The 63840-nt window shown below is 54.7% G+C and overlaps 7 protein-coding genes across 19 annotated transcripts in view; 4 read left to right on the top strand and 3 right to left on the bottom strand.

Annotated features, from left to right (window-relative positions):
• Positions 1 to 4047: 4047 nt before the first annotated feature.
• Positions 4048 to 7758, top strand: SLC7A4 (solute carrier family 7 member 4). Its single transcript, XM_081037325.1, has 5 exons — positions 4048 to 4151; positions 4707 to 5697; positions 6154 to 6794; positions 7039 to 7147; positions 7269 to 7758. The coding sequence occupies exons 2-5, from the start codon at positions 4716 to 4718 to the stop codon at positions 7457 to 7459; spliced, it is 1923 nt and encodes a 640-aa protein (XP_080893451.1). The 5' UTR covers positions 4048 to 4151; positions 4707 to 4715; the 3' UTR covers positions 7460 to 7758.
• An 840-nt stretch (positions 7759 to 8598) lies between these two features.
• Positions 8599 to 18294, bottom strand: P2RX6 (purinergic receptor P2X 6). 3 transcript variants are annotated; one of them, XM_081037328.1, is made up of 13 exons: positions 18082 to 18293; positions 17229 to 17379; positions 15855 to 15926; positions 13309 to 13384; positions 13046 to 13139; positions 12889 to 12969; positions 12663 to 12804; positions 12463 to 12572; positions 10949 to 11042; positions 10793 to 10858; positions 10563 to 10640; positions 10402 to 10476; positions 8599 to 10138 (listed from the first exon to the last, which is right to left on the bottom strand). In XM_081037328.1, the coding sequence occupies exons 1-13, from the start codon at positions 18213 to 18215 to the stop codon at positions 10106 to 10108; spliced, it is 1206 nt and encodes a 401-aa protein (XP_080893454.1). In that variant the 5' UTR covers positions 18216 to 18293; the 3' UTR covers positions 8599 to 10105. The 3 variants fall into 3 exon arrangements, with proteins under 3 accessions (XP_080893454.1, XP_080893452.1, XP_080893453.1); XM_081037326.1 differs by having other exon boundaries at positions 8602 to 10164; positions 18082 to 18294; XM_081037327.1 differs by lacking the exon at positions 8599 to 10138 and having other exon boundaries at positions 10257 to 10476; positions 10793 to 11042.
• A 797-nt stretch (positions 18295 to 19091) lies between these two features.
• On the top strand, positions 19092 to 32473 carry LRRC74B (leucine rich repeat containing 74B). 2 transcript variants are annotated; one of them, XM_081037574.1, is made up of 9 exons: positions 19092 to 19292; positions 19615 to 19757; positions 20199 to 20331; positions 21192 to 21398; positions 24511 to 24620; positions 25534 to 25649; positions 27123 to 27201; positions 28876 to 28971; positions 30484 to 32473. In XM_081037574.1, the coding sequence occupies exons 1-9, from the start codon at positions 19142 to 19144 to the stop codon at positions 30637 to 30639; spliced, it is 1191 nt and encodes a 396-aa protein (XP_080893700.1). In that variant the 5' UTR covers positions 19092 to 19141; the 3' UTR covers positions 30640 to 32473. The 2 variants fall into 2 exon arrangements, with proteins under 2 accessions (XP_080893700.1, XP_080893701.1); XM_081037575.1 differs by lacking the exon at positions 30484 to 32473 and having other exon boundaries at positions 19136 to 19292; positions 27480 to 28965.
• A 4489-nt stretch (positions 32474 to 36962) lies between these two features.
• LOC308492196 (tubulin alpha-3 chain-like) lies at positions 36963 to 41881 on the top strand. The gene is made up of 3 exons (XM_081036862.1): positions 36963 to 37234; positions 38073 to 39223; positions 41464 to 41881. The coding sequence occupies exons 1-3, from the start codon at positions 37114 to 37116 to the stop codon at positions 41758 to 41760; spliced, it is 1569 nt and encodes a 522-aa protein (XP_080892988.1). The 5' UTR covers positions 36963 to 37113; the 3' UTR covers positions 41761 to 41881.
• An 859-nt stretch (positions 41882 to 42740) lies between these two features.
• THAP7 (THAP domain containing 7) lies at positions 42741 to 46690 on the top strand. The gene is made up of 5 exons (XM_081036861.1): positions 42741 to 42765; positions 42938 to 43017; positions 43445 to 43600; positions 44139 to 44279; positions 44455 to 46690. Exons 2-5 carry the CDS (start codon positions 42938 to 42940, stop codon positions 45017 to 45019), a joined length of 942 nt encoding a protein of 313 aa, XP_080892987.1. The 5' UTR covers positions 42741 to 42765; the 3' UTR covers positions 45020 to 46690.
• LZTR1 (leucine zipper like post translational regulator 1) lies at positions 45900 to 63311 on the bottom strand. 3 transcript variants are annotated; one of them, XM_081036850.1, is made up of 21 exons: positions 62903 to 63311; positions 61900 to 61962; positions 58958 to 59014; positions 57423 to 57502; positions 56970 to 57078; positions 56406 to 56489; positions 55432 to 55489; positions 53841 to 53980; positions 52514 to 52715; positions 51929 to 52084; positions 51410 to 51520; positions 50962 to 51054; positions 50684 to 50779; positions 50439 to 50601; positions 50042 to 50211; positions 49779 to 49935; positions 48883 to 49009; positions 48641 to 48790; positions 47879 to 47984; positions 47713 to 47793; positions 45900 to 47460 (listed from the first exon to the last, which is right to left on the bottom strand). In XM_081036850.1, exons 1-21 carry the CDS (start codon positions 63178 to 63180, stop codon positions 47344 to 47346), a joined length of 2598 nt encoding a protein of 865 aa, XP_080892976.1. In that variant the 5' UTR covers positions 63181 to 63311; the 3' UTR covers positions 45900 to 47343. The 3 variants fall into 3 exon arrangements, with proteins under 3 accessions (XP_080892976.1, XP_080892977.1, XP_080892978.1); XM_081036851.1 differs by lacking the exon at positions 62903 to 63311 and adding an exon at positions 62404 to 62734; XM_081036852.1 differs by lacking the exon at positions 62903 to 63311 and adding an exon at positions 62404 to 62662 and having other exon boundaries at positions 57423 to 57622.
• A 213-nt stretch (positions 63312 to 63524) lies between these two features.
• The window catches only part of AIFM3 (AIF family member 3), a 14286-nt gene continuing 13970 nt past the window's right edge, over positions 63525 to 63840 (bottom strand). For all 8 annotated transcript variants that reach the window (XM_081036855.1, XM_081036853.1, XM_081036859.1 and 5 more), the window contains one exon: positions 63525 to 63840. This exon is cut by the window's right edge and continues 56 nt beyond it. The gene's annotated coding sequence lies outside the window, so the exon portion shown is untranslated.

The raw sequence follows: 63840 nt of genomic DNA, 5'->3' as shown, positions 1-63840 counted from the left end.
TCCATTATTACAAATGCGCCTCTCTGGTCGGGGAGGTCATATGTGTGTTCTGGGGGGAGAAGCAGTATATGGGAACTCCACCTTTTTTCTGCTCAGCTTTGCTGTGAACCTAAAATTGCTCTAAAAAAATAAAACCTATTTAAAAAAAATTAATCAGCCATAAATTGACCATAAATTTAAATTGGCCATAAAATTTTAAAAGTTAATTGGCCATATTTTTCAACTCTCAATTCTATTCCATTGAGCTTTATGTCTACCCTTATTTCAGCAACATACCGTCTTGTTTACTGTAGCTTTGTAGTTACTTTAGAAATAAGAAAGTATGAATACTCCAACTTTGTTCTTTTTCAAAATTGTTTTGGCTCTTTTGGGTCCCTTGAATTTCCATATGAATTTTAAGATTCTCTTATTCTTTTTTTTAATTAAATTTTTTTTAATTGGGGAATATATTGGGGAACAGTGTGTTTTTCCAGGACCCATCAGCTCCAAGTCAAGTCACTCTTTTTTCAATCTAGTTGTGGAGGGCACGGCACACTTGCCCATGTGGGAATCGAACCGATGACTTTGGTGTTATGCGTACTGTGCTCTAACCAACTGAGCCGACAGGCTGCCCCAAGATTATCTTATTCATTTCTACAAAACACGCAGTTGGATTTATAATAGGCATTGCACTGAATCTGTAGACCAATTTGGGGAATACTGTCACTTCAGCAATATTTTCTTTCACTCTGAACATTGGATGTTTTTCCACTTTTTTAGGTCTTGAATGAAATTTAGTAGTTCTCAGTGTACAAGTCTTGCATTTCTTTTGTTAAATTTATTCTATCTTTTTTCTCAACTTTATTGAGATATAATTGATATATTATTCTAGGTATCTTCATAAATAATTTATTCTTTTTGATTCTATGTAAACAGAATTGTTTTCTTAATTTCATTCTCAATAGTTCATTGCTAGTGCATAGACAGACAACTGATTTTTGTATGTGTTTTTTTCAGCTCTACTGTGGTATAACTGACATAACTGGAAGATATTTAAAGTGTACATGGTGGTGATTTGCTCTACATATACATTTTGAGAGGATTCTTCCCATCTAGTTAATTCACATCTCATATATTTATCTTTTTATTTCAAAATTTTTCATGAGAATATTTAAGTTCTATTCTTTAGCAAATTTCAACTATACAATGCAGTGTTATAGTCACCACATTATACGTTAGGTCCTCTGATTTTTGTCTGTTGATCTTATATCCCACATCTTTGCTGAACTTTTTGATTCTAATAATTTTTGATGTGGATTCCTTAGCATTTTCTATACATAAGATTATACCATCTATGGATAGAGAAAGTTTACTTCTTCCTCTCCAATCTGGATTTCTTTTATTTCATTTTCTTGCCTAATTGCCCCGGCTGGAACCTCCGTAAAATGTTACATATAATTGGTGAGAGTGGACATCCTTATTTTCCTAATACTAGTAAGGGAAAGCTTTCAGTCTTTCACCATTGAGTACATTAGCTGAGAGTTTTTCATTAGATGCTGTCTATCAGGTCAAGGACACTCCTTTCTATTTCTCGTTTGTCAAGTGCTTTGTCTTCATCTATTAAGATGATCATGTGGTTTTGTTCCTGTGGGGGAGGAAAAAGAAATTTTCCTCTGCCCTCAAGGTCTAATAATTTGGCTTGTCTAATAATCGAATAGACATGAGACAGATTAGCAAGAGAAAATGACTAAATTTAATTATATACATATGTATGAGACCCATGCATACACAACACGTTCGAAGACAGAAAGGGAAAACGAGGTATACGTATCTGACTTTCTGAGCTAAGGATCACTTTGGGGTTTCAGGGGGGAGGAAGGTCACTGCAGGATGATAAAAAGAACAGATGTTTAATGATTAGAAATTTGCCCTGCCCTATAGATAGGTTAAAAAAAAGTTATTTCTGATAATCACTTATTAAGGGATGGCCCTTAATTCAAATTCTTCTAGATAGTTAAGCTGGGTGAGGTGGGAGGTGGGTGGCGGAGGCAGAAGTTTCTCTTGAGCCCTCAGGGTTTTGGTTGCCTTTAGCTCAAAACAATCCACATACCACCTAGACACATCTTGGGATGACTCATTCTCAACCCCGACACTCCTTTGTTTTGTTAGTATGGAGTATTACATTGTTTGATTTTCTTATCTAAATCAACCTTGCATTCATTCCTAGGATAAATCCCACTGGGTCCTTTTTACATGGTGCTGGATCCGATTTGCTAGTATTTTGTTCAGAATGTCTGCATCCATATTCATAAGGGATCTTGGTCTATAATGTTCTTTTGTTGTGATGTCTTTGTTGGGTTTAGTGTCAGGGTAATCCTGGCCTTGTAGAATGAGTTGGGAAGTATTTCTTCTCTCTTTTGTCTTCCCCCTGTCCCCCTCCTTTGGTACTTTAGCTTCACCGCATCTTCTTGGGGTTGCTCTGTGTAACTACCTTGCTCAGTGGGGTCCCAGCCATATCCCTGGAAGTTTACAATTTACTGTGTCATCCATACTTGGCCTCGAATATCCACTGTAGGTGCCTGTGAAAGGGGGTGTGGTGAGAGCTCTCTCTGGGTAGATATAAAAAGTCAGTGCTCTGAAACACCTCATACCTGCTCTCAGGTGGTCATTGGCAAGGTCTTAGCTCCTGTTACAAAATTGCCCAAGCCTCTTGGTTTGAAATGTATTTTTCTAGGTTTCTGTGGAGGCATTTCAGAACAAGGAACATCTATCTGTTCAGTTATGTGTAGGCTACATGGGAGTGGGGTAAGAGAGTTGTCATCCCTGTAGGAAGTGGAATTCCATCTGAGAATCTTCTCAAGACACCATCAGGCAAATATCAGGAGGAATGAAGGAGGCTGGTGAAGGCAGAGTGTTCCACGTGGCACCATCTTGTCTGGGAGTCGACCATCCTATCACGCTATCACCATCTCACTGAACCAGACAGGCTGCAGGTGCCACTAAAATCCTATTCCACAAGCCACCTATAAACCTGAAAACATGTATGAAGTTCTGGGGGAAGAGGATATCTGTTTTGGTTTTGCTTTGCTTAAATGGATTGTCATCATTTTGCTGTGAGCAAGTTAACACTGTGTCACACCAACTTTTTCACTTTCAAAAAAGTGGGAAGAGCAGGACAAAGACTCTTCAGTCCCAGGACTAACTAAGCCTGAGGGGAGGTTGTGATAGCCACAGGATGGGACTTAGGGACTGCCCATGGTGTGGGGACAGGCACGGAGCATGTGCTCAGGACATGGTAACTTTCACGGATTATCTATGTGTAGAAAGCTACTGTTGGGGTTCCCCCAGGGTTCTCCAGGGCTGACAGGTACTCCCAGGGGTTGCCATTGGTATCTGAAGGGCCCTAAGGGTCCCCTGAGCTAGAGGGCTGTCAGTTGTCTGCAGGAGTCTGCTTGCCTCCCTTTAGGACATTGTCTGTAGCTACAGTCTCAGCAGAGCCAATATGAGTCCTGCCAAACACTGAACATGAGTTCACTGAACACTCCCAAAAGCCATGCACTCCCCCCAACTCCATTGTAAGGGAGAGCTCAGGGATTGCCCAGGGCCACTCCACCAGGCCATACCCTCATCTTACAAGAAGTCTGCCTAATGCCAGCAGCCCCCACACTCCTCAGTGGTGGCGGGGAGACTGGATGGTGCCTGGCTGGGTGGAGTATACGTGTCGGAGTGAGGGATCAAGGACGGGGTTTGCAGCAATGGCAAGTGAGTGAGCTCCGGACCCCTCCAGACCTGGACCTTAACCTTCCCTGCCTCCAAGGTCACCCAGGTGAGCTGGGCTAGTCATCTATTTGGTGGTTTAGGCTTCCTCATCTGTGAACTGTGCGGTGATAGGGCTTTCCTAGATTTGGTGACCTCCGGTCTTCATCTTGCGTAGTATGAGTAGGATGGGCTCTCTGGGTGCAAGTGACAGCGAGGCGGGGTCAGCGAGGCAGGGTCCAGTGGTGGTGGCGCCCGGGGTTGGGGGCGGGTCTTGAGCTTGGGGCGGCACCAGCGCACGTTAGCGCCGGGCTGGCGCAGCGCGCAGAGCAGCGCCAGCAGCAGCGGCGACAGCAGGTGGGTCGCAGCGAGTCTTGCGGGGACGGACTCAGGCTCGAGAAAAGACGAAGGCTCAGGTACCTGGGGACATGGGCCCGGCGGAGCTGGCTGCGGCGGGCAGCGGGTGTGGGAGCGCCCCGCCCTTGGCTTCCCAGCCTTGTTGGGTGGGGGAGGGAAGGATGACCGCCTCTCTCTGAGGCCAGGTGGCCGCCTGCGCTACGCAGAGCCACTCCTGTTCCGGGTCCTGGAACAGCCTGGCCCAGCTCCCAGGAAGCCTCTGGTTTCCATCTTGCTCTCTGATCCCAGATCACAGAGTGGTTCCCAGCAGTACTCCTAGAGGCTGCCCCTTCCTCATGCTCAGGGCGATCTCCAAACAGGCCCAGGTCTGGCTCCACCAGGCTCCCCCTCCTGCTCTGGAGGCAGTTGAGGTCTCTGTGCTTCCCTGTGATTTGCCCACCCTGATGGCATGCCCTAACACCTGCCGCATCCCAGCCCTCCAACAGGCCAGTGGTGCAGATGCTGGGGTCCCCAGGGTGGGGACTGAGCAAGGACTGAAGGCTGGTCAGGACTCAGCTGGGCAGACTGTCATTGGCACTGGCAGGTGCCAGCAGCTGATTTGGTGCTCCTTTCAGCTGCCCACCATGGCCCCGGGGCTGCCCAGCACCACCAGCCTAGCGCGCTTCTGCCAGAAGTTGAACCGGCTAAAACCACTGGAGGGGTCCTCCATGGAGACCTCACTGCAGCGCTGCCTGTCCACGCTGGACCTGACCCTGCTGGGCGTGGGTGGCATGGTGGGCTCAGGACTCTATGTGCTCACGGGCACTGTGGCTAAGCAGATGGCTGGCCCTGCCGTGCTTGTGTCCTTTGGTGTGGCTGCTGTGGCCTCCCTGCTGGCTGCCCTATGCTATGCAGAGTTTGGGGCACGTGTGCCCCGCACAGGCTCTGCCTACTTGTTCACCTATGTGTCCATGGGTGAGCTTTGGGCCTTCCTCATTGGCTGGAATGTGCTCCTCGAGTACCTCATTGGTGGCGCCGCCGTGGCCCGTGCCTGGAGTGGCTACCTGGACTCCATGTTCAGCCATCGCATCCGCAACTTCACTGAGGCCCATGTGGGTGTCTGGCAGGTACCCTTCCTGGCCCACTACCCAGACTTCCTGGCCACTGGCATCATCATTTTGGCCTCTGCCTTGGTCTCCTGCGGAGCCCGCATCTCCTCCTGGCTCAATCATGTCCTTTCTACCATCAGTCTGGTCATCATTCTCTTCATCATCATCATGGGATTTGTCCTGGCCCAGCCACACAACTGGAGCCCTGAGGAGGGTGGCTTTGCTCCTTTTGGCTTCTCTGGCATCTTGGCTGGCACCGCCACCTGCTTCTTTGCCTTCGTGGGCTTTGATGTCATCACTGCCTCCTGCGAGGAGGCCCGGAACCCAAAGCGAGCTGTGCCTATAGCCATCGCCCTCTCACTTGGCCTGGTGGCTAGCGCCTACATCCTCGTCTCTACCGTGCTCACCCTCATGGTGCCCTGGCACAGCCTGGATGCTGACTCGGCCCTTGCCGACGCCTTCTACCGGCGGGGCTACAGCTGGGCTGGTTTCATCGTGGCAGCTGGTTCCATCTGCGGTAAGGGGCCCTTCTGGACAAGGTGGGCAGGAACAGGGCAGTGTGGCCCTGCCCCAAGCCTCCCAGGGAACGCGTCTTCATCTGGGCTTCAGTGTTACCAGTTGCATAATGGGCCCAGAAAGGTGCTAATTATTAGACTCTCCAGCCAGGCCTGTTGGGAGGGATCTATTGCCCCCTCCCCGTTGTACGTTATTAGTTTGGGGCATCTACTTCCAGGACCTTTCCTGGCAGCCCTCTTCTGATTCTCCAGTGGGCCTGTCACCTAAACGGGGGTGTCCCATTCCAGGGTGATGGTGGGGGTGACAATGTAGCACCCCATGTACACTCAGCCTTACTCTGATAACCCAGACAAACTTATGTCAATGTTCCTAAGGGCCTGCCTGTGCCTTGGCTCCCAGCAGAAGCCCCCAGTGGGCCTGACCACCATGCTGACCAGTCCCCTACCTTCTGCCACAGCCATGAACACTGTCCTGCTCCTCAACCTCTTCTCTGGGCCACGAATCATCTATGCCATGGCCATCGATGGGCTCTTCTTCCAGGCGTTTGCCCATGTGCACCACCGGACGCAGGTGCCCATGGTGGGCATTCTGGTGTTTGGGGTCCTCATGGCTTTCATGGCACTGCTGTTGGACCTCGAGGCACTGGTTCAGTTCCTGTCCATTGGCACACTGCTGGCCTACACATTCGTGGCGACCAGCATAATCGTGCTACGCTTCCAGAAGGCCCCTCCGTCTAGTTCCCCAGGCCCAGCCAGCCCTGGCCCTGTGGTCAAGGCGTACGACTCCTTCCAAGACCACACCCATCTGGTGGGCACTGAGCAGGCCTCGGCCCCTGAGCCTGGGCAGCTGCGGCCAGCCCTGAGGCCCTACCTGGGCTTCCTGGGTGGGTGCAACCCTGGAGCCACCGTGGCTTGGGCACTCGGTGTCATGGTGGTTTCGGCCATCACCCTGGGCTGTGTGCTGGTCTTTGGGAACACGGCCCTGCACCTCCCGAACTGGGGCTACATCCTGCTGCTCCTGCTTAGCACTACTGTGTTTGCACTCAGTCTTCTTGTCCTGGGGGCCCACCAGCAACAGCGCCGGCAGGACACCTTCCAGGTACCTCCCCCAGCCAATATCCACTCACTGTCAGCCCTGCGCGCTCCCTTCACCCCTTTCTCCTCTGCCATGGCAGGATGAACCAGGGCTCACAGGGCTGGGGAGGCCAACATGCCCATCCCCCTCTCTGTTTGGAGAGTGGGCACTTGTCTCCAAATCTGCAGAGGTGGAGAAAGGCTCCGTGGATCCAGGGCCCGCAGACTGCCTGCAGCCCCGCCCAGCCCAGCCCTGCCCTTTCCCTCAGGTCCCCTTGGTGCCCCTGACTCCAGCCCTGAGCATCCTACTCAATATCTGTCTCATGCTGAACCTGAGCTACCTGACCTGGCTGCGCTTCTCCATCTGGCTGCTGATCGGTGAGTGAGGGCCAGGCTGGAGCCCTGGGTGGGCTGCAGGAAGGGCTGAAGGAAGAGGGCAAAGAGGGCAAAGAGGGCAAAGGGCTTAGACCTGCCCCTCAGGCTTGTACAACCCCTGCAGGTCTCGTGGTGTATTTCGGCTATGGCATCTGGCACAGCAAGGAGAACCAGCAGGAGCTGCAGTGGCCAGCCACCACACGTTATGTTGTGTTCCCTGATGGCATCCCGGAGGAGACTGTGCAGGCCGTGCAGCCCCCTAGCCAGGCACTGGTCCAGGAGCCCAGCCGCACGGAGCAGCTCACCAGTCCCTGAGGGCAGCTGGGGGTCTGCCCACCCTCCCCTACCTCCTCAGGAGGCCAAAGGGGCTAGGAGCCCCCTCTGTCTGGGGCAGCTCGTGTTGGTAGGCCTGCCCATGCTAGAAGGTCCTTAGCCCAGGTTTCGACCTGGGCTTTGGGTCTTCAGGACCATGGCCAGAGCTGGTATGGTGGACTCTTTGCCCAGCGCCTTTCAGTTTATGAGAACCCCAGTTTAGGGGGTGGAGTGGGCAGGGAAGAGGCCCGCAGCCCCAAGGACCCACAATAATCATTGCTCAACCAGCCATGTGGCCTGCCGCTCTGTCCACTGTGGCGTTCTTTGTGGCACTGAATCCTTGCCTGCCCACCCCCTCTGAACCAGGTAATTGTCCCTAATCCTCAGCAGAGACACCTACATTCCGCAAGGGAGAGGCACCAGCCCTGGGACAACCCTGAATCAGGGACATAGCCAACGTGGGTCCTTGGGTCCTGCGCTCAGGCCGGTGCCTTCTGCCCAGCTCAGAAGAGAGCTACACACACTCCTACAAGCACTAGGTGAGGAGGGGTCCATGACAGGAGCAGGTCCTGACAGGCTCCCTACCCCCAGGTTCTCCACATGTCCCCTTCAAGGGTGGATCCAGAGCATAGAGCCTGGGTCCCAAGGAGGCTGCCTAGAAAGGGCAGCAGAGTTCCGCGGTCATCTTTGTTTCCCAGGGCTCCTAGAGAGCAGGGCATGTGCCGGTGGCTGACCGGGATATCGAGGCACAGCTCCACAAGCACATGCATCTCTCAGGTACATGCCCACGTGGGCCACATGGCTTCCTTGAGGAGCACACCTGCGTGCAGACTGAGGCAACACCTGTTTTCCAGGCTCAGGTCCAGCTGCCAACATCTGGTGCTCATTGGCTCTCTCTCTCTGCCTACCCCCTCAAGGACTTTGTGGTAAAGGATAGTACACACACGTGTATGGGTACACAACCACCTAGGTCTACTCCAAATACCTTCCAGCCCACCTGGTGGCTGTGAGGCCCCATTCCTTGGGGGGGTCCCCAGGCCCACTCTGCCCCTGCCCCCACTGATCTCCCCAAGACTGTTCTATGTCCACTATAGATGTCTCCAACTCCCTATTCCTACCTGTAAGGACCACACAGGAGAATGCTGGCTTTGGCAGGCTTTACTCCTCAACTTTTAAAAAACATTTTATTGGGGAACAGTGTGTTTTCCCAGGACCCATCAGCTCCAAGTCAAGTTGTTGTTTTCAATCTAGTTGTGGAGGGTGCAGCTCACTGGCCCATGTGGGAATCGAACCAGCAACCTTGGTGTTATGAGCACTGCGCTCTAACCGACTGAGCCAACTGGCTGCCCCGCTCCTCAACTTCTTGCAGCCATGTTATCAGCTTTCTCTGGGCCCCGAGGACAATTAGGTACATGTGACCCTGCTCCAGTAACCAGGCCTCAAGGCCATGTTCTCTCACCCTGGCCCTTTGGAGCTCCCCTGCCCGTGCCCACTACTCGTGATTGAGAGACAGCAGGGATCCAAAGCTCTGCTGAGCCTTCAGGTCCAGATGATTCCAGATGCTACAACCACAGCCTAAAACCCATCCCATCCCTCCCCAACTGGCCCATGTCACTCCATTGGCAAACTGCCAGCATGCCCCTGGACAGCAGGGACCCATGAGGAAGCAGCCCCTCGCCTCCCTGGGGTGAGTACTCCCAAAGCCCTGCCCCTGCCCCGGGACCAGGAGAGGGTTTGACTCCTGGGTGTCCTGTCCCTCCCTTCTGACCGTGGGTCTCCAGAGCCGAGGGAAAGTCTCCAGCAGGCAGGACTCAGATCCCTGGAGGATTCCAAAGCCCAAACCAGGCCAGCCTACGGGGGCCTCTGTGCCCTTTGTTAGGGACATTCCTTCAGCCACTGGGTTCCACCTGGGGTCATGGTCAAGACCTCCAGCATGTAGTTACCCAGACAAGTTTTTAGGTATGACACTGGGCAGGAGTGAATTCCAGATGTACATCCTCTCCACCCCCATGGCTCCCAGGAAGCCCAGGGAGCAGGTTCCGGGGGGGTGGCCACCAAGGAGGTATATAGAAGGTCACAAAGACCCCAGTAACTACCAACTCAAACCCTTCATCGTCGCCTCCCCATCCCAGCTCTCCATAAGCAGAGGGCAGCCACTGGGAAGGGGTCAGTACTCCAGCTGAGCAGATGTGGGCCCAAGAGGTGCCTGTGCCCTTGCCTGGGGTCCTGTTGGGTTGGATCATCTGCCACCCCACTCCCCATTCCATGGACAAGGACCAAATCTGGATGGTACCTGCCCTAGGCAACCCAGCACCAGAGCAGCTGAGACAACCCCTCTTGTCAGGCCTCCCTACCTTGCTGTGGACTCTGGCTGCACAGCCCCCAGTGCAGCAAAGCTGAGAGGGTGGGGGCTCGACCTGTGATGAGTGCTGGCAGAGGGAGGAGGGCTGGGAGCCAGGCAGGGCTGGAGTCCTTGGGAGAGCCAGTGCTGACAGCTGGTGAGTGGGCCACTGCTGGGAGCTCTGATGGCGGAGCCCGGGAGAGAGTTCTGCAGACACAGACACAGCGGGAGCCCCACTGGACTAGTGCCCTGCCGTGTGCTGCCCAGGGCTCTGCTCTTCTCCATGGCTTCTGTTCCATTGCAGAGCTCTATACAAGACTGGTTTCCGTTGCTCCCCGATGCTGGAATCAGGGCAGGGACAATCTGCCTGGGAGTTAAAGGTAGAATTCTTCTCCCAACCCCCCCAGCCTGGTTCTGCTGGGGCTTCATCCATAAGGTCCCCAAGGTGGGGCCCTACCCTTCCCAACCCCCAACCAGCAAGAAATGGTTACAGGCCTCAAGAATGGACCAGGGGACAGAGCCTGGGAAGGGCCACCCTGGTGTCGATGTCAGTCCCAGCAGCAGCAGTGGCCATGGGGGAAGGTGCTGGGCCCCTCTAAGGCACCTGGGCAGCCAGGTGTGGGGGTGCGGAGACCGGCTCTGTCTGCTCAGGGTTGGAGGTCACCTTCGGGGCTTTTGCCTGCAGATGAGGACAGCAGGTTGGGGCTCCAGCCAACACCCTCTAAATGTAACAGCTCCCAGTGGTGGGGCAGGACCACCGCTTACCTCCTCATACTTGGTCGTCCAGTAGAAATGGGATTCTCCATCCACGTACAACAGCAGCATGTCACAGAAGAAGGTGATCTGGGAGAGGCAGGGCAGACCCGTGTCCTGGCTCCAGCCTGCCCTCCCACCCCAACCCCTCAGCTGTCACCCTGAGGGGCCTGGGTGTGCATTCAGGTAGACCTGGCATATGCTCGCCGAAGCCAGAGGGAGCCCACATTGGCCAGACTCACCACGCCCAGCCAAGCTGCTCCAGTGCCCAGAGTGATGGTTGTCGGGATGATTCCAAACTTCCCTGCCTGAGAGACACCTGGGCTGAGCCTCTCAGGCCATGGTTGTTGCCCTCTGCCACCCCTGCCATTCCCGCCCCACCCAGCCCCCCCTCCTACCCGCCCAGTGACCAGGATGTCGAAGCGGATCCCGTAGAGCTTGAGCAGGCTCCGGGCCTCCACACCCGAGGCCTCCCACCAGTGAGTGGCTGTCCTGGGGGCAAAAGAGAGTCTGGTGGTCTGCTCTGCCCACTCCCAGGCTGGGCTGGCCTTCCCCAGCCCTCCATCTTTTTCATCCAGTAACTCCATCAACCCCCAGCCCAAGTCCTGAGTCTCAGCTCTGTGTCACTGCTGAGGACACGGGGAAAAGCAAACCAGGACCTGCCTCTCAGAAGCTCCCTGCCTGCTAAGGGGACGGACAGAAGGGTCCCTAAACAGACACCAGCAGTGGGCGTGGGGGTTGGCAGGAGGTAGGGGCAGGCCCCGGGGGTCCAGAGAGGGGAGCTCACTCTCCCCTAGGAATCAGAGTAGGCTTCCTGCAGGGAAGACTTTCAGGCTGCTTTTCCAGGGGTCAGGAAGGCATTCTAGGCAAAGGAAGTAGGGCCGATGAGAGCACAGAGGTAAGAGGAGGAGGGTGTGGGCAGGGGGCCAGCCCAATGTAGTTACAAAGGGCTGGGAGGTCAGCCAAGCCAGGCCAGGTAGCAAGGGAGGTCAGCACCCAGTCAGGGGTGTCACCTCCAGGCCTGGAGGCTGTGTGCACATATATGTGTGAACAACAGCTGAAGCGGTGACCTGAGGTGGCAGAAGGATTCCGGATGGGGAAAGAGGGGGGGGGGTCTGCATAGGAGACTCAAAGACGTGACAATAAATGCCGTGCAAGATCCTTGAGTGCATTCTGCTGGAGAATAAGCTTTAGGACTATTATTGGCAGAGTTGGGTAAATTTAAATATTAGATTTATTCTGCCAATGTTAAATTTCTTGAGTGTGACAATAGGACAATGGTCCCATGGGGAAGGTCTTCATTCTCAGGACAGTGTTGAGGGGGATGAGTGTCTAGATGTCTGCCACTTACTCTCAAATGGTTGTGTTTGAAATCTATCTAAATATACCTGGCTCACTCTAGAGAGGGAGAGAGAAAGCAAATGTGGCAAGATGGTAAAAAAAAATTAATACGTAAATAAAAATAAGACAGACAAACCTGGTGAACCCTGTTGAAGAGTATATGGGTGTTTATGTTACTAATCTTTGAATTTTTCTATAGATTTAAATTTTTAAAAAAATAAAAGCTTAAGGGAAAAGTAGAAAAGAAAGCCCCCTGGGCTGTGGAGAGAAGATGCTGGAAGCAGGGTGGGGTGGAGGAGCTGGGGGTGAGGGGTCCCAGCTGTAACATGGGGTGTGGGGACAGATAGGGTGAAGGGGGAAGGGCTCAGGAGGGAGGCTGGACAGAGCCTTGCTGGGGGACCTAGAGCTGTGAATACCCCCTCCTGCCCCTGGGACCCCCACTCGTGCACACTGCAGAATATCCAGAGGGCTGGGCTGGGCTGGGGTCTGTCCTGGCCTCCACAGGAGGACAGGTGGAGGGGGACCTGGCTGAGGAGCAGTAGGCAGGCACTGGGGGCCGGGGGGCTGGCACCTGAAGTTGTAGCTCCTCTCCTGCAGCTGGAAGGAGTAGTGGGGTCGGCAGTCAGAGCCGCCAGCGTCCAGGTCGCAATCCCAGAGGACACGGATGCCCACAGAACCGCCCTGCACACAGCACACAGCTGCGTCACTGGTACATGGGCTCGGGACCCTCTCCCTGAGCCCTCCTGGAACGCTGCCCCCCTACAGACCCACCAGCAATGCCAGGTCCTCAAAGTCCCCTCCAGCCGCAGCCACAAGGTCCCCAATTCTAAACACTGGGCAAAAGGGGCTGGAGAGTGGATCATAGTGGCACCGCTTGAAATAGGTGTTGTCCCAGGTCTCCAAGGCGTTGGACCTGAGAGGGGCCGGGGAAGGGGGGTGTCAGGCCAAGCAGGGAACAAGGAGGGCCTGGGGCCAGCCAGGACCCATCCACACTTACTTGGAGAAGTTGAACTTGCTGAAGGTGACTGTGTTTTTGATAAACAGTGTGAAGTTCTTGGCCTGGCCCAGAAGGGGCTTCCTGCCGGTGGGGGAGGGGAGGTGAGGACCAGGCTCTGCTGTCCTGGGGCCCTGCTCTGTGGGTGGGGGAGACTTACACAGGCACAGTGCTGCTCTCCACGGGGCACCAGCCCCGGATCTCACAGGTTCTATGGGTCCCGTTGAACACCACACACTGGCCTGTTTTTATGCCTTGAAAACAGAAGACAAACTACAGGCCTGGAGGAGGGGAGAGTGGGCAGGGGGCTATTGGCAGAAAGGAGAGATGCCGAGGCACCTCCAGTCCCGCACTCAGGAGCCACCCAGCATCCCAGCCTGTCCCCCAAGCCCCTTCCCAGTAGAGGCTATGGCAGACAGTTACCGTGGCTATGTGTCCCTGTCTCCCCTTCAGGACAGTCCTCGTGGGTCCAGCAGTTAGCCAGCGGGATGGATGGGTGCTGAGGTGGGTGAGAGAGCAGAGTTGTTCAGGGCCCAGAGGGTGACCCAGCTCTGCAGTCTGAAGGGAGACACTCCTCCCCACCTTTGCCCCCCAGGCTTCTCTGAGTTTGGCAGCACATGAAAAGCTGGAGGATGCGAATAAAAGGGGAAGGTCAGAACAGGGAAGGTGAGCAGCTCCCCACCCCACACTGGGTGGGGCGCTGTGCTGTATTCCATGGCAGAGCAGAGAGGGCTTCCCTCCTGAGAGTTCCCTTCCTATTGGGGACAGAAGTGATTCATTGAGGCCCAGCTCCTCTGGTTCCAATTCAGATCATACAACGAAAGGTGGAGGGATCCTGGGAAGGGCAAGTTTATGTCAGGGTGGAGGCGCTGGCCATGGCAAAGGACAGGACCCTAGTCCCAGAGGCCTGGGAAATAGGACCCCACAGACTAGGTCCTTCCCTGTCTGTTCTTCTGTAAAAAAAGGGACATAATGCGTGTACACAGTCACAGAGTTCTGGCAATCAGCCAGGAGGAGCAGGGGGTGAGATTTCTTGGGGTCCCAGACCCCAGAGAGGGAGGTACTCTCATGGGTTAGGCACTCACACAGACACGGTTCTGCCTGCACAGAGGATGGACCCCACTGTCCAGGGCACCCAGCTCAGGGGCAGCAGGAGGAACACAGTGCCAGGGAAGAGCTCAGGGACTCTGAGAAGCCAAATGGGACAGTGGGACTTCGTAGGCTGTGGGACTGTAATAAGTGGGCAGAAGACAGTGTAGGGCCACCTGCCCTGCCTCATTGCCCCTACCTGTGTCCTGAGTCTGCCCCTCCTCTCCACCCTGGCTGGGCCACCATCTCCTCTACTGGTCCCGTGGCGACCACCATGGGTCCTGCCTCTGCCCTCATCAGCCTCTACCCGGCAACCCAAGTGGTCCATCCCACACACAGAAGATGGAGTGCCCCTCCCCTGAGCAGAGTGGTCCTCTGCTGCTTCTGGGATTGAATTAATCTCTTCAGTGGTGCTCACAGGGTCCCTGAGATCTCAGGTTACCCCCTTCGGCCCCAGTTCAAATCTAGGCTCCAGCCCCTCAGCAGCAGGTGACCCTGGAGGTGCCTCCTCTCACCAGCTCAGGTCCTTTGCCTACACAGCCCCCTCTGCCTGGTCATCCTTAAGATCCCACTTGAGCCTCCAGTCCTATGGGAAACCTTTCTTGAGGCCCCAGGCTGGCAGAAGCACCTCCCTAGGTCTCTTAGCTGTAGCTTCTGCGCCCATCGCAGGACCTGCCACCTTGGCTGGGCTGTCAGTACAGGAGTTTCTTGAGGTACAGGAAGACAGAGTTTTGCAAGCCCAGCACAGGGCCTGGCCCAGGGGCAGGGTTAGCCGTGTTTGCTGAAGGCAAAAGTACACTACAAGGAGCACAGTGCATGTGCTAGGAAGGACCAGATGACCAGAACCCCTGAAAGGAGCTGGCAGGAACTCGGGCTAGTGTCAGGAAGCTGGGGTTCAAATTAGATAAATTACACCTCCCCCCCCCCCCCGCCATGGAACCAAAGGACCGGAACATAACCAGCACCTGAACCTGAACTCAGGAACTCTTTCAAAAGCAAAGTGTCTGCTGTCCAGGAAGATCCATTGCTGAAACCCTTTAAAATCCCACCCCGAACCCTGGATCAGGGAGACAGATTTGAGCTTTGCCCCCTCTCTCCTTACTGGCTAAACTCCCAAGTAAAAGCTCTTTCTTTTCTCAAAAGCTGATGCCAAATTATATTGGACAGAGAACCCTTGCTCAGTAACATGCCCAGGTGAGGGTAAAAAGGTAAGATTTCAAGGAGAAAATATGCATTTCTGCATGAGAAATAGACAAAGGGTGGGGAACTTGTGCTTGACCAGAGTCATAGGGAAAAATACCCAGAGATCATAAGTGAGCCTGCACCCAGCATAAGCACGAATGTGCTGTGTTTGCCCACAAAAATGAAAACTGCCTCAGGACACATTAATAGAGGCTGGGCATAGAGAAGGGGAAGTGACCTTCCATCGTGGCTCTTGCTATTAGAGCCCACCTGAGCACGGTGGCCAGCTCTGGATGTCACACTGACCCAGTGACAACCTGGAGAGTGCCCAGAGGCAGAACCAGGATGGGGAGGGGCCCGGATATCCCAGAGTGAGTGACGGTGGAAGACGCTGGAAGCAGACTGCTCAGAGGCTTGGAGTCCTGTCACCCACAGGCTGGGAGGCCTTAGGTGAGCAAGTCAACCTCGCTGAGCCTCTGTCTTCTCAGCTTAAATGGGGATTGCAGTCATTCCTACCAGGCAGGGTGCTGGTGAAGACTAACTGAAATGATTCATGAAAAGGTTTAGCCCAGGGCCTGGGAAACAGTAACCCCTACTGAGCCCTCAGACACCTGGGAAGAAGAAGGGAGGACACAGCAGGTTACCCAGGGCTAGCAGAGGAACTAGGGACTCGCTGGGAGGCTCCTGAGCAAACTTACCTCTGGACATCTGCCCTGAACTTGTTCTGGCGTCACAAGGAAATTGGTCACCAAAAAGAACACATTCTCTCCCTAGAAGGCAAGTGTCAGAGTTGGTGCCTACATGGTTCCTTCAGTGGGAGAGGCCAGAAGCTGGCAGCATAGTTTGTGGGGGAATGGGTCCTGGCCCCAGGAAAATCAACCCTGTGCTCCAGGGAAATGCCTTCAGTGGGGCAAGTTGAGGCAGAAATGGGAAGCTGTCTGGGTTTTTGGCCATTTCTGAGTCTATGCCTGCCTCTTTGAGACCAGTTTATTTCTCACATTCACTTTCATTCACTCAACCAGAATTTTCCAAAAGCCTCTTGTTTCTAGGCCCTAAGGATCCAGAGCTGAGTTGGGCCAGGCACCCCGTCCAGGCTGGTGGGGAAGTGGACCCCTCATTGCACACATGGCCAAGAGCCCGGGGAACATGTGGTGAACTCTGCCTAGGAACAGGGTGGCCAAGAATGGAAAGGGTGGCTGGCACCTGTGTGCTGAGCGTGAGAGCTCTGCAAAAGGGAGGCGAAGGCTGGGCAGAGGACAGAGGGATGTGGATCTGAAGGGACTTAGTGGCCACCATCATGGACAGGGAGCCTTCTAAGGGTGGAAAGAAAGAGTTGGCAGGCTCTGATGAGGTTACATGTGAAAGCTCAGCCTGGTTGCTACATGGAAGACCCATTAGAAGACCACAGCCTCATCCAGGTGTGGCATGGGCAGCAGTGAAAACTGTTAGGTAATGGAAAGGACAGGGGGGAGGGACAGGGAAGTGTCGAGCTGTGTCCAGAGTTGGCACTGGTGGATTAAGAGGCCACACTGGGAGAGGGAGATGATTTCTCTTTGGATGTGGTGGGTGTGCATGCAGGTCGTCAGCGGGGCTACAAAAATTTAGGCATCAGTAGGACAGAGGTAGAAACAGGCTGTGGGCAATCTGGATGGAAGGAGAAAGGCTTGGAAATGCAGTGTGGGAGGGGCAGAAGAGGAGCGCCTGACAGCAGCACCCCAGATCAGGGAAGACATCAATAAGGAAGCTCCAGGCCCTGGTCCTCCATGACCTTCCCACCCCACCTTCAAGCTCAAGTCTTGAGTTCCCAGGTATTCCATTCTTTCCCAGATGCAGTCTTTGTAAATGTAGTTCCCCTGGCCTGGCTTCCTGACGCATTCCTTTATTCACCTGGAAACCTCTTGCACATCCCCAATAGCCCTGTCCAGGTGTCACACCTCTGTAAGCTCTTTCTGAAGCTGGCCCTGTGACAGTGCCAGCTCCCTCCTCTGGCATCACATGCCTCTCTCGCACACACTCATGACAAGGGTGGTATCAGAGGTGTCAGCACCTGGCAGCAGCACCGAGGCACCCACCTGTGCCGGCTTCACGAAGTCAGCCACGTCCCACAGCCGATTCCCCAGCTCCTTGATCTGGGTCACAGAAACCCCTTTGAGTTTGGTGATAACGGAAATCTGGGGATCCAGGTCCTGCTCCTGGTAACCTTTCTTGATGATGAGGGCCCACCTAAGAAGGAGGTGATGGGCAGTATGGTGTGTCCCTGGCACATGGTGAGTGGTGGCAGAGCTGGGTCCTACCTGCTCAGCCTCTCTCCCTCACACCCTATAGGTTCCCAGTGGTGGCTCAAGACCCCTGCCTCCTCCCCCTCATTTTCCACCCCAAACACCCTGCATAGGCCAGAAGCACAGGCCATTCATCAGAGAGCCAGTGCTCTCATGGGTGTCCTTATCAAGCACCATGGACTTGGAGATGTCCACTACCACCTCCCTCACCAGCCAACACCCTCCTCCTGCCCCAGCTAGACCCAGCTTCCTCCTTAAAGATTCCCCTGACCCAGCTGGACCTGGTGCTCTCTATCAGGGGCCTTACTGCTCCAGCTCTCACAAGTGTCAGGGACTACTGCCTGCTCCACCTAGGGCCTCCTGGGCAGGTGTGGGGTTCATCCTGCTCTGTGCCCAGAACCCAAAGTGGGGCTGGGCACAAGGCCCAGGAAAATAGGCAGGCGGGCACACAGGAGAACACAAGTTCACGGCTTGCTATTGCACCTGCTAGACAAACAGAAATCCTTCCTTCTGCCTACCCACTGCCTTGTCCTAACCTGCCCCACTCCACTAGCACCAGTCTGGACCCTGAAGAATCAACCCTCAACGCCCAGCCCAGCAGGACCGGTCATGGTCCCCGCAACGTGGCCAGGAGCCATTCTCTTACCCTACCACGTAGACGACGACTCCGAGCTGCAGCAGCCTTTGCAAGGCGCCCACCCGCCAGTTCCTGGTCATCACATACTTCTCAGTTTTGTAATCCAGAAGGCCCCAGCCAGCCAGAGCCCCTGGGGAGCCCATGCTCCCAGCTCTCGCTTGCTGCCGGGACACATGAGTCAGCACAGCAGCTCCGCTCACAGTAGAACAGGAGGCAAAGCAAGAGCCCAAGCCCAGCCAGGCCAGCAGCTATTAAAGGAACAGGGTTCACTCGGCCAGATCCAGTCTCCACCCCCCAGCCTGGGCTCAGTCCCAACTCCCAGCTGCCCTCCGCCTTCCACCCTCTCCAGATTCTCCCTGCCAGCCCCTGGGCATGCCGAGAGAAGCAGCCCCTGTCTCCTGCCCTCTGGACGGCGAGGAAATGATAAGTGCTGTAGGTACTGTGGGAGGATGGCATGGGGGTGACAGGAGCCCAGAGGAGAGGCCAAGGAAAGCTCTGAACAGACACTTGAATATTCAAAAGTTTAACAAAGTTGAGGAGGAATGTTCCTGGTGGATGAAGCTGCATATGCGACGCTCGAATATGAGAGAGAACTGGGACCCACATTGAGAGCGTGACTCTGGCTCCAGAGAGGAGGGTGACCCGGCTCTGCAAGGTTCCCCAGGCGCTCCTGAGCTTCCCTCACACCCCAAGCGCCCAAGCTCTGGAATCAGGCATGTTCTCCAGTCCTTGGGAAGACGGGGCAATGCTAGAAGCTCAAGGGACCGCAGGGACAAGCGCCCGCAAAGCGTCCAGCCTTGCGCCTGGGCCGGTGACGCGCGCTCTTATCCGCCGGGCTAGGAGCAGACGCAAGGTCAGAACAAACCACTGCGGTTTCTGCAGTAACCCACAACACCGGGTTGCCGAGGAGACTGCCGCCGGGGAGCGCTTATCTATTGGCTGCAGAGGGCGTCTGTTCGCGACACGCCACATGCGATTGGTCGGTGCTGCTGGAGGATCCACCCACATCCCCCGCCGCGTTCTAGGTGCCGTCGCGCGCAGTCCGGACCTCAGTGCAGGCAACTGCAAAATGGGCATAACCAAGAGGAGTCCCTGCGAGAAGTCTGGGGAGAATGAAGAGCGGGAGAAAGAGGCGGCGGCGGCCGCTGGGCGTTTTGCAGGGGTCCCAGAGGCCGAGGAGGGTTCAGATGTGGATTCAGACTCTGACCTGGAGACAGAAGGTGACCCCCGGCCTGTCTCTTCACCCTGGGGACTTCTCCGGCAGGAGTGGAGGGGGCAGGCTGGGGCCGAGTGAATAGGGGCCCCCTGTCCAGCAGAGCAGGGAGCGCACCCCTCCGTGGGACACCTTCAGGGCAGTGGGAGGCAACTCCAGCCCCGAGCCCTCTCGTCAGTGCTCCTGGCCGCATCAGGAATTCCACCATTAGAACAAACTTCCAGAGTGACATTAAAATACTAAATCGTGACAAAGGAGAGGGGAACCCTTGAAAGATGGCTAGCTGTGCCTGGGGAGGGATCCACATTCTTCCCCTTGTTTCCTATCAGGCACCCACGGGCTTGGAGAACCGGTTAAAGAGACCCGCTACCTGAGGTCTTGCCGGGTCCACAGCGTTGTGCCCGCCTCCTGTTTTCTGCGCCAAGGGAGTGACCCAGAGCTGAACCTGCGGCACCGTGGCCTGGGGCCCCAGGTATCCCTGGAGGGACCTTAGCGCCAGGCTTGGAGGGAGAAGACGTGGGAGGCAGTAGCCATGGATGTAGCTCCCTTCCTGGAGCCTATCCCACACACTCCCTGACCTTTCTCTGCCAGGAACGTCCCCCCACCCCACCCCCACACACATCTAGGTGGCAGGTGGGACTGGGGCGATGGCAGAATTTGGTATAAGGGCCGGGGAGCCTGCAGTGGGCACCTAACCTGCTGGGGGTCAGGAAAGGCTCCAGGAAGTGAGATCTGGCTGGAGCTTAGAATGAGAAGCAGGTGTCCCCTGGGCATGTGGGAAAGGGAGGGCCTTCCAGCTGGAAGGCACCGAGTGGGCTGAGCCTTGGAATACAAGACAGAGTAGCAGCTAGCTGCGTCTGGGGACTTTCAGCCCTGGGAAGGACCAGCCTCCTCAGGCTCATCTCTGTTCCAGGGGGCTCAGGCTCTGGCTTCTTCACTGAACTCCAATCCCTATGTCAAGCGCTTGGACCTTCGGGACAACGGGCTCTGTGGGGCTGGCACAGAGGCCCTGGCAAGTGCCCTGAGCAAAAGCAGCTGCATCTGTGGTAGGTGCTGAGCCTGGGACAGGTGGGCAGACTTGAGTCCTCCCTTTCCTGAGGGATGTGGGTAACCGCCGCCCCCCCCCCAACAGCCAGGCCTTCTCACCTGGGGCCTGCTGGGATTGCTGGGAAAGGGCCTCTTCACAGGGTGGAGTTAGACCCTCTGTGGTGCCCCCAATGTAGGATGCCACTCCCTTCCTGACCTGCCCCACCCCACCCTCTCCCCTCCTCTGCTGGTCTCCCAATGCGTGACTGCAGGTGGGAGAGCCCTTTGACACAGAGGTCGGGCTGAGCCAAATGAGAGGAGGGAGTTTGGTGGGGCTGAATTCAAATGCTGCCTCTGCCACTGAAGAGTGGGGTGCCCCTGGGCAAGAAGCTCAACATCGCTGAGCCTCAGTTTCCAATTTGTGGAATGGCCCCAACAATACGACTTAGCCCTTGGGGATGTGGTGAGCATTAGTGAAACTACTTGTGGCCCACATAAGTGCCCTGAGCACAGCCACCTGAATTATTATGCTAGTCCCCAGAAATATGGCAGTGAGGACTTCTGTGGGTGGCTTAAATTGTTGCCAGGCACGAATCATCAATGGGGTGGCTGCATCTCCATCACAACTATTCTCTACAGCAATACAAACTAGATGATTTTGTCCTCTTCACGAAGAAATTCGTGGACACATAGGACAGGGATGGACGTCAGGGAAACTGCCTGGGGCCTGAGGGAACCCAGCCAATGGGTGGGAGAGTCGCCATGTACCCCAGGACAATCTGATTGCAAAGCCCTTTCTGCTGCCTCAGGCCTGAAAGTTTGGGGGGAGGGTGGTGACTGGCTGTGGATCCCACTGACTAAGGAGTGGTGCTGCCCTCAGATGTGGACCTGTCGGAGAACCAGCTGGGAGCAGTCGGAGCCCAGGCCATCTGTGCTGCCATCATAGCGAACCCCACCGTGCAGAAGGTACAGCTGGCAGGGAACGGCCTGGAGGAGCAGGCAGCCCAGTTCCTTGCTGAACTCCTGCTGGCCCACACAGGCCTGAAATCCCTGGACCTGAGCTATAACCAGCTAAATGGCCAAGCAGGTAATACCTGGCCAGGGCCACCATGGGGCACTTGAGCCCATTTTCCTGGGGTAAGGGTGGGAGGTTGGCAGGACCACTCTGAGTATCCTTGCTCTGGCTCCTGCTCCCTATGTCCCACTTAGACCTGCTCTTTTCTCACTCTTTCCACACAGAACTCTTAATCAATTCCATAAATATCTCACTTCCTGCTGCTACAGGCACGGGGAGCTGATTTGGTCACTAGAATCTAGCCACGAACAAAACAAAGGCCCTGGCCTAAGGATCACATATTAACAAGACAATTCTCCATAATTATTGGTGCTGCAAAAGAAATAAACAGGGCATGATTCTAGAGAAGAACGGGGACACCTGCTTTAGAGGAGTGGCCTGGGTGGCTGGGGTGGCCTCTGTGCAGAGATGACATTTAAGCTGAAATGTGCAGCGTGGGGAAGAATTAGCCATGGCAAGACCAGAGGGAGGGCATTTCAAGCAGAGGAATAGTGAACATGCAGGCTATTTTCCAGACAGATACCAGTGTGACTGGGCTAGTTATCCAACGGAGAGTGGCTGTGCTGTGGGGTGGAGAGGCACCAGGGGTGTGCAGGGCTACAAATCATGGCAAAAGGCATGAAGATTTTATTCCAAGTGCTGTGGAAGACATCCGTGGGAATCCTTAATCTTACCACTTTCTCTTATGCCTCAGGGCCTTTGCATGGGCTGTCTGCTTTGCCAGAAACATGCAGTTCTACCTGCCTGCCCCCAACCACCCCAATCAATTATGAGAATCACCTGGAATCTGGGTTAGGAATACAGATTCCTGCGTCCTAGACCTGCTGAACTAGACTCTTGGGGGTGCCCGTACATCTTCATTTTAACAGATGCCCCAGGAGATTTTTCTAATCCAGAAAGTTTGGGAATCACTGCTCTGTCTCACTGCTTAGAGTGAATGGGGTGTCACCAGCCTTGGCCTGTGGGAATCATCCCTAGAATTTAACTACCAGAGAGCCAGTTTGCCAACTAAGAAAATTATTGTGAAATTAAAAGAGAAACCCATTTCAGACTTTCAACAAAGTATAGGTGTCCCTCTGGGCTTGCATGGTCAGAGAGCAAACACCAGAGAGACAGCCAGGATGGAGGTGGCTGGAAGCTAAGGCTCCACGAAGGCTGCACAAATGTGGGGTAAGGGGTCCTCAGCCTGGAAAAGGACAGACTTAGTGGGGCCATTTTGTTTCTCCAAGTAGGGAATCTGTGGGTAGGTCCGACTTCTTTGAGGGGTGAAGGTGCTTGGGTCTCAGTTTCCCCACCTGACCCATGGAAATGGTAGCACCTACCTCATAGGTTGGCTGCAGGGATCACGGAGACCAAGCCTTGGAACTATAAGAGATCGGTTCATGCGTGTAGAACAAACTTCTAACGACTTCAGTCATTCAGCAAAGTAGAGACTTCTCTACAAAGTGGGGGACCATTGTCCTCTCCTCCAATGCCTGGAAGTGTCTGAGGAAGAGGAAAGTACCTTATCTGAAAACCTGTGGGAGTCAGACCCAGTGCTGGGAAGGGAGTCCGGAGCCCTGCTCTCAGGGAGTCCGCAGCCCTGCTCTCGGGGAGGCCGCGGTGCCTTGCGAGGAGCTCTCCAAGGTGCTAAAAGTATCTCCTGTGGCAAGTTCTGGCTGAGCAGCTGGCTGAGCGCACCGCTCAGTTAGTTCACCTTTTTTCCTCTGTGCATTTCTTCAAACCAGCCTTACTAGACCTGTGCTAGGTGATGGGACCCTGGAAGGGGGTCAAATTCAGATCTCTGAGGGACTCCCAGGCTGATGGGAGAGACAGGCCAGGCAGAGAAAGGTCTACTGGCCAGAGACTGGAAGGATGGAAGCACAGTGGAAATAGGTCTTGAGGTGGCCCAGCCCAGCTGGGCAAGCAAGGCTTTCTGATGCCAGGAACCGAGGTTAGGAGGGGTGAAGAGCTGTTAGCCAGGTGAAGAGGCAGATCAACAGTCCCATGCAGGGGAACAGCCAGGAGGTGTGTTGGTTCCTGCACTTTTGGGAACTGGAAGCAGGTCAGACTCGTTGAGTGTTGACAGAGTAACAGCGGGGGGGGGGGGTTCTGCCCACTTTACATGCTAAATATCTCTCAGGGTTTCCCACCCCACATAGCGCCCCCCCATTTCCTTTCTCTACCACTACTGCCTCTTCTCCATCACAGCTGTGCCAGCCTTGTCATCTCTTGCTTAGACTATGGCACAGGCCTTTCAACTGGTCCCTGGTCTCTCATCTTTATCCCTACCCATCCTAGTCCATTCCCTAAACCCACTGAGGAAACCACCCTTGTCACATCTTAAAGCCCTCCCTGCCTCTTTGCCACCAATAGGGCGGTGCCCAAGATGCTTGTCCTAGCATTCAAGGCCTCTCTCAATTGTCCATTGCTCTTACTTCATTTTACTGCCTCCCCCCCAGACCCCCCGCCCAGGGCCAGGCTTGTCTGCATTTCCACAAGTGCCCCAATGCTCCCTGTGCCTCTGCACATTCATTCTTTCCTGTGTCTGCTCTCCACTGTGCAGACAGATATGCATGGTGAGTCCCTCAGTCTTCAAGGTTATCTCCTCTGTCCTGACTTTCCTGACCACCAGCCCTAAACAGGGTTAGCCTCCACTCTGTTCCCATGCCTTCCTGTTTGTGGTTTGTAATAGCATACTGTGTTTCCCCGAAAATAAGACCGAGCCGGACCATCAGTTCTAATGCGTCTTTTGGAGCAAAACTTCATATAAGACCCTGTCTTATTTTACTATAATATAAGACCAGATGTTATATTTATAACATAACGTAACGTAACGTAACGTAACGTAATGTAATATAATATAATATAATACTGGGTCTTTTAGGAATTTTTGCTCCAAAAGACACATTAGAGCTGATTGTCCGGCTAGATCTTATTTTCAGGGAAACAGGGTACATCCCATTCATTTTTATTTATGTCTCCCCTATTAAATATGAAATCCTTGGGGCAGGGCAGGCCCATGTTGGGTTCAACTCCATGAGCCTCATGCCCAGCAGAGACCCTGGCACACAGCAAGCATCCGTATCATTTTTCGAACGAATGAACAAAGGAAATAAGAAGGTCTGTCTTGGTGTTTCTGAAGGGGAGACGCTTGGACCAGCCCTGGCAGAAAACACAGGACTCATTGAGCTTAACATAAGCTGGAATCACCTTCGAGGCCCAGGAGCCATTGCCTTTGCCAGGGGACTGGAGGTATGAGGCCCCACCCCCACCCCACAGTCAGCCCCTCCAGGCTGTCCCTTGGGGGCACGTCTCCTAGGGGCCAGTTCCCCATTATTGCAGCTCTTCAGAAATGATCCTTGGATCTTTTGAGCAGAGCTTAAGGAATATTTTATTAGGCTTCTGTACACTGCTCTCACATCACTCACTGAGGTGTCCACAGCTGAATGTCGTACACCTTCCCCAGACATCAGACACTCAGGTGTGCAGTCCGGTGACACATGCTCCCTGTGGGACATGTGCACATGCTTTCTTAAGTGACCCCTAACCCCTTTGGATCTCAGTACACACTCTAATAGCCTACCCTTGGGTGCCGTGGTTCATAGGCCCCAGGAATGGGTGGCAGCAGCCCCTGCCAGGGTGGCAGAAGGCACCTGCAATGCCCCTCATGTCAGCTACCTTTGTGGGTTCCTTCTCAGGGAATGGCAGCTACTGCCTTGCTCTCTGATGGCTGAGCCACAAGGTGGCAGGTCAAGCTCGGTCTTCCCAGAATACCCACAAACTCCTACCCTTCTCCCCATCACAGTCCCCAGGGAAGATTTCATCCAACTCTGGGCCCCTGAGCTGCTCTGTGCTTTGGGGTCTCTGCCCATAAGAGAGGCCCCTGAGTGAGCATGGGGCCTGGTCACCGTGTCTCTGGAGCCTGCTGCCACAGGCAGATACCTCAGTCTCAGGGTCATTCACATCCACACTCCCCTCTGTGCTGTGCTTCTGGTTGTTCAGCTCTACTGATCACTATCATCAGACTCAAGACTCTTCCCTGGAACCTCTGTCCTGCTCTCAGCCCTTGCTCTTTGCACCTCAGACATCCTGGGCTCAGAGGTTGTGGCTCTGCCTTTCTCCACCATCCCCTGTGGTCCCATGACTTTGCTCTTTTATGTTCTAGGCAAACATCTTCCTGAGAGTCCTAGACATCTCCTACAATGGCTTTGGAGACCCTGGAGCCTCTGCGGTGGGTGAGGCACTTAGGACCAACAATGTGTTAGAAGAACTCAACGTGAGGTAAGGAGCACAGGTTCCCCTGGGTCAGTGTCTGGGCCCATAGCCACACCGGGGACCAGGGGCTCCATTATCTTGCTGCTGTTCTCCGCTTTAATTCCCAAGCTTACCACTGTCTAGCCATGATGGGGCTTGAGCCATAATCCAGGAGCACCCAGCTCCATCTTCTCACTTGAGGTCATCATTTATAGGCTGAACTCGTAATTCCTACTGCACAGGCAGGGGCTGGGAATTGCAAACATACGTGTAAAGCCTCTTCTGCAGAGCCTCGTGTGGGGTGGGTGCTCTGTGCGAGTTTTGCTCCCTTTCAGAACAGGAGCTGACTCTGACAAGTAGTCCACATGCATGCTTTGTTCAGCCTGTGGCTGCTGGGGGGCCTGCAGTGTGTGAGCTGCTTTTCCAGGCACAGGCAGGGGCTCAGGCCTCGCAGGTAGCCAGAGCAGGAGCTGCAAGACCGGGAGGGCCGGCCCAGTGGCTCAGGTGGTTGGAGCGCCGTGCTCCTAACGCTGAGGTCCCCTGTTCGATTCCCACCTGGACCAGTGAGCTGCGCCCTCTACAGCTAAGATTGCGAACAACAGCTCTCCCTGGGGCTGGGCTGCGGTGAGCAGCCATGGGCTGCTGTGGGCTGCTGTGGGCTGCTGTGGGCTGCTGTGGGCTGCCGTGAGCGGCTGCCCAGCCGACCGACGACTGGCGAGACCGACTGCCTCAGCCAGGGGTTGTGGAGGGGAGCACAAGGCTCATAATACCAGCATGGGCCAGGGAACTGTGTCCTACACAACTAGAAACAACAGCTTGAGCCAGACTGGTGGTGGAGAGGCGGAAGAAAGGGGGGGTAAGACCAGAGGGAAGGAGAGAGGCAGAGGCCTGACAGGTCATGGGCTATGTGGCCGAGCCCCTCCCCGGGGCTGCAGAGTAAGCAGGGCCTGCCTGCTGTAGTCCTATCTTCCTTTCCTCCCACAGAAGGAGCCAAAGCCAGAGGATTCCATGAGAGATCCCAAAATTCGAGGCTGGCGCTGGGGTCTGAGAAGCCAGAGAGAAATGGGACTGGCTTCAGAGACAAAGTAGCCAAAAGCCATGCTGGGCCTGGTGTTTGAGTCCAATGAGAGAAGTGGGGAGGGAGCTAGGTGGTTTTCCAGAACAGACGTTGTCATGGTGATAGGTACAGGGTGCCAGCTGCCGCAGAACACCTGCTGAGCTCTCTGAGAGCCAGGGAGCAGCGGGTGAACCCCACAGTGGGGGGAAAGCTCCAGTCGTGTTTGCTGGGCGATCTCCCTGAACACGGGGAGCTCCGATGTAGCAGGGTCAGCAGCCAGCTTCTATCCACTGAAATGCTCAGGGTCCACGGGGTATGAGTGGAGGCTAGCGTTGTAGCCCTACCCTGTGGAGACACCCGCAGTGCCAGCTGGGACCCTGGGACAGTCTGGCTCTGCACAGCTCCTCAGCAGGTAGCACAATACACATGTCTTTCTGTTGCAGCAACAACCGTATCTCTGCCGTGGGAGCACTGAGCCTGGGTCTGGGCCTCCGGATCAACCAGACGCTGAGGAGTCTTGTTGTGAGTGCTAGCCCAGTGGGGGAGGCCCCAGCACAGAGCTGACAGTGCCGGTCCACACAGATCCCTCCCCTGCCACGTGTCCCCACCCCAGTGGCTGCGGGGTTCCAGAGCCCAGGTGGGGAAGGAGCCTCCTGGCTTCCTCTTATGACCACTTCTTCCCCTTGCCACTCACTCACCCATCTCTGGCCTGGCCCATGTACTTCTTCAGACACCTGCCTGCTGCATCCTCCCTCCGGGTGGCAGCACCACATCTCCCAGCTTTCCTTTCTCCTTCTTAGCCCACCGGAGTGCTGCTCTGCCAACGATGGTTGGGACACACTTGCTTTCCCTTTCATCTTCTCCCCTGCTCTTCCTCTGACCTTGCTGGAACCCAAGGTCAGCCCAGGTGTACTGTTGGCCACCGCTTAGACCTACCTGAGGTCTTGTGTGCACAACAATCCAGGATTGCCACTGGGAAGAGAGCAACTGAGCAGAAGACAGAGAAGAGAAGGTGCAGTCAAGGGTAGAGCAGGTCCCTGAGGCCACTGTGCCAAGAGCACGTGCTCAGAGGACAGTCCTGCCGGCTCCGGGGAGCACCCAGCCCTGCGTGGCCCTCAGCATCTGCAGCTGGCAGAGGAGCCCCCAGCATCACCTCCATCCCCAGCCTGAGGCTCACTCCTCTCCCGCCCCTGCACTGGAACTGAGACCTCTCTCTGAAGCTCTGGATCCACGTTTCCCCCTGTTGGCTGCTTCCCCAGATGTCCCATAAGCATAGAGGATTCTGAGAGTCCAACCTGAGCACATCATCTCCCTATAAGGGTTGCCTGTTGGTGTGTCTGTGGAAGGGGGGGCTCCTCATTGAATCAGAAGCTGGGGCCCAGTGCTTGTCTTGCTCTTTCCCACATCTTCCTTCCTTCCTTCCTTCATCTCGCCTCCTGCAGTGTGCTCAGGCTGCCTATTCCTCCTTCTCACTTCTCCTTCGCGAGTTCTGTTGACCTGCTAATTTCCCAGCACTGGCCCTACCTTCCCACCTACTACCAGATGGTCTTTCAAACCAGACACATGCCTTGGTCCCCCCCTGTTTTAAACACATGAGAGCCTCCCCACTGGATACATTCAAGCTTAGTAGTGTGTCATTCACAGCATGTCGAGATCTGGGTTCTGCCCACCCATTCTTCCCTCCTGCCTTGAAGTTCATCTCTCTCATCCAAGCTGCTCAGAATTCTCCACTCACATCGTGCAATTTCTCATCTCTTTGCTCCCACTGCTCTTCTTGCTGAAATGCCCAGCCCCACCCACTTCACCTGTAAAGCTTAGCTGAGGTGTTTTGTCACTTACCCAACCTTTACCTCCCAGGTAGAGTTGGTGCACATTCTTTCATTACACTTATCACACTGCATTTTTATGGTGTTTCTTTTTCCTCTCTTCCCCCAGTGAGTGAGCTCTTTAAGGGCGAATGTGTGTCTTGTGTGTCTATTTATATCCTTGGCGCATGGCATATGGCTCAGCCAGTGCCCACTCCCTTCCTTCCCCAGCGCAAGGCATTCTGTCTAATGGAGACACCTGAGCTGAGACAGAGGGGCTATCCTGAGGCACATCATCAGAGAAGAGGGACCCCTCTTTCCCTTTTGTGTTGCTCGTCCAGCCTCCCTGGGACGAACTTTTCTCAGTTTTGTATGTATGTGTATTTCCCAGGTGTCCAGGAATCCCATGCAAAATAAAGGCTGCTTGGGTGTTCTCAAGTCTGTCCAGGATAATCCAGTGTCTGCCCTGGAACTGTTGGATTTCTCCGTAAGAGCTTTTCATAAACCTCATCTCAGATCCTTCCCACAGCCCTAGGAGGTATCATTTAGAGGAAGAAAGTGGGGCTTAGAGAAATAGAGTGCCCTGCCCACATACATGGCATGGCCGAGTCCAAGTTCTATCCCAGGCCTGCGTGTAGGTCATGATGCCACTGCTCCTGACTGGGGTACTGCCATGCTCTCACCTCAGGCCCCTGCCTGGGTTCTTCATTGGCTGAGAGAGGATAGTGGCTCAGGGCACACGACACTCACTGTTCACTGATATTTGGATTTGTAGGTTCAGCACTTGTACGGCAGCCCCCTTCCCCACCCAGCCTATACTGCCTGCAGATGGACTGCGGTGCTTGGAATATTCACTTGTGTGGCTGTAGGGAAATCAGGACCCCTTTTCATTCAATTTTGCCTTTTTAGTATAGAAACAAACAATTTTTTTCTAAGGCAGTTAATGTTAAAGAGAGAATTCCCAAATATGAATTATTTAAAGAAAGGCTAGTCACAAATCACTGCTTATTCTACCCCAAATTATTTCAACTCAGACTTGAGTCACTGCCTTTCCAGAGATGTGTTTTTAGTTCCAGTCCTTCAGGCTTGGGACAACTGATGTCAAACATCCTTATTCTTTCCTTCTACCTGCCTGGTCTCTACTGTTCTAAAGTCAGAGAATAGCTTGCCATGACCTTGTTCCCGCTGCTCTGAGAACTCCTGTCAGCACAGGATTCTATCATTCTAAGGAAGTGGAATGATATAGGAAATCATCCTACCAAAATACATGCTTGATTAATACAATGCATGGGTATTATCTGAAACTTTCAGTATAATGAAAATACCACAGCATTTGGAATCAGACAGGCCTGGAACCAAGTCCTGAGCCCATCACATGGGATCTTGGATTCTGAATCAGAGATCAATACTATTCTAGATTCAATGTTCTACTTCCCAGTTCCTTAACTGTTATCATTAGTCTGACTAGCCCAGATTTTATCCTCAGCTTTAGGGGAAATATTTCTGAATCCTTCCAGTTCTCATGAAATCATTCCCAGGACTCAGTTTTATCTTTGTGTGTAATGGGGCCTACCACCCAGGGTCACTGTGAAAATAGGATGAGATGACAGACCCTATGGAAATGGCCTGTGCAGAGAAGACTCAATCAGGGCTAGTTCTCTTCTCCCCAAACTCTTTGTTTTTCTACTTTATTGAGGAACAACATTTATGCTGATAAGTGTACATAGATTAAGGGCACAGCTCAGTGAATTTTTACAAACAGAATACACCTACATAACCAGCCCCCAAATCAAGAAATAGAGCAGGCCCCTAGAACCCCTGGGGGGGGGGGCCTTGAGACCCTTCCCTTCTTGATTTTAATAGTTTGGGGAGTAATGACATTTTCATCCATAGGAGAGAAGCTGTCCTAAGGAGCTTCTTCAAGACCTTGTGTGTGTATGTAAAAAAGTCAAGTTCTCAGAAAGCGATAATGTATGTCCTGTCATGGGTTTCTCCTCAGGAGATCCAGGTGGACAGAGAGTTTGATGACCTCGCTAGCTCAGTGAAGGCAGTTCTTCCAGGGCTTTGTATAAAGACTGCTGCTCACAGAGTGGAGTACAAAAAAGAGTTGCTGCCAGTCTTCAGATCGTCCCTACCAGCGTCTGCCCCTAAATGAGTGTGGAGTGTGGCCTTGCAATACCTTCTTCTACTTGAGTCTGCACTGAGTCCCCATGTCAACCAAGTGATAAGTCCGATGGAGCCGACCTTCATGATGATTCAGACACCTGTACCCTCCTCTCTACCCACAGCCATTGCACTGATCTGGGCCGTCCTTTGCTCTCACTAATGTGTGTAACACAGACTCGTACTATTCACATTGAGCTGGGCACGGGGTCAAAGATGCCCAAACAAGTCCCTGCCCTGCTGACTTACCTCGGGAGACAATTAAAATATAAGGTGGTGTGCAACTGGCATTCCCAAACTGAACTTACCAGAATACAAAGAAATGCAACTTTTTTGGAAGGCAATTTATCATTATGCACCAAAAGCCTTAAAACTGCCTGTGGCCTTTGATCGAATGTTCTGACTAATCTGCTCTACAGAAATAATGCTGTTTATAATAATGAAAATTGGAAATAATTTAAATGTCCAGTAAGAGGGGATCAGTTAACTAAGATTTGGAACTCTGCAAACATTCAAAGCCAAGTGTTCCAAGTATATTTAGCAATTTGTGAAAATGCACATGATTAACGTTAAGTGAGAATCTGGATTTTAAAAAATCACGTGGTTTGTCTGGCACTTCCTCAAAAGGTTAAACATAGAGTTACCATATGACCCAGCAAATACATTCCTAGGGAAATGAACATATGTCCACACAAAAAAATTGTGCACAAATGTTCATAGCATCATTTTTCACAATATCCACAAAGTACAAATGCTCACCAACTGATGCATGGATAAATAAAACGTGGCATACAGTGGTATATTATTTTGGCAATATATTTGACATTCGGGTGATAAAAATGTTCTAAATGGATTATGCTAATAGTTGCACAATTAAATGAATATACTAAAAGTAATTGAATTGTATACTTTAAATGGGTGAATTGTATGGTATGTGAATTGTATCTCAACAGAAAGAAAAAGGAATCAAGTACTGGGACATGCTACAACATGGATGATTCTTGAAAACATGTGTTCTTAGTGAAAGAAGTCAATCACAAAAGACCACATGTTGGGGCCAGCCCGGTGACTCAGGTAGTTAGAGCTCCATGCTCCTAACTCCGAAGGCTGCCGGTTTGATTCCCACATGGGCCAGAGGGCTCTCAACCACAAGGTTGCCAGTTTGATTCCTCGAGTCCCACAAGGGATGGTGGGCAGCGCCCCCTGCAACTAAGATTGAACACGGCACCTTGAGCTGAGCTGCAGCTGAGCTTCCGGATGGCTCAGTTGCTGGTTGGAGCGCGTCCTCTCAACCACAAGGTTGCCGGTTCGACTCCCTGAAGGGATGGTGGGCTGTGCCCCCTGCAACTAGCAATGGCAACTGGACCTGGAGCTGAGCTGTGCCCTCCACAACGAAGAACGGACAACAACTTGAAGTTGAGCGGCACCCTCCACAACTAAGATTGTAAAGACAACTTGACTTGGAAAAAAAAAAGTCCTGGAAGTAAACTGTTCCCCAATAAAGACTTGTTCCCTTCCCCCAATAAAATCTTTTAAAAAAAAAAAAAAGACCACATGTTTTACAATTCAGTTTATACAAAATGCTTAGAAGAGGCAAATCTACAGAAATTGAAAGTAGAGGTTGCCTAGGGCTGGGGAGATAAGAGGGATTGGGGTTTGACAGCTAAAGGGTATAGCTTTCATTTTGGGGATGATCAAAATGTTGTAAAATTGATTGTGGTGACGGCTGCACAACTCAGTGAATATACTAAAAAACATTGAATTATGTATCACTTTAAATGGGTGAATTATAGTGCATGTGAATTATATCTCAATAAACTGTTACCAAAAAAATCATATTGTTTGATCCAAATTGTGTTTAAAAAGTATGACTATATATATACTGGAAAAAAAACCTTGTTTGTGGGTTTATGTATTTTAATTTTCTTTGTATTTTACTGCATTTCCAACACTTTCTACTCTAAGTATGTATTACTTTAATATTCAGAAAAACATATAGTACTTAAAAACACAACGTGTTTTTGTAGTAGGCTATAATTAGTAGGCTACAATTCTGTTATGTGCATGGTGTGGTTAGAGCCCTGAGGAAGGAGGATGCTATAGATTGAATCATTCCCAACCCCCTCAATTATCTGTTGAAGCCCTAAACCCCAGCTGGAGATAGGAAGTAATTAAGGTTAAATGAGATCATAAGGGTGGGGCTATGATCCAATAGGATTAGTGTCCTTACAAGAAGAGGCACCAGAAAGCTTATTCTCTTCCCCCTCCTCTCCTGTGAAGACACAGCAAGAAAGCAGCCCTCAGCAAGCCAGGAAGAGAGCCCTCACCAGAAATCAATCCTCCCAGACCTTGATCTATGACTTCTAGCTTCTAGAACTTTGAGAAAATATCTTCTGTTATTTAAGCCATTCAGTCTGTGGTATTTTTGTTATGGCAGCAGCCCAAACTGAATACTATAGAAAGATCACTCTGGAGGGAAGAAGCGGCGGGGAGGGTTTCTCCTGGTTTCCCTGGCTTTCTGCTGATCTCCCTCCATCCTCCTCGTTCTCCCTACTGCCAAAGCCATCTTTCCAGGGGCAGACCAGAGGACACTGTTCAGAGGCTCCCAAGTCCTACGGAAAAGTTCCAACTCCTGTATCGGGTGTGTCCCATGGTGAGAGTCGGGTTCCCACTCTCCTCTAAGATGTCAAGGGACTGGCTGGAACGCATTATGGTGATGAGCTGGGGGTAGGCCTGGATTCCTCCACCCCACTTTTCCCAGAAGTAAACACACATTGTATCCTAAAGTTGAGTCGATCTTTACGGAACACAAGAATTAGGTGATTGTTCCAAAGTCCTCCAAAATGGACACTGTGCCCCAACCACCCATTCTGTATTACAGAAGCAATCAAATCCTGCCCGGTTCCAGGGTGCTGGATGGGAAAGGCCTTTCTGCACCGGGAAAGCGGTGGAAAAGAGAGAGGACGCGAGCTTTGGGTGGATGACGGGCACCCCTCTAGGCGGGGGCCTTGTTTGCAAAGATCCGCATAAGGAGCGCGAAGGCGAGCGGGCCTGGGGCGCATGGGGACAGGACTGCCGCACAAGGCCGACAGCAAGCCGTTTGCATGCCGCCGGGGGCTTCCGTACATGGGTACACGGTAATGTCCTGTGCCCCACCAAGGGGGCGCCACAGCTACTCCAACCTAAAGTCCAAAAACACCCCGGAACACCTCGGCCTGTGCTCCGCCTTCCTCGACAGCCTTCCCGCCAAACCCACGTCCAATCAGAAAGCGCCACACTCCGTGAGTCGAGCAACAGCCAACCAGAAATGGGATTCCAGGCCTCGCTCGGCCCCAAACGCTTCGGACCAATGGCCACCTGGGCAGCGGCGGGCCTATAAGGGGCAGTGTACGCACTGCGTGGGCAGCAGTTGGGCGCGCGGCCGCTGTGGGACGGTTGAGGTCAGGTAGCAGCGTCGGGCAGCAGCTGCGGCAGAGTTCACCATGGTAAGTCCCCGGGGCTGGGCGAAGGCGCTGCAGGCCTGGCAGTCATTGGCGGGACCTCCGGAACTTTCACTCTGAGGACACCCAGGCGGGAGGGTGGACGAAGTCCACCACGTGAGTCGTCGGATGAAAGGACCCGGGGTGTCATGGGAGCAGGCGGCAGGGGAGAGGGGGGAGGGCGCGGGAGGCCCAGGCCCTGCAGGACCGCCAGCCCAGCTGCGAGCACCACGAGGTCTGGAGGCCCCCTAGACGGGCACACGAGGACGCTTGTTCTGAGTTTGTGCGTCACGAGGGCAGTGGTGACGCCCTCCCCCCCAGCGTGGGAGTGGCCAGGGTGAAGGTGGGGTTGGCAAGAGCAGATGGCTTCCCAGAAATGGTGCCGTAAAGAACCAGGGTGGCAGCTGGATTGTTGGATGGCCTTGACCGTCTGTGAAAGGACAAACCATAGTGTTGGGTCTTGAAGACAGGAGGGTGGTTCTCAAACTTTCTTGTCTGAGGACCTCCTTACCCTCCTAAAAATTATGAAGGACCCCCAACGAGCCTTGTTTATGTGGCTTATATTTGTATTTGTCTCATTAGAAATTAAACTGAGAACTGTAAAAATAGTTAATGACTTTAAAGCAACATGTTAACATAAATGACAAATATCCAAGTCTGAATAGGTAGTTCTTTCAGGTAGAAATACCCTGTTTCCCCGAAAGTAAGACCTAGCAGGACAATCAGCTCTAATGCGTCTTTTGGAGCAAAAATTAATATAAGACCCAGTCTTAACATAATATGAGACAGGGAATATAATATAATAGTGTAATATAATTAATATATTATATAATATATAATGTAATATACCTAAATATAGTGGGTCTTATAGAAGACAAGGTCTTAGGTCTTATTTTCGGGGAAACACGGTATTAAGGGAGAATACAGCTTAGGGAGCCATTAAGAACTCAGGTTCTACAGTGAGTCCTGAGCCTGCAGCATCTTAGCTGGGTGAACCGGGGCAAGTTACTTAACCTCTCTGTGCAACTTATATTTGTATGTAAAGGTTATAGTAAAATAAAGCCAGGTCTTATGTTAATTTTTGCTCCAAAAGACACATTAGAGTGTTTTTATTATGTTGTATTATATAAGACCAAGTCTCATAGTAAAACAAGACTGGGTCTTATATTAATTTTTGCTCCAAAAGACGCATTAGAGCTGATTGTCTGGCTAGGTCTTATCTTTGAGGAAACACGGTAGCATTCCTTAAAATAAAAACAGCTAGTTAGTTGAGTACTCAAACAAATACACAAATGCTTTTTCTCAAGACAGTTGTACTTTAGCATATGCACAAATACTTTATGTGTACTTTCCATTTTGTCACAGTACATGAGGTTAGAGATTTAATAAAATTAGTGATCATTTTTGCTTCAAGGACATTTTTTTTTTAAAGACACATTTATTCAGCGTCATGATCAGACTATTACATTTAGCAATCAACAGCATGGATGCAAAAAAAAAAAATCTACATTAAAACCCTTTGTTGGAATGCTTTACACTAAGGACATTCTTAAATGAAACTTGCCTTTTTTCCCTTTTTACTGTATTTAAGAGTGAAGAATCCAGTGACCACTGGTACAGTTTGGTGCCAGTACCTTGATTTGTGCTCAGGCACCAACAGTTTTTTCACCCACCTTCATAGTCTTGTTGGATGACATACATGTAGTTCTCTACTTATCCAGAGATTCAACTTCTTGCCATTATATATGCAAACAGACTTTTTTGCTCTCCTCCTTCCTTTACATTATAATAAAGCTGTGCTTCTTCCTTGTCAAGGCTCTGTGGCTGCGTGACATCAATCTTTGATGCCCTGATGACTGAGGTTAAATGCTTGTATAACAGAAAACAGGACTTACAGTTCTTGGGACATTAGAATTTTGGGTGGATGGGACACCTCAAATTTCATTTGTTTTCTTTGATGTATTTGTAAGGATGATGTATCTAAAATCGAACAAGGGATTAGCGAATGTATAGGTAAGTTCCCAGCAGGAAAGAGATGGTACATTCAAATAGGTGCTGTGAGGAGAATCTTTGAAAAGGATAGTGCAGTATCCCAGCATTTGTGATTCTAGGAGCCATTAATTTTTAGGCTTGAAAAGGTGAGGGGAAAGAGTGGTTACTAGAAGTTGAGAGGGTAGCTTTATGAAAAAGGCTGACTGCTGAAAGTTTGTGGCCTTGATAAACCAACTCAAGCAACCCATGGCAGTCTGGCAGAGAGGAAGCCGGGGAGCAAGCACCCTAACCGCACCTTCCTCTGACCTCGTGGTCTCTAGCTGCTGCCTGCCATTGGCTAAGCAACCAGAAGCCAGGATGCGAGGAAACCCTTTGATGCAGTGCACTTGGGTCGGCCTCCACAGAGCTGGATGGAGAACAGGATAGATCTATATCTGTAGGGGCAGGTAGAGGCCACACACAGGATGACAGCATGACCACTAGTGCTTGGGCCACGGTGACGTGTCCTAGTCCACTTTTTCTTTCCCGACTCTTAAACTTTACCTTATCCTTTCATCAGGACAAAATCAAAATAGCTATTCTTTAGAGAAGTACTGTGACTAGCTGCAATGTGGAGTTTATTGTTGACATTACATGACTTCCGTGTTTTAAAATAACTTAATTTCTGTATCATAGGAAACAGATTCTGAGTTTAACTCTGGCACTTAATAGCTAGGGTGGTTTAGAGCACATCAGTTTTCACAGGGATAAGAGAATCTCATAAGCCTCGTGGGAAATAAGGTTTGAGAAAGTCTTAGACACTCTGAAGCACATACATATAAAATACATTTTATGTGGAATATAGTGAGGATTTCCTGAGGACAGGTGGGTCTCATATTTATTTCTTTTCCCAGCGAGAATGCATTTCTATCCACGTGGGGCAGGCCGGTGTGCAGATAGGCAATGCCTGCTGGGAACTGTACTGCCTTGAACATGGAATTCAGCCCGATGGACAAATGCCAAGTGACAAAACCATCGGTGGTGGGGATGACTCGTTCAACACATTCTTCAGCGAGACTGGGGCTGGCAAGCATGTGCCCAGAGCAGTGTTTGTGGACCTGGAGCCCACGGTGGTCGGTAGGCACTCGGGCACATAGGGTGGCTTTCCAAGGAGGGTGGGAGAGCCTCGCTAAATCCCCACATGAGCTCCCTTGAATCCCTCTGCAGAAAGGACGGATGGACACACAAGTGTCCGTGACATTAACCGTGTTAGATGAGAAATTGAAGGTTAGTGCTTGAAATGTGGAGCTCAGTCTCCTGATTTAGGAAAAGCTAACAAACAGAAAAAACTGCTACGCCAGCAGTAAGATGAGCGGTGACAGATTTATTGGTCACTGCCTCAGGCCCAGGCAGGTGGTCATATACACCCCCCCACAGGATTACCGGGTGCTCGTCCTACCTTAACGCTGTGCACTTTCTCAGGCGGGTGCAGGAGTCTTGACCTGCATCTCAGACATAGAAAAGTAAGTAGAGAAAATTCATTGGGTTCTTCCAGATTTAACGCCTGAGGTAGTTTCCAATGCAAAGACAGCACTTGTCACTGGCCACATCCTGAAGTCTGTGAGACCTGGGCCACATAGGGTGCCTGATGGGACTGCCTGGCAAGTCGCACTGACCTAGTGACTGTCTAGTATGTAGGGGTTTTGTTTTTTTAAAATTATACCCTTTGGGTGTGAAAGAAATATGTATATTTAGACCGGCTCCCTCCTTTGGGAACCGGTCAAGCTGGTATCTGCTGGGAGTTGAGTTTACTGCCGGAGCCCTAGACTGCAGCTGTGCTCTGTGTAGTACACTGATGCTGTTGACCTACAGGGAACAGCACGTGCTTGGTAGAATGGAACGGTCCCCAAACGCGTCCTTGCTGGGGAGTTAACAACAGTCCTTAAAGATTGCGGCACACGGGTCCTCTTTGTAGATGAAGTGCGCACAGGGACCTACAGGCAGCTCTTCCACCCGGAGCAGCTGATCACGGGGAAGGAAGACGCAGCCAATAATTATGCCAGAGGCCATTACACCATCGGCAAGGAGATCGTCGACCTGGTCCTGGACCGGATCCGCAAACTGGTAAGAGCACTGGGAAGGCTTCCTGACGGCATTATCCTGGAATGGGAGGGTAGGCCTCGGGTTGGGACCAGGAGGTCCTGTTGGCAAAACCCAGGCCAGAATGACGACTCCATGTCTTCCTTTCCTGTGTGGCTCCAGTGCGGTATCCACACGCCTCCATGTCTAGTGTGTGCTTTGCCTCACCGCAAAGTGCAATGCGTGTTCACTGGGGACCATCTGCATTCGTATCCTCCTGTGGAGGCCAAGAACAGGGGCAGCGGCTTGCCCGGGTGGGTGGGCTCGCTTGTGCTGGCGCTGCTCACGGTCTCTGCTTTCTCTCAGGCGGATCTGTGCACGGGGCTGCAGGGCTTCCTCATCTTCCACAGCTTCGGGGGCGGCACCGGCTCCGGGTTTGCGTCTCTGCTCATGGAGCGGCTCTCCGTGGACTATGGCAAGAAGTCCAAGCTCGAATTTGCCATCTACCCAGCCCCGCAGGTATCCACGGCCGTGGTGGAGCCCTACAACTCCATCCTGACCACCCACACGACCCTGGAACATTCCGACTGTGCCTTCATGGTGGACAACGAAGCCATCTACGACATATGTCGGCGCAACCTGGACATCGAGCGTCCCACATACACCAACCTCAACCGTCTGATCGGGCAGATCGTGTCCTCCATCACGGCCTCCCTGCGCTTCGACGGCGCCCTGAACGTGGACCTGACGGAGTTCCAGACCAACCTGGTCCCGTACCCCCGCATCCACTTCCCCCTGGCCACCTACGCCCCCGTCATCTCAGCCGAGAAGGCCTACCACGAGCAGCTGTCCGTGGCCGAGATCACCAATGCCTGCTTCGAGCCGGCCAATCAGATGGTCAAGTGTGACCCTCGCCACGGCAAGTACATGGCCTGCTGCATGTTGTACAGGGGAGACGTGGTCCCGAAAGATGTCAACGCGGCAATTGCCACCATCAAGACCAAGCGCACCATCCAGTTTGTGGACTGGTGCCCGACGGGATTTAAGGTAGGACTGGGGGCTGTCGAGTGGTTTTATCGTTCAGCCTGGTGCAGACCCTGCGATAGAATGCTGTTCTTGTGGAGAATTCATGGCAGCTAGGCTCTTGGTCATAAATGAGTGTCCCAGAGTGATCATTTCTTCAGTGGAGTCTTGAATTCCTTCCTGAGTCATCACAGTGTTTATCTGTGGAGGGAGAATTTTTTTTAATAGAATAGGAAAGTTTCTGAAGGATCTTTGGCCCCTTTTTGGAGTGGTAGAATTAATCAGAAAATGTAGGTTGGCCTTAGAAATAAGATACTTTTTTTCTTATACTATGAATTTTCCTAAAATAGAAATTTTGTCTTCTAATAGAAATGTAGGAATTTTCTGGGCATTTTGGTAATTCACGTGGATGTTTGAAATTGGGGCATTACTCTAAATGGATTCCAACATGTACTTGGAAGCCAAATAACAGAATGTCAGGCGTTAGACCTATTGTGATTATCAGGCTACGTGCTTCGTCATGCCTGCGTTCGTTAATTTGTGCCCTCTTCTGTGTTACAAGTCCTCGTTCAGTTGGTTTTCTCTGTTAGACAAAGCTGTAGACCTCATATTTGTAAGCCCCGAGGAGTCCTAAGGTGTTTGTGGAGTTACGAGTTCCAGGGTCATGCCAGATTGAATATGACAAGTGATAGAAATATGTGTCATCTTGTTCCCATTTGAATGGCAGTAGCTTGCCTCTGACCACACACAAGTTGTTGAAGCTATCTAGCCCTCTGTCAGACCCACTCTAAGAAACCATGACGCAGATCATCTCTGAGGACATAAAACTGACAGATCTAAAGTGACTCACAGAAAAGGGTAAAACCACAAGTTTCATCAATCTGGAAACATTCATTAAATCTTGCAGACCTTAGAGGTTATAGGTAGGAGCTGAAACCTTCCACTCCATGTCTGTAATTACCAGTTCTTGACTTGCATGGAGGAAATTTTCTTTTAGTCACTGTGACCTTTGGAAAGTAAGCACATCCAAGAAAGGCTCAGCTGGGAAGTGCTGTGCCCTGTGCCCAGATTTCCTATCATAGCTGAGTCTCTGCCTCCTGTCACCCAGTAGGGAGGCCGGTCTGTGTGGGGAGGTACAGGAAGTCAAAGTTTGTACTGACTGTCCCCAAAGAAGACAGTCCAGCCTCAGATAACCATGTTGAATTCTCATTCTAGTTTTTTGGGGTTTTTTTGTCAGTCTTAGTGTAATTTCACCATATATTCTTTAACAACCACTTGCTCAGGGATACACTAATTTCATGGAATCTTTTATGTTTAATAATTTTTTGTTTTTATATAAAAATACATATACATGGCAAAATATTAAAACAATGCAGAAGGCTGAAAAACGCTAAAATTCTCTTCCCCTTCCCTAGAGGTTTGTCTTTCAAGAGATATTCTGTGCATATTCAAGGTATATTATGCCTCGTTATATGGGTGATGTTGACAGAAAGACACCAGCAACATGGGCAAAGGACACACAATCTTTACACGTAGGTGATAGATTTGACTCACTGCGCACAGGTGGCCAAAGAGAACGGGAAGCTGGCAGCACTCCCACTTTGAGAAGCTGTCTGGCCTGGTCTTAGAGCTGCGGAAGGACACCCCTTGGTCAGGGTCAGAACGCTGTATCCTCTGTGCCCCTCCCAACTCTTCTGGAGACTGGCTGTGTGCCTGGCTGCTGCTAACTGCTCTCTGCTCACAGGACAGATAGGTGACTGCCTCAGCCCACTCCCAGGCATTTGTCTTCCTCCAACATGATGCTCCCCTAGCTGTCCAAGGCTGTAGCCTGTTACTCTATACATATGGCTAAGCATAAATACATAGAACTCAACTTGCTATTCTTGTTACCAAGTATACTTTGGACACGTGGATATGCCAGGACAGATTTCTCATTCCTTTTTATGCTCGTACATAGTGTTTTACTGTATGGGCGTATATTTAGTTCCCCATGATGGACGTTTGTTCCGGTTCTGCCATTACAAGCAGTGCTTTAAACTAAATAGTACATAAAAATCTTTACACATGTAGCTTTGTGCTCTTGTGGGTCAATCCAATAAGTGAAAGTATACAGTCAAAGGATATTAAATGTTGATATTGCCAAAAAATACTGGACCAGTTTCTATAGGGCGTCATTTAAACTGTGTCCACAGCTCCAGTTTTGAAAAACAAGCTACCATTTCTGAGGCCACAATATAAACCTCACTCTATTCCCTCCTCCGCAGGTGGGCATCAACTACCAGCCCCCCACTGTCGTCCCTGGGGGGGACCTGGCCAAGGTGCAGCGGGCTGTGTGCATGCTGAGCAACACCACTGCCATCGCCGAGGCCTGGGCCCGCCTCGACCATAAGTTTGATCTCATGTACGCAAAGCGAGCCTTTGTGCACTGGTACGTGGGGGAGGGCATGGAGGAAGGGGAGTTCTCTGAGGCCCGGGAAGACCTGGCAGCTCTGGAGAAAGATTATGAAGAGGTTGGTGTGGATTCTGTGGAAGCAGAGGCTGAAGAAGGGGAAGAATACTGAAGGGGAGAGTGCAGCTGGCAACCCTCCCTGTTTCCCATCCCCCACTGTAACGTTACAAGACGTGTATACAAACTATTAAAGTTTCTGTATTGAGGTGTCATCTGTCCCTTGTGCTTCACTTCGACAAAATTCCCCATTCCAATACCTGCCTTTTTCCAAGTGGAAAAACATGTTTCCTGTCCGACCAAAACAATTGTCTTTATGTTTAGTTACTGTATTACTCCCAGAAAGAAGGCTTTAAAAGGCACGGCTCAGGGAATTAGGAAGAAAGATGCTTTGATTTTAAATCTAAATATTCTTAAGTCCTTCATCCCATGCTCGATGTTCTTTGAAGGATGGCACAGTAACCTGGTTTTCCTCTAAGCAGTGGAGGGGCTGCTTTCCCCGTCTGGGGAAGGGCCCGGGAGGCGGCCCTGCCCAGCACAAATCCGTCTCCTGGCCTCGGCTTCCCGGACCGCCCTGACGGGAGTCGCTACCGCAGAACCTGCCCCGCCCATCAGTTTCCCAAAACGTTATCAGTGGCCACTGCCCACACCTCTCATTACAGGCACCTCTCCAGAAGTTAGTCGTGAGCACTGTTTTGGTTTTTTTTAGGTTCTTTTGATCACGCGTCCCGGTCCCTTTTCCTTGCTGTCGGAGTACGTTTCTTGCAATCGGGCCTCCCTGGGCGGCTTGCGTCGGCACCGAGGCGTTGCCCTTATACCGCCGCCGCGTCGCGCAGACCCGTACCCCGGGCCCTGTGCTGCCGAGTGGAGCCGCTCATTGGGTGCCCGGGCGTTGACAGCCAAAAGTTAGACCCGAAAGGACAGAGGGGCAACGCTGCCACGACGCAGGCGTCCAGGGACCCTAGGACTAAACGGGCCCCGCGGCGACGCCACGCTTCTGCCACTTCCGGGGCCCGCCCCGCCCCTCGGGCGAGCGCCCGCGATTCCGAATCTCTATGGTAGCAACTTCCGCCGCTCGCTATATCTCGCGAGACTACGGCGGCTCAGCAATGGCAAGACCGTGAGTGCCGCTGAGGGGAGTCAGGAGTACGGGTTGGGTCGGGGCTCAGGCGAGATCGGGCCGGGGGAGACCTGCCAGGCCAAGGCCGCCCGAACCGGAGCGGCGGCTGGGGGCGCGAGGCCCCTCTGAGTCCGAACAGTCGCCCGCGACCAAGCTCCCGCCTCTTCCCCAGATGCCGCGTCATTGCTCCGCCGCCGGCTGCTGCACACGGGATACGCGCGAGACGCGCAACAGCGGCATCTCCTTCCACAGGTCAGCGCGCGTGCGTCTTGCACGCGAAGATTCACGTGCGCATGCGCCTGTTTTGCCCGCCTCGTGAAGTCACGATTGCGCATGCTCTTTGGTTGGGGGCGAGGCTTGAACTTGTGGGTGGGACAGAGTGAAGGGGGCGGTCCAGGTGGGACTGAGTCCAGACGGGAAAGGATGGAAGGGAGGTCCACCATCCTTGGGACTTATTTTCTGCGACTCTCATTACCCTGCTAGATGACGCTGACCACGTTGTCCCCCTTTTTGAGACCTCGGTTTCCTCGTCTGTGCCCGGATGGGCGGTGCTTACCTGACAGTTGAAGGGAGGTCTCTTGCAGCATGTGCAAGGCCAGCTCTTCCCACCTGTGGAGCTTATGCAGCATGATCCCAGGGCTGCAGGGAGCCTGGGACTCACGGGTTTGTGGCTCCACAGACTTCCCAAAAAGGACAACCCAAGGCGAGGCTTGTGGCTGGCCAACTGCCAGAGGCTGGACCCCAGCGGCCAGGGCCTATGGGACCCAGCATCTGAGTACATCTACTTCTGTTCCAAACACTTCGAGGAGAACTGCTTCGAGCTGGTGGGAATCAGGTGAGCCTCCTTGCCAGCCAGCACTGGGGCATCTGTAGGGCCCGGTGATGAGGTCCCTACAGCAGCTGGCACAAGGACAGACCTGGTTTCAAGGGTGGCTGCCTCTTCCCGTCTCTGTACGTCGGTTTCCCCTTCTGACAGATGAGGACAGTAAGACCCATCCCTTCAGGATGACTGTGCCAGTGACACAAAGACCAACATTGAGCTCTTCCAGAGGGTTTTCCTTAGAACCCACGTCCTCCCACCACATCCCCAAACGAAATCATTCTTTTTGGCTGGTCAGCCCCTTTGTGTTGGAGCCTTTCCATGCACCTTAACTTGGAGGAGTTCTGCAGGGAAGACATAGGTGGAACTCTGCCTAATTTGGCATTGCCCAAACTAATTGTTTTCAATATGTGTTCCTACCTCTCCCGGTGCTGGCTAGCCCTGGGGAGCCTGCTCTGCGGTGCTGGAGGGCATGCAGGCTCTGCGCCCCTGCAGGTCAGCTGTGGGTGGCAGCGCTTGTTCTCCATCTCATCCAGGCTGCTTTCCCCCACAGTGGGTATCACAGGCTGAAGGAGGGGGCAGTTCCCACGATATTTGAGTCTTTCTCCAAGTTGCGCCGGACAACCAAGACCAAGGGGCACAGTTACCCACCTGGCTCCCCTGACGTCAGCCGGCTCCGGCGATGCAGGAAGCGGTATGTGCTCTGGGTGGGGGGTACCCCACTCCCACCCCAAGTCTGAGGGACAGGGCTATAGGGTATCTACCAGCAGCCATGCTGAACAGGGTCTTGAGTCTGTGGGGTGGGTTCAAGGGCGCTGGTGAATTGTGGTCTGGCAAGCTTTTAGGCTGACCTGTCAGTCTCTCCACAGCTGCTCGGACAGTCAAGGGCCCACAACTCCCTTTTCTCCACCTCCACCTGCTGACGTCTCCTGCTTTCCTGTGGAAGAGGCCTCAGCACCTGCTGCTTTGCCTGCCTCCCCCACTGGCAGGCTGGAGCCTGGCCTCAGCAGCCCCTTCTCAGACCTCCTGGGGCCTCTGGGTGCCCAAGCGGATGAAGCAGGCTGCAGTGCCCAGCCCTCACCGGAGCGGGAGCCAGAGCGGCAGCCATCCCCTCTTGAGCCCCGGCCTGTATCACCCTCGGCCTATATGCTGCGCCTCCCCCCACCTGCTGGAGCCTACATCCAGAATGAGCACAGTTACCAGGTGGGCAGTGCACTGCTCTGGAAGCGGCGGGCAGAGGCCGCACTCGACGCCCTGGACAAGGCCCAGCGCCAGCTGCAGGCCTGCAAGCGGCGGGAGCAGCGGCTGCGGCTGCGGCTGACCAAGCTGCAGCAGGAAAGGGCACGTGAGAAGCGGGCACAGGCAGATGCCCGCCAGACTCTGAAGGAGCATGTGCAGGACTTTGCCATGCAGCTGAGCAGCAGCATGGCCTGAGTGAGGGGACAGTGGACCCAGGGTTGAGGAACTGCCTGTCAGGGCTCCAGCCTCTTCCTCCTTCAGAATCCACCTGGACGGGGACCTGATCTAAGCTGCATCCATCAGACCCACCAGATGCCATAATAAAGTGGATTCCTGAAGGAGGCCCTGTATGATTCATCTGGGGGCTGGGGCCCCTCCTGGATCCCAGGCTTGTTCCCCAAGACAATGGCTGCAGACTTCAGAGGGCTCAGACCCTGGAGTCCAAGCTCTTGGCTGTGGAGAGCAGAAAGCCCAGCTCCGTGCCCCATGGGGTTCTCTAAGAAACAGGATTGTGAGTAGAGGCTGCAGGCAGCACTAGGCACCCCTTTCCTTAGCATCTGAAACAGCCTTGACTTCAGCAAGCTGGTCCCCTTTGAAAACACTCCTAAAACCCAGGCCAGACTCAGCTCCTTTGCGGGGACACAACAGACTTCCCTTCCCAGGCCCAGTCTCTGCCCAGCCTGAGCCCCGCTGACAGGCCGGCCACCCCCCACTGGGCCCGCCTTATTTGGAAACAAGGACAAGGATGACAATTTCTGACTCCCTGGGGCTGCTCAGCTTGGCAAGTGAGGGCCCAACAAATGACATTTCTGTTCTCTAGAGGTCTGGAGAGAGAGGTGGGGGAGCACATAGGCATCAGTCCCAGCCTCAACCTGTGTCCCCATTTTTCACATCAACTGGAATCTAGGCCTCCCTGCATCTGTGATGATGGCAAACAGCTCAGGGCATGGGGTGATTAACCGCACAGGTAACCTCCCTGATGGGCCTTGGCCACAATGGCCCCAGGAGCATAGATGACTTCCTTCTTTCTAGTCCTGTGAACTGCCAGTGTTCTGAAATTTGTTTTTTCGAGCCCTGGGTGTATAGCTCCATTTATTCATACCATGTCTAGAAAAGATAGTCAAGCAGCCAATTACAAGGGTCCCAGCTGGTCTGCTGTAGAGCAGGGTTTGCAGATCATTCCCTAAGACCCCCAAGTACCTCAGGCCACTTCCTAGCTTGCTGGCAGCCTTATGGATGGGCTCCCCTTGCCTAAGGCTGCCCACCTGCCACCGAGTTCTTCAGCAATGGCCAAGGAGTGGAATGTACCACATTTGTGTGGGGCACAGCCAGGGGAGGGAAGTGAAATGTAACGCAGAGAGATCATTTCCACCAAACATGGCAGCCAGGGCAGGAAGGATTCTTGTTCCCAGAAAGGAGGCAGAATGGTGCCTTCCACATGGGGGTGGACTCACACGGCCTTCTGTCAGGTAACGGAAGGACACAGGCCTCATCCTCAGTTCCCAAGGGGCCTACAGTGCAGCACAGGAGCAAGGCAGCTGGGAAGGGGGGGGGGGGTGTGTGTGACCCCAGGGCTTCGCTCAGGAGGGGAGGAGCCAGCCTGGATTCCTGCCACAGCCCCAACCCCGATGTGTCTGGGTTGCCCAAGGTAGGGGCGAGGGGCTGCTGACATGGAAAGAGAACCAGGCAAGACTGGCCAATCCCAAGCAACTGGGCTAAGTGGCCAGTCCATACTTCGGGCGGGCCGGGGCTGAGGCCGGAGCTCACTGACTGGGACCGCGCCAGCAGGCCGTGTGGCTAGTAGGCAGCACTGCTGTGGCTTTCACAGAGGTATGGCTGACAGAATAAACACTGGGGCAGACAGCGACCTAGGGGACATCTTCACTGGCTTCTCCTTGGCACAGTCCAGGGCCCCAGGGTGCACACAGGCGCATAGGATCCTGCAGCCCCTCTGGAATCCAGGCCTAGTCCAGAGTGCTTGACCCAGGGCTGGGAGCTGACCTCAAGGCCCTTCAAACCCAAAAATTCATCTTGAAGGGCACCAAAATTCATCTTGAGTCAGACTCTATCCGTCCATTGTTGCCCACACACAAGCTCCAGGTGATAGGAGGGGCCCCTTACATGGACCTTGGCAAGGGTGGGGGGTGCTGTGTGGCAGGACTTTCACATGACCCAGTGGCCAAATCCACAAGCTATGCTGGGCCCTGGCCAGGACCCCTGCTTCCTGCCGTGTCTTCCACACGGAAGCCTAGCTTCCCAGCCATCCCTCTACCCCAGGAGAGGGAGCAGGCCAAGGGGCCTGCTTTACCACCCGCATCCTGTGAGCCATGTCCTTAGCTGTGAAATGGGGCATGTGGAGCCTCCCACACCCTTGAGCTCTCTCCTGAGGCTCTGAGCACGCTGCCTCTTGGCCAGCAGGTCTGACCACTCCATCACAGGCCTGAGGGTAGCCAGCAGTCTTTGCAGGGGACGGGCAGGCATAATCATTCTCCACGCGTGGGCTGGCACCACCTGGGCCCTCATATGTCGGCGCCCAACTCTGCACACTGCTTGTCGGAGATGTGGGAGGCCAGGGAGTCTATGATGTCGAGCAGCAGCTGCTGGCTGAGTGAGCGCAGCGTGGGCAGCTTGGACACCTGCGGGAGGCGATCAAAGGCCAGAACAGGATGGAACCGGATTCACAAGAGGGCCGGGTCAGCTCCAAAGGTGGGACGAGGAGTGGCCAGTGGGTGGGTGGCTCTGCGTGGTTATCCCCAGGGCCCACTGCTGCAGAAGGTGGCCAGATTCCAGGCACCTCCCCACCCCAACTGGCCAAGGCTGCTGCCAAGGGAGAGTGGGTCCTAAGGACGAGGGATGAGCAGCGAGCACTGGGCCAGGAGGGCCCTGACCTTGGTGAACTGGTGCACGATGATGTGCAGGCAATGCCGCTTCATGTCCAGCGCCTGCGTCTTGTCAGCCGCCTCCAGGATCTGCAACGGCAGGTTCCTTGAGGGGCCGTCCCCCCCTCACCCACCCACCTGGTGAAGGGAAGCCAGCGGGCACCACGTGTACTACCTGCAGCACATTCTGCACCGTCACGTTCATCTCCAGGTTCTGCTTGCAGTACGCCTGCAGCCGGTTGTTGTAGAAGCCATAGTAGTACGGGGCTGCGAACAGGTAGCTGGGGGGGCTGGTTAAGGAGCTGCTGCCAAAGGAGCTGTCCTCCCACCAACCACCCTCCTCCCCAGGGAGGGGGCATTTGGAGCCCCCGCCTGTCTAGAGCAGAGAAAACCTGAGCCTGCACTTGCACAGAACCAGGGGGCCCACCCCACCATGAGGGACTGGCATGGGCTCCAATCCAGGCAGGTCACTGACCTGCTCTTTACACAGGCTTTGCACCACTTAGGGGTCAAAGGTCCCACTGAGAGCCAGAGACTATCACAGCACCCTCTCCCCAGGAAAATACCCCAATGCACATGTGCAGAACCATCCACAGCCTCCCAGAGCCCTGAAGGGCATCCTCGCACCCCATGTTCTGACCCCCACCGAAGTGACGTAACCAGGAATCAGTCCACTTCTGTCTGCTTGCCCATCACACAGCAATGGCCAACCCCTTTGTTCGAGCAGTCATGAGGGTCAAGAACCCACCCGTCCCTCCTGCCTGCAAACCCCTCCGTGCCAGCCGACCATTGCAGAGAACCCCGGGAGAGCACTGGGTACCAGGACGTCCTTGGGAAATCGCCCGGCCAAGACTGGCCAGCTGGGCCCCAAAGCCACCCACAGTGGGCAATGGGACCCCCAGTGATGACCCGGGAGCACCACCGGGGGCGAGGATGCAGCGAGTCCTCAGGCGGCATGTTGACCTCGCCGTAATAGATGTAGCGCAGCATGGACTCAAAGGCCTGCCTGCTGGGCACCATCTCCCCAATGGAGATGTTCACCTGGCCATCCTCAGGCATAAAGGACCGGAACATGGCTTCGAAGTAGCTGCAGACAGGGGTCAGCAGAGGCCTGGCTCTCAGCCGATACAGCCAGTGCCTGGGCCCAGCCCAGCCCCGCAGCCACGCACCCCCTCCCACCTGGAACGGGCAGCCAGGATGGCCTTGTGGGCTGGTCGAGGGTACCCGTCCAGCAGCAGTGTGATGTCACAGAACTCTGCGCCTGCTCCCTCCAGGTATGCCTTCATGTCCTGGATCAGAGATGTGCCTGGGGGATGGGGCATGGAGGGACCCTGAGCCGAGGGCAGCTCTGGACTCGGGCCTCAGGGCCCCAGGCACTGCCTCCTGCACGTCTGCCCTGAATGAACCTCCCCAGACGCTGGAGGCCCTGCCACGTCCTGTTCTCTTCTCCCCTCAGCCCCAAACCCAACCCTCAGGCCTGCCCACCCCCGAGTCTCATCTTCTCAGCCCACTGAGGCCTCCTTTGGGCCTAGAAAACCCTGTGCGCCTGACGCGGAGGCAGTGGCCCGGGGCAGGACAGGCCGCAAAGAGAGTCGGGATGAAGGACCCTGTGACATCCCTTCCCAGGCTAGATGGGGACAAGGAGGTACCAGGAGCACTTGAGGTCCGTGGGCGGTGCTCATCCCTCACTGGGCCGCCGATGTTGTGCACTTAGAAGTCACTGTGACCCTGAGCACGTCACTCACCTCAGAGTCCCTCAGACCTGATGTCAGCCAGGGCAGGCACCCTCGCCAGAGAGGGCCCTGTGTCATCTCCCGAAACATGCTTAGAAGGTTCCCCGCCCTCAGGTACACAGCCCACTGTGGAAAGCCCATGGGTTGGGCGTTCTTCTTTCAACTGAGCCTAAACTGCCTACCAGTCTGTCCCTGTCCTGTGCCCAGGGAGCAAGCACCCCGGGGTCTCCCTTGCACCCACCCGCCTGAGGGCCTGGAAGGTGCTTCCCTGTCTCCTAAGTCTCCACCAAGATGAATGCCATCCTGGCCGGTCACCGGCAGAGAAGGGGCCAGGCTCCCTACCGATGTCCACAGGCTGGTCTGAGGGGGCCCGGGGCGGTGGCTGCTGCTTCCGACGCACGATCTCCACAATCAGTGGGGACGAGAGGCGCTCGAACTCCTTCATCATAATCACCTGATTGAAGTGGGACTCCTTCACCACGAAGTTCAGGCAGTGCTCCTGGGACAGACAGGCCCGGCGGGGGGTGGGGTCAGGCGTCAGCCCCAACAGGGCACCAGACTGGGCACGGGGCTTGCAGCAGTGGGCAGGGTAGGCCGCGGCGCACCTTCAGCTGGCCCAGCTGCAGCCTGGCAGCGCTCTCACACACCACCAGCACGTTCTGCAGGTCCACCGAGGCCTCGATGTACTGCCGACACAGCTGCTCCAGGCGGCACAGCTGGAAGCTCAGAGCCAACTTGTACACGTCCATGATGAGCAGCACATCCTCCACATGGCCTGTGCCCAAGAGCTCCTTTAGCCTCGGGGACCGTGGGCAGGGGGCGGTGGTGGGGACAGGGCCCAGGGCTCCCTCTGTGGAGAAGTGGGGGTCGGAGCCACCAGGCAGCAACTGAGCCGTGCCCGGGTGGTCCCAGGTAATCACAGCCTCCGAGCCTCAGGCTGTCTACCTGAGAGGAGGGCGCCCACACCCACCCTGTTCCCGTTCCACCCCAGCCCAGGAAGACCTTTTCTCGGGTATTTGATCTTGTCGGTGTAGAGAAACTGCATGAGCACCTCGAAGGGCCGGGCCTCGGCCTCTCGAATGGCCACGTGCAGCAGGGGTGGCCGGGCCCCCCCCACAGCCAGAGCAGGTGTCTCCCTGGAAGCTGGAGCCTCTTCCTCCAGCTTCTGTGGGGACAGGAAGGGGAGCTCAGGGCGAGTACCCCATGGATGCTGTGCCCAGGTGGGGCCAAGCGGGGCAGCACCTCACCTGGGCCAGTCGCTCCCGTGCCTGCACAATCTTCCTGCGGAGCCAGCGGCTTCGTGCTGTGACAATGGCCACGTGGCCCTGCACACACTCCTCCTTCTGCAGCAAGAACGACGCTTTGCTGGAAGGGCATAGGACCCTCACCCCAAGGGGTAAGGCCCAGCCAGCTAGGGCAGGGGTCTGGGGACTCTAGGCAACAGTGGGCAGCAAGCACGCTTCTGGGCTCGAAGGCCCCCCTGCTCTGCACAGTGGGCAGGGCTGGGCACAGGAAGGGCACCCACCTCACCCAGCACAAACTCCACATCGCAGAACTGGCGGCTCTCCCACAGCCGCCCATAGTCTTCATGAAGCGTGCACTTGGGGTAACAGGAAAACTGCAGGAGGAGACCCAGGTGTTGCCACGAGAAGCCAGTGGTGGCCCTGGCTCTGCCCACTCCAGGCCACAGATGCTCTTGAGGCCTCAGTGCTGAGCCCGACTCAGCCCGGCTCCCAGGCTTCTGCTGGCTCTGCTGTGAGCCCCCAACGCTGCCTCGGCCTAGTGTTCCCCACACCAGCTGCCAAACTCCTCAGAAAGGCTGCCATCTTACCAGGCACAGTCTCAACTCTAGACACCCTTGGACGAGCCCTGTCCCCACCTACCGGGTCTCAGTTTCCACCATCAGGGCCCATCCCCCATGACTGGCCCACGAGGCCGCCGCCTGCTCCACAGGAACCCGTACATCTCCCTACCTGGAACCTGTACATCTCCCCACTGCGGATGTTGTTGTCCACAGTGCCCCCGAAGATGTACATGGCGTCCGAGATGACGGCAGCAGCATGGAAGAGCCTTCCGCTGGGTAGCTGGGTGGAGAGGGGACAAGTGAGCAGGGTGGGACAGGGCAGGGCGCGGTCTCCAGCAGGGGGCTGGCTGAGGCCTGAAGCGGGCCAGGCTGTGACCAAGTATGTGGCACCACTGGACTTGAAGGAGGGGCGGGAGCACAGCTGCAGGCACAGGGCAGAAGGCAGGGCCTCTGTGAGTGAGCGGGCAGGACAGGCCTGTGACCCTCGGAGCGGACAGAGCAGGTACTCGGTCTTGCGTGCTGCACCGAGGGGGCCTGGCCGGCAGGGTGTGAACTCCTGGGTCTCAGTTCACTGATTGTGTGACCTTGACAAGTACCTCTCGGAGCCTCGGTCTCCCTATGTTTGAGAGGGGCCAGTCACAGACCAGTCTTGGGGTGAGGGAGTGGTAACGAGGGCACTGGCCCTCACCTCTGAGGCCGGTGGGGAAGGCTGCTTGGCAGTGGTGGTGCCAAAGTCCAGGCCAAACACATCTCGAGACTTCTTGAGGCCTCCCCGCTCCTCAGAAGCCAAGGAGGGCGCTTCCTCAGAAGCAGCAGCTCGCTCTGGCATCTCGGCCCCACCGACCTGACAGGGAGACATGAGGGTATGAGACCAGTCAGCAAGGGCCAGGCAGGCACCAGAGACTGCCTGCTGTCCCAGCCTAGAGCGCTGTGGGGACAGGTGGTGGGAAGAGCCAAGGATGAGGGCGCTTGCAGCACAGCTGCGCCAGGGAGCTGTGAGGCTGCCCCCAGCGAGATGCAGACAGAGTGGGAAGTAGAATGTTACGAGCCCGCAGGCTGCAAGATGGAAAATGGGCAGTGGGGCCCGGGGTCCAGGGTCAGGCCTGGACAGGTGTCTAGGGCTGAAGGTGTCCTAGCCTGGCTCCTGTTGGCTTTCTGGAACCCCAGGAGCCCCCTGAGGCAGTGAGGAGCTGGGGAGGAGGTGGGAGCAGGTGGCTCAGGGACCTTCCCCAGAGGGCCCTGGGTCTCCTCACCAGAACCTCGCCGTGCTCACCTCGCTGTCTGAACTGGGCTGGACAACCTCCCAGGTCTGGAAGTCCACATCATAGCAATGCAGCTCATTGGGCAGTGTATTGTCAGCCGCACCACCAAACACGTAGAGGTGGCGGTCAAAGGCCACCATGGTGTGCCCGTAGCGCCTCTGTGGGGGTGGCGGGGAGCCCCGGAGCAGGTGCTCAGTGGGGATGCGTGTCCACCTGGAGCACACGACAGGGAACTAGTGCCAGGCAAGAGCGGCTGCTCCCCTGTCACCTCCACCTAGGCTCCGAGGCCCCCCACAGTAGGCCCAGGCTGGGAAGTGCCCTGTGGCCCTAGGAGACAAGCCCTGGCTGAGGGAGGGCCTGCAGTGCATGTGCCCAGTGCCCCTCACCCCATTTCGCTCTGGCACCAGCTCTGCCCACCTTTTTGTGCGGGGGAACAAAGCACACAGGCATGAGCCTGGGCAGGAGGCTGCCAGGGGGCTGGAGGTGAGCTGGGCTGTGAGGAAGGCGGTGCCACACTGGCTCTACCATACACCAGACAGGGCCACCAAGGTCTCCGAACACCCAACTTGGCTGCTGCTGGTGGCTGCGTCTCCCCTGCTTTTCTTCCTACCCCTCCTCTCTGCCCCAAGCTGCAGCTCTGCCCCCAGCTCTGGCCTAGGCCCTGCATCCTCCATCCCTCTGTCCTCTAGACGTGCCTTCCTCAGCCTGCTCCACGGGTGCCCCATGCCACTGGGCACCCCTCGGGCCTGCAATGTGGCTGTCCTCTGCCCACCCCAAAACAGCAGAGCTGGGCAGGCATCATCGGGGTTTCCCCGGCCCAGGATGCCAGCCTTCTCCCTTCCCAGCTGACACCCTGGCCTCCAGGGTACAACTCCCAGTCCCCTCCTGAGGCTCTCTGACCTGCAGCCAAAGCCCCCTGTTCCCTGTCCTCCACTCACTCCCAGAGCCAACGCCTGTCCACGCCACCTCCAGGGCTCAGGGATCAAGGGCTGGCCAGCAGTCAAGGACAGCATAGGCTGGCAGCGCTCAGGGCCCACACACCCCTCCATTCTTCTGCCATCATATGAGATCGCACCAGCCACATCTGTACTGGTGGCACTGACCATGCCATTCACGGGGCAGGGGTATCCTTCACTAGAACAAAGAGGGAGGCCGCCTAGGCTCTATCTTGCTCAGCGGTAGCCACACGCGAAGGGCCTGCAGGGGTCTCTGGCCCAGTCTGTATAAAGCACTGCACACGCCCGCCTTGGGAACGAGAGCAGCTGGCCCTGCTACGTGAGGATGGCTCCAGACGCAGGCGTGGGTGCCAGCCCAGGGCCCCACCACCAGGGCACTCACGTCTTGTCCTTGAATTCAAACTGGAAGAGGTTGTTGGTTATCTTGGCTCCGCTCTGGCCTGAGAACACAAACATCTTGTCCCGGCACACGGCCACCGGGAAGTTGCAGCAGGACGGCGGGATCTCACCGCTCTGGGCCACCTGGGGGAGGGGGCAGGCGGCCGTGAGCTCTCCCAGGGCCTGCACACACACCAGCACTTCCACTGCTGAGCTGGGACCGCTGTCATTCCTGAAGTTCCTTTTGTGAATGAAGGTTTGTAGACTACCTGTGGCAGAACAACTTCAAGCTCCACCACACCCTCCTAAATGGGGTCTAGAATTATCACTACAGGGGAAAGACCTCTCTGGGGAAAGACAGTGGAGCTAGTAGACAGATGGTTGGGAAACGACAGCGGGGGGCATGGTGCCCTCACTATGTTCAGACGGGGTGGTTATACCCCAACTGCATCAGTCACCCGGAGGGACGGCCATCCGAAGCACAGAGCCTTAGTCACCAGGTAACTGCTGCTGGACTTGGTCATGAGGGCCAGGCAGGTCAACAGGGAGGGCGAGGGTGAGCTTTGGCAACAGGAGCAAAGCAGCTTCCACCCTGGCCCATCCCAGTCCTTGAGCCACTGAGCCCCTCACCTCTGCCTCCCCCCAACTCCAACCCCTAGAGCCCCTCACCTCCCTGCCTCCCCCACCCCAGCTCCCTGGCCGCCCGAAGCCCCTCACCCCCCTGCCTCTCCCTACCCTGGCCCCCCGATGTCCCTCACCCCCCTGCCTCTCCCTACCCTGGCCCCCCGGTGCCCCTCACCCCCCTGCCTCTTCCTACCCTGACCCCCCGGTGCCCCTCACCCCCCTGCCTCTCCCTACCCTGGCCCCCCGATGCCCCTCACCTCCCTGCCTCTCCCTACCCTGGCCCCCCCCGATGCCCCTCACCTCCCTGCCTCTCCCTACCCTGGCCCACCCCGATGTCCCTCACCCCCCTGCCTCTCCCTACCCTGGCCCCCCGATGCCCCTCACCCCCTGCCTCTCCCTACCCTGGCCCCCCGATGTCCCTCACCCCCCTGCCTCTCCCTACCCTGGCCCCCCGATGTCCCTCACCCCCCTGCCTCTCCCTACCCTGGCCCCCCGATGTCCCTCACCCCCCTGCCTCTCCCTACCCTGGCCCCCCCCGATGTCCCTCACCCCCCTGCCTCTCCCTACCCTGGCCCACCCCGATGTCCCTCACCCCCCTGCCTCTCCCTACCCTGGCCCCCCGATGCCCCTCACCCCCCTGCCTCTCCCTACCCTGGCCCCCCGGTGCCCCTCACCCCCCTGCCTCTCCCTACCCTGGCCCCCCGATGTCCCTCACCCCCCTGCCTCTCCCTACCCTGGCCCCCCCCCGATGTCCCTCACCCCCCTGCCTCTCCCTACCCTGGCCCACCCCGATGTCCCTCACCCCCCTGCCTCTCCCTACCCTGGCCCCCCCGATGCCCCTCACCCCCTGCCTCTCCCTACCCTGGCCCCCCGGTGCCCCTCACCCCCCTGCCTCTCCCTACCCTGGCCCCCCCTATGCCCCTCACCTCCCTGCCTCTCCCCAATCCCACCCCAGCCCCCCAGCTCCTCACCTCCTCCCAGCACGTGAGCTCCCGGTCCTGGAGGCTAATGGTCCACATGTCATTCAACCTGAATGAGGAAACAGGGGTCAGGATGCCCCTGGCTGGGGCCAGCTGTCAGGGTGGGCCTGGGCCTGGCCAGGATGGGTGGCTCCAGGGAAGAACACCCATTACATGGGACTCTGACCAGGGAACTCTGGGGCAGCCATGAGGTGGGAGCTTCCGTTGTGGGGGGCTGCACTGAGTCCCTAGTGTGCCAGGCCCCCACCCAGCCAGGCGGGAAGAATAGCCTTATTCCTGACATCTAGAGCTGGGGGCAGGCTGAGCCACTTGGCTGATTCCCAGCGTGAGGAGAGGACTTCAGAGAGACTACACTCACAGAAATTACACCATTTGGAGTTTCTGTGATGCTGAAAGTTTGGGGAATGGGCACGAGCTGCTTTTGTGATCAGAAAAGTACAGCAAAGCCATTTGCTAAAACAAGGAGGAAAAACCCTGTAACAGAGGCAAGAACCCTGCTGTCCTCCGTAGGGAAGGGGGCAGGTCTGAGCCCTGCCTCTGCCACCCACCTGCTCACTCAGCCTCTCAGGGTCACTCCTCATAGTGGGCCTGTGTATTCTCACCCCAGCAATTCAAGGGGCCACCTCCCCCAGCCTCCGGCTATGATGATACCCAGTTACTTGCTCTGGAGACCTGAACACCCTCGACAGCTGCACAAACACGGGCCAGGATTGCTGCCCCCAAGACACACTGGAAGGGACCTCAGGAGTGCCAGTCCTTCTGCCCGCTGTGGAGATCAGGCAGGGGCTCTCCACTCAGTGGCCCTAACCCCCATCATGCCCATCTTCCTCTTCCCCCCACTCCCTATCTACACAGCCACCTTCCTGAAAGACCCCTAGAATGAACCCTCCCATGCCAGAAGGGCCTGCTCTGTGCCTCAGTACACTGGGCCACTCGGGCAGGGCACAGGCCGAGCCACCACCTACCTGGCGTTGCCATCATAGCCAGCAAAAATCCACAGCTTGTCACTGTACACCGTGGCACCGTGGGCAGACCTAGCGACTGGCAACCTGGAACGTGGGCAGTGGGAGAGAAGAGAGGCCACTCAGCGCAGACCTGAGCCCCATCACCTCAAGGGCCGATCCAAGGGTCACAGCCCAGCAAGGCCTGCCCGGCCCTGGGGCTGCCATGTCCACATCTGTTGACACTGGGACTCCAGGAATTACAGCTAGGGCATAAGGGACAGCATCAGGGGTGGAGCTTAAGAGGCATCAGGCCGCAGATGAGGCACAGAGCTCTCTCCAGCTGCCACCAAGATATCAAAGGAGGTGCTTGTGAGGCAGGACCACTGAAGCACCTATCACAGAACATTCGGGTCCCTTCTAGTTTCTCAAAGAAGGCAACCTAAGAGCTGGGAGGAGGCGACCGACAGGCACAGCTGGGAGTTGGCACCAACTCCAGCTCCCAAGCCTCTCCAGGGCTCTTCGCCTGTACTGCTACGGGGCCAGAAAGCCGACAGGGTAACCCCAAAGATTTCAGCAGTCTCTCACCGTCCTTCAATTTTCCACTCTGTCCATTGGCCAGTTGCAAACTTGTATTCAAAAAGGTCATTTTTATTCTTCAGGTTAGAATTGGAATAAATGTCTCCAGTGTAGCCCCCTGGGTACAGAGAGAGAAAGTGTCACGCTCAAAGGCAGCATTTCAGAGTCCTTAAACCCCAGGAGTGGGGGCAGAGTCTGGCTCCATTGAAAATGCATTCCAGAACTCCCTGGAGGTCTGGGAGTGCCTACTGCATGGCTGCCTATCTGTGCTGGGCTCTGGGGACACAGAGATCCGCAGGACCCCCATTCCTTGCCCTGGCAGGGATGGGGAGTCACCTTCTGGCCCAGTCAGAGGCAGACAATTCCAACCCCAAAAGATCAGGCCAAGGTGTGGACAGAGAGGCCGGCCAAGCACAGCTCATGGGCCTGAGTCTAGGCAGGAGGGCGTGAGCGGCCGCTCACCAAAGACAAACATGCTGCTTCCGTAGACCACGGCGGAGTGGTGGTAGCGGGGCGCCGGCGGAGTCCCAGTAGTGAAGGCCCTGGCGGGGGACAGGGGCAGTGGGTGTCAGCAGGGCTCAGCCAGCCACGCGGTCAACGCTGCACAGGGCAGCCCCTGCCACCCCATACTTCCTTGTATTTTTGTATTTTCAAGGCAATACCTGTATCATGAGAGAAACTTTTAAGAAAATTGCCGGTAAGGAAAAACCAAAACCACCATCACTGAAATGTACGTATAATCCCTTTTCCAGAAACTGTTGTCCATTTCTGGAGGTCTCCCCCACAATTTCTTATGCATATTGTGCCTCTGAGTGATTTTTAACAATGGAATCATGTGGTAGATGTAATCTGCTTTTTCAACCACGCAGTAGACTCTGACTAGGTCATCGTCCTATTCTAGAATCATCATTACCCCCATTCTCACAGCGGCACTGTATTCTGTAGCATGGGTGGTCCACAAATTTTATTTGTTGAATTAAAATCCCATTTATACTGCTTTCCTGGGGCCACATCCTTTCAGAGTTTTATACTTTGGCAATTTTTAACCAAGAATTATAAACTCTTCAGAGTGAATTTTTAAAACAAATCTATAACCTTTGACTGCCTTTCAAAATCAAGTGTGAGAGAAAAAATATATAAACTTCTATGCAATCTCAGTGCTACCCAGGTCTCCTGGGAAGAGGGTAGGTGGTGCAGAGTTATGCCAGATTTGGCAGCTGTGGGTCCTGGACCTGGACATCCTCCTCCGTCAAAGGGGGGCAGTGAGACCCACCCCAGAGGACTTCTGGGCACAGACCTCCTGCAGAGTGTGGCACCGAAGAGGCTCAGGGCATCTGTGCATCTGAGCAAGCAGATGGCAGAGCGCAGGAGGAAGCCCAGTAGCTTCTAATCTCTGGATGCATTTCTCCCCCTTCATCTGCGAGCTCCTCCCAAACAGGAGCTAGACTGCAGGGCACAAATACACAGTGCTCAGAGAGGGCAGGTGTCTTGCCCAAGGCTACACAGCTGGGGAGGACCATCCGCAGGAGGAAGGCAAGGCTTCCATGATACCCACTGCCTGTGTGGGGTCTTCTGGGAGAGGATGAGCTCTATGGGACAGGGAGGGGAAAGGAGACGCTGCAGCAGCGGAGTCAATCCTGGAAGGACCCATCAAACAATGTCAGCTTCCACAGTGCCCCTGGCTGCAAGACAGGCCTGGTGACTAAAGGGCTCTCCTGAGGCAGAATTTGAGGACCCACAACCAGGTCAAAGAGATCCCACAATGAACAGGATTCAGGAAAACCAATCTCAGTCATAGACTGGAAAGGAAACCCAGGAAATGGAGGGAACACTAAGAGAGGCACTGAGCGTGCCATCCCGGGGACTGCTGTTATCTCCTCCTTGAAGCTTCTCTCTACCTGTCCAGGAGCATGACTGCACTGGCAACCAGGGCCCCGCACAGTGCTACCGTGTTCTAGGAAAAAGAGGGGGGCCCTGCGGCTCTGGAGGGCACCAACCTGCACCAGGAGCAATCCTTCACATCGAACCGCAGGAGGTCGTTGAGCATCGTCTTCCTGAAAGACAGCCAGGGAGAAGCAGGCTCAGTCCTGGTCTGCGCTGCTCTGCAGGGCATTGCTTGGCCAGGACTTGGGAGATGGACACCGAAGCCCAGGGCTGGGGGTCGAGCTAAGGGAGCTGCTTTGGGGGACTTACGTAGGGCCAGACAAGCAGCTGATGCCTGAGGGAGCAGAGAGGTGACCAAAGAGGAAGTTCCTGAGCTGGTGCAGGCACGGGGGGGTGCCTGCCAAGGGTCAGGACCAAAGCATGATCCCTGCCATCCCGGGCTCACACCTCACCTTGGTCTCCAGAATCCCCACTCGCATCTCCCAGCGCCCCCTCCCCAGAGGCTATGCCACCACAATGTACACACTTGCCCACACCTCAGGGGCGGCCCCTTCCCTTCTCTTAGACCTTCCTGCCACCTCTTTATCTCAAAGTCAGCGTAACAACTACATTAAAGATACAGTAAAATTGAAAAAAAATCCACTGGCCATGGCACCACCTAACACAACCTGCAGGTTACCACCCAGCCCTTGTCAGTAAGAGGAAAGAAGGGCATCAACCCAACAGGAGCCCAGCACGCCCTGCATGCCTGGCCAGGCCTGCGCCTGGTCCCCCTTGCACTGCCTCGTTCAGTCTGCACCAGATGACTGCACACTCCACCTCCATCTACAGAAGAAGAAACAGCCTGGGAGATAAAACGGCCTGCTTGAGATCATGCAGCCAGAAAACCAGGAGCTGCTACGCCCAGAAGTGAATGTAATTCCTCCCCTCTCCCACTGGCCGCTCCTCCCCATCCTCCCTCTCCCAGGGCTGCAGGCCATCTTTCTTTGTACCACCCAGTCAGTCCTTACAAAGTTGCAACTAGATTAAGACAAATTTGTATACTGGTTCTTAGTGTCACATGTAGCAAAAATGTTTCTACTCGTTGCTATATAGTTATCACTCAAACTACCTGTCACTGTTGAGGATGTTCCCACCCATTGCACTGTGCTGCACACCAAGCCTTTTCGGTTTGTGGGATTCTCATTAAGGTTCCAGTAAACGTCTTTATTTAATTCCTTCATGAGACAAACATTTGTTGAATTGTCTGGGTGCTGGGATACAAGTCCTGGCTGAGGATAGGGATAACAAACATCTGTGTGCTTTGGGACGATGGAGCTGGAAAGAGGTACAGAAGGGGAGGGGAGAGCCTCCCATTGGTCCAGTTGGTCCAGGTGGTCAGGGAAGGCCTCACTCACAGGAGATTCAGAAGAGAGGTAGGAAGGGTGGGAAGAAGGGAACAGCCAGTACAAGGGCCCAAGCAGGATGTCTGGCACAATCAGAACACAGCAAGGCACTGGTGTGGTCCAGTGTAGTGTAGGACAAGGGCAGAGAAGCACTGGGGACACACAGACTGCCAAGAGGCCTTGGGCTTTTACTCAGAAAGAGGTGGGGAGACATTCCAGGGTTCTGAGCAGAGGCAGAACACATGCTGACTTGCATTTTCAAATGGATCCCTCTGGTGTCTCATGGGGAAGAGAATGTAGGGGAGACAGGCTGGAAGCAGGACACCAAGCCCAAGGAGACCCTTCTTCCCAGTCTGTAGTCCCTCATCGGGTCTTGCCTATCCCACTAGCCCCAAGTCAGCTCCTCCAGAGAGTCCAGTAGGACCAAGGCTGCAGCACCAATCAGAGGTCAGCCCTTCCCAGGCTTCAGGCCAGGTCCTGTGGTTGAGAGGTGGGGATGGGACTCATGGGCAGGATGCGTCATGTGCAAACACTGCAGCCTCAACACAGGGAAACTTCTCCGACCCTCAGGAACACCCTGAAAAAGTAGTACACATGCCGCCCCATATACAGAGGAGGAGAGCAGAGGGCAGTTATTGCTGTTAAGCCACCTGCCTGAGCCCAAAGTCACAATGCTCTAACTTGAACGAAGCCCTGCCTGTCCAAGGGAACTAGCTGCAGCCCCACATCCAGCAGATTCCCAACCCTTCCAGATCCCTGGTGGACATCCCTGGCCTTTCCTGAGTACATCAACAAATGACGGAGGCAAGCTCTGTCCAACCTCAAACCCAGCGCTATTCTGCACTCTCCCATCTCCAGGCCATTGCTTACCCTGATCCCGCTGCTTGGCACACTTTTTCTTTTTTGAGTGGCCCATCTCTCGGGTCAACAAATCTTTCCATGAAGGCTTCTCTGACAGCACCAGACCCCCCTCTCTGGGCCCAGAATGAGCACTCCTGCTGCCGCTGTGCCTGCACCCAGGACCTGACATGGCCAGGCCCACACTAAGACAACTCTTTCCATCTGGGGAGGTCCAGTTACTAGAGAATGGGTCAGAGGGAAACATGCAAGGAGAAGGGAGAGACCGCAGAAACCAAGGGTTTACCACAGCCATTATCTTTCACCAAAGGAAACCAGCCATGGTTCAGACGATGGAGGTGCGCTCACCAACAGAACATCAGGTCGTTGCCAGGAAAGATTTTGTTTTTGTTTTGTTTTTGTGCCAGGACTTTACGGCAACGTGGGAAACACACAAAAAATCAATTGAAAACTTGGGAAATAAATAAAACTGTGTCCTCCATACCTTCTCAGCTGCCACGTAAGCATGTGGATGAAGCCGAGAGAAGTGCAGGGAAGGAGAAGTGCCTGGCTAGAGTGGATGTGCTTCTTTCAAGGCTGTGTCCACTCACTCAAAACAAGAGGGACATTTCCAGGTCCTGAGCATGTGCTACCCACTGGATGCTGTGGGCCTTGAGTGCAGGGAACCTCACAGATTGGGAAACTGAGGCTGACTGACCTCATCGATTGGGAAACTGAGGCTTAGCTAACATCTGGAAAGACAGTAGCAGAGCTGCAGAAGCCCATGTTTCTCCTTCCCTGGTCCCAACACCCTGATGCTCAGACTCACTCACCCATTGTCTCCACCAAATACGTAGATGGCATCTTTATAGGCCACCACCGTGTGCTTGCTGCGCCTGGAAAGAAAGGGCGGGCAGTGTAAGGACAGGACCCTCTTGGGGGCACTCAAGGAATGAGACCAAGCACTGGGGCCGCCACAGAAGGTGGATAACACCTCTCAACTGTCAAAATCAACAGAAACCCCCAAGTTCCACCAGTCGCCCAAAGGACCCCACATGCAGGGACACCTGAGCCTGCCCTGGGACTCTCTGGACTCCCCAGTTAGAGACCCACACACACAGTATAGCTCCAGTACCCTGCCCCCGGCCGCCCCTCTCCGGGACTCCCTCAAAACCTTCCGCGCTGCCCCGGGCAGCTTCCCGAACACCCCCACCCGTCGCTCCATCACCAGGTCCCGCTCCAGGGCACCACGTCCACCCAGCCTCGCCCCTGGACCCCGCCAGGAAACCACCTCAGAGATTCCCCCCAACCTCCAAGATGCCTGAATCCCACCGTACCGAGCCCCCACGAACTCGTCGCAGGGCGGGAGGCGCCGCCAGCGATGCACTGTCTCGAAGGGCCCGAAGTTAAGCGTCAGGTACTCAACACTATCCGAGCAGCTGTGGTCAAAGTCCACGCTCGGGGCTACCTTGGACCGCGCGCCGCCTGCCAGGGCCCCGGTCCCGATCGGGCCCCCCGAGCCACCCGTCCCAGCCATCCCAGGTCCACGCCCGACCCGCCACCAGGTCCGTGGGCCCAGCGGCCACCGCCCTGTGCAGCCCCCGAGAGACTACGTTTCCCAGCGAGCCCTGGGCCGACGGTACGGCACTTCCGGCTAGTGCCGCGCTTTGGTCCGCCTGCGCTTCCGGGTAAGCCCAGTGCCCCTCGTGATTCCGAGGGCCAGCGCGGCACCTGCGACCCGCCCTGCGGCGAGTGCTTAACTTTCTGTGAGGCATTTCCCGCAGAATACCGGTGTCCGGTTTCCCTCTTCCAGTAAACGCGGCGTCGGGTCCCTACCTCCGTGCGCCTGCTCGGGCCTCGGCCGTGATCGTCCGCCGCTCCCGGGATCCCAGGTGAAGGGTTCCGGGTTCGCAGAGGCCTCCGCAAGCAACCCAACTCCTCCCTTCCTGCTCGCGCCCCCAGCCCGGGCCCCCGGCGTCTGCCCTCAGTGTTCTTATTGGCTGAGAGGCAGTGTGGTGCCGAAGCTCTGGATTCTCGTTTTTACTTAATAACAGAGCCTGTTTCTTCACCTGCGAAATAAGGATTCCAGAAGCTCTGGCTGCCACGAGAAGCATGAGGTCTGTCTCAGGACCCAGCTCCTACAGCCCTAAGCGAGCAAATGTCCCCCAAACTGCCAAGCGTAAACTGCCGCTGACCTCTGAAGACGCCCTTCCTGAGTGAAGCCTTTTACATGTGCAGTACCCTCTACTTGGAATGCCCTTCTTTCAAAATCCAGATCCAAGAACCAGGCTGGAGAAGGCTTTCTTAACCCAGGGGGCAGAATCAGTTGCTCCCTCCTCTGGGCGCTCACAGGCCAAACGTCCTTGGTGTGGCACTGAGCATTCTGTGGTTGTACCTGACTGTCACCTGCTTTCTTTCTCCTGAGTGTTTGCCCAACGCAGTGGAAGTCACACAGACCTGCAAATATGTGTGTTTTAATATTAAGATAATGTCTAATATGTTGCAGGGTCCCACAGGGGACCAGTTGCAATAGAGGGAGAAGAGGCAGGGCCTGTCCTGCCTTGACTGCCAGCAATGCCTGGTGGTTGAGGCCTTGGGAGGTGAGCATCTCTTGGAAGCAGCAGAGGCCTCTCAGGATGTGAGCTAGGCAGCTGATCGATGGTAAGCACTGGGAGGGCTCAGGTTCTGCCCTAGGGGATCCTGGGAAATTGGAGGTTGGCACCTGCCCCCAGGGCTTGGCCTCTGTCCCTGGTGCCCCAGCATGCCTGCCCAAA

This window comes from Rhinolophus hipposideros, assembly GCF_964194185.1.
Source record: "Rhinolophus hipposideros genome assembly, chromosome: 24".
In the NCBI taxonomy this organism is placed as follows: Eukaryota; Metazoa; Chordata; class Mammalia; order Chiroptera; family Rhinolophidae; genus Rhinolophus; species Rhinolophus hipposideros.
The sequence above is the reverse complement of the archived record's forward strand: the minus strand, read 5'-3'. Positions and strand labels throughout refer to the sequence as shown.

What these genes read in the sequence shown, in the direction of transcription:
- SLC7A4 (XM_081037325.1), top strand. Translation starts at nt 4,716, where the DNA reads ATGGCCCCGGGGCTGCCCAGCACCACCAGCCTAGCGCGCTTCTGCCAG. An exon ending in GGCAGCTGGTTCCATCTGCG is followed by an intron (nt 5,698 to 6,153) that starts GTAAGGGGCCCT and finishes CTTCTGCCACAG; the next exon opens with CCATGAACACTGTCCTGCTC. An exon ending in GCCGGCAGGACACCTTCCAG is followed by an intron (nt 6,795 to 7,038) that starts GTACCTCCCCCA and finishes CCTTTCCCTCAG; the next exon opens with GTCCCCTTGGTGCCCCTGAC.
- P2RX6 (XM_081037326.1), bottom strand. Translation starts at nt 18,215, where the DNA reads ATGGGCTCCCCAGGGGCTCTGGCTGGCTGGGGCCTTCTGGATTACAAA. An exon ending in ACTTCGTGAAGCCGGCACAG is followed by an intron (nt 15,927 to 17,228) that starts GTGGGTGCCTCG and finishes CTTGCCTTCTAG; the next exon opens with GGAGAGAATGTGTTCTTTTT. An exon ending in GAGCAGCTTGGCTGGGCGTG is followed by an intron (nt 10,641 to 10,792) that starts GTGAGTCTGGCC and finishes TGCCTCTCCCAG; the next exon opens with ATCACCTTCTTCTGTGACAT.
- LRRC74B (XM_081037574.1), top strand. Translation starts at nt 19,142, where the DNA reads ATGGGCATAACCAAGAGGAGTCCCTGCGAGAAGTCTGGGGAGAATGAA. An exon ending in CTCTGACCTGGAGACAGAAG is followed by an intron (nt 19,293 to 19,614) that starts GTGACCCCCGGC and finishes GTTTCCTATCAG; the next exon opens with GCACCCACGGGCTTGGAGAA. An exon ending in CAAAAGCAGCTGCATCTGTG is followed by an intron (nt 20,332 to 21,191) that starts GTAGGTGCTGAG and finishes TGCTGCCCTCAG; the next exon opens with ATGTGGACCTGTCGGAGAAC.
- LOC308492196 (XM_081036862.1), top strand. Translation starts at nt 37,114, where the DNA reads ATGCCAAGTGACAAAACCATCGGTGGTGGGGATGACTCGTTCAACACA. An exon ending in CCTGGAGCCCACGGTGGTCG is followed by an intron (nt 37,235 to 38,072) that starts GTAGGCACTCGG and finishes TCCTCTTTGTAG; the next exon opens with ATGAAGTGCGCACAGGGACC. An exon ending in GGTGCCCGACGGGATTTAAG is followed by an intron (nt 39,224 to 41,463) that starts GTAGGACTGGGG and finishes CCTCCTCCGCAG; the next exon opens with GTGGGCATCAACTACCAGCC.
- THAP7 (XM_081036861.1), top strand. Translation starts at nt 42,938, where the DNA reads ATGCCGCGTCATTGCTCCGCCGCCGGCTGCTGCACACGGGATACGCGC. An exon ending in AGCGGCATCTCCTTCCACAG is followed by an intron (nt 43,018 to 43,444) that starts GTCAGCGCGCGT and finishes GTGGCTCCACAG; the next exon opens with ACTTCCCAAAAAGGACAACC. An exon ending in TTCGAGCTGGTGGGAATCAG is followed by an intron (nt 43,601 to 44,138) that starts GTGAGCCTCCTT and finishes TTTCCCCCACAG; the next exon opens with TGGGTATCACAGGCTGAAGG.
- LZTR1 (XM_081036850.1), bottom strand. Translation starts at nt 63,180, where the DNA reads ATGCTTCTCGTGGCAGCCAGAGCTTCTGGAATCCTTATTTCGCAGGTG. An exon ending in GGCTATGATGGCAACGCCAG is followed by an intron (nt 55,490 to 56,405) that starts GTAGGTGGTGGC and finishes TTCCTCATTCAG; the next exon opens with GTTGAATGACATGTGGACCA. An exon ending in AGCCCAGTTCAGACAGCGAG is followed by an intron (nt 52,085 to 52,513) that starts GTGAGCACGGCG and finishes TCTCCCTGTCAG; the next exon opens with GTCGGTGGGGCCGAGATGCC.